At 36.0% G+C, this 72089-nt stretch overlaps 1 protein-coding gene across 1 annotated transcript; it reads left to right on the top strand.

The window, feature by feature from the left end:
- The first annotated feature begins 42781 nt into the window (after positions 1–42781).
- Positions 42782–47137, top strand: PIRT (phosphoinositide interacting regulator of transient receptor potential channels). Its single transcript, XM_074220645.1, has one exon. It carries the CDS (start codon positions 42798–42800, stop codon positions 43209–43211), a length of 414 nt encoding a protein of 137 aa, XP_074076746.1. The 5' UTR covers positions 42782–42797; the 3' UTR covers positions 43212–47137.
- Positions 47138–72089: the final 24952 nt, after the last annotated feature.

Below are 72089 nucleotides of genomic sequence, written 5' to 3'. Positions count from 1 at the left end.
CTAGGTCAATATGCAACCCACAACTCCCCAAGGAGTTTACTATGTATGCATGCATGTATGTTTTAGTGGCTCTCATTTCTATTTTGAGTTTGACAACTCTGGTCTAAAATGATCTGGAAGCTCACTTTCAGTCTTAATATTCTATGACTCTTTCCCTTATATGGGGATAACTTCACATAAATAATAACCCCCTTTTCTAAGGTGCTTTAAAATTTATAACGGATTTTTTACAACCATGAGTGTATTTTTCAGACATTTTTCAGTTATTTCCAGCTCTTTATGACTCCCTTTGTGGGGTTTTTTTTGGTCAAAAGTATTGCCATTTCATTCTCTATTTTTAATGGATGAGAAACTGAGGCAAACAAGGTTAATTGCTGAGTAAATGTAAGAGATCAATTTTTAACTCCAACCTTCCTGACTCTAGATAGGGCACTATGTCACCTAGCTGGTGAATTGGTTAGGGCATATTTTATTACTTCCCTTTATAAATGAGAAGAGTTCACTGGGATTTTCCCAAAGTCTATTATTCAATCCACAAGTATATTTCCATATCATTTATAAATCATTTCTATGTATCTACAGACATTGTGCCAAATTTTATCAAGGAAATTCTAGTTAAAATATTTACCTCTCACAATCTTAGATTCATCTTTATTATTTCTCACTCACTCATGATCATTGTCCTAGTTTGCTATAAGTGCTGAATAAGTGGGCCAAGAGGAACATAAATTCAGAAATGAAGATTTCATCTGCCACCTAGTTAAACTTCTCCTTCCTATCCCCTACCCCCTACAATATTACAGATAAGAAAACTAAGATTTAGAGGCATACCTTTTCCTGGATAAGACAGGATGGAACAGAGGCAGAATTTGATACAAAATCCAGTGACCAAACTACATCCCCAGGGCAAGAATTTATTTACCTTGGCCAAGGCCAAAGTTTGATGTGTTGCAACCAATAAAATACATGCATTTATCAATCTCCTATGCCAGATCCAAGACCTCAAGATGAGGCAAATATTATCTATTCTGAACACTTCTTCCTCAGAGAGCCCCTCCTATCACAAAAGTGCAAATCCATCACTGCCCTTTTTTCAGCTGGTTCCACCATTGTGGTACAGATAGAGCAGTGACTTCCTCAACATGTCTTTAAATTAAATTTTAAGAATCAAGAAGTTTTCTGCAAGGAAGTAGAGGCAAAACTGCCAAGTCCTCAGTAGATTCAAATTAAAACTAGAAATAAGATTAAATACATCTCAAAGAGGAGAACTTGGAGGAATAACCTGAGTTTATAAAGAACTACCAGCATAATGACATACATATTTATTCTATATCTAAATTCAAACACTTTATAATGCTACCATTTTTTAGAAAGTAAATGTCACTACACTCTAATTTCAAAAATTGTCTGATAAGGTGAAGACATAAAGAAATTTGTTGAAGAAACTATGTTTGTTCTTTTGTTTGGATACATTGTGTTGACCGGTTCAGTAAAATATGCAAGTGATTTTTTTTTTGAAACTGTCTCTGGGCTTGAAGATCATAAATTCTGATAATCAGTACTAGGCTTTAAGACAGGCCTTTTCTCTATTTTGCCTATCATGAGGCATAACAATTTTGCACATTGTAAGTGTGCAATACAAATTTATTGAAATGAAATTAAAATTGAATTGCGAGTGGAGACAATGTACCCAAGTGAGGAAGTCAGACCCAACAAAATACATTCCCTTTCATACTAATACTGCAAGCCTTTCTCAGTCTGTCCCTTATTTCACAATAAAGTTAAGGAAGGCATCACAAACTGTACCTAGATTCTGCTAATGCAAGTATGAGGAGTTAGGTAAAAGGGTAGCTAATAGTGGTGTGGCAGTGCCATCTATAGTCCAATTTTTAATTTCTCCACAGGAAGAAAAAAGTATTAGTCAATTGTTTAAATTCTAAACTACATCATTCCATGACAGTGAGGAAATAACGAGTCTTCTTAAAATAATTCTAATCTATGAGAAAATGAAAATGTTAAGCTTCTCATCTTTCCCCCCAAATTTTCTCTCTTGAAAATTTTCTCCCATTTCAGTTAATGGCATCAACAATCTCTCAGTAACTTAGAACAAAAAAAAAGGAAACATCTTTGACTTTGAAGTTGTCAACATCCTTGGGTAACTGTCTTTAAACCATAACAACAATATTAGCTAGCAGTTATGTAGAGTTGTAAAGTTTGCAAAGTATTTTACATATGTTATCTCATTTGATCATTATAACTAACCAGTAGAATAAGTACTATTATTATTAGTCCAATTTTACAGATGAGGAAAGATTTTAAATGACTTGCCCAGAGTAACATTGGTAGTGAATATCTGAGATAGGATTCAAAATTGCTCCTCCTGCCTCTAAGTCCAATATCTTTTCCACTTGTTGCCCATGTTCATCTGATCACTACCACTCCAGTGGCCAGTGCTCTCACTAACAGATGAATGGAGGAGAGGAGAGAAAAAATTCTCCAAGCTATTTCCAAGGGAAAATCCAAGGGACTTGACTAGTACTCCTCCACCAGTCTGATATGTAGTTCTGAATTGACTGGTGATGTTATATGTAGACCCAGAACTTCACCTGATTTTTTTCAACTATTCCCAAGATATTTCCAGTGTGATGTCATCTGACTTTATGCAATGATCAAAACACCATATTTCTATCAAATTAATCAAGGACATTTTATATCTACCTTATGCTTTTGATTGAATGACTGACTATAACCTGCTGTCTGGACCTTTTGCAGTTGCAGTTACAAATTTGGAGGCTTCGAGTTATATGGATTTTATACCTTTACCCTCCACCTCCCCCCCACCCAGTAAATATTTGTGGTCTCATCAAATCAACTGAAGTTGTAAAAGTCCATAATCCTACATCTTGGATACTTCTCTAGCAACTCAACTCTGGACAAGGTGATCTTACTCAAATTACTTAAACTTTTGGAGGTCTGTTTCCTAACATATGAAAAATGAGGAGATTGGACTAAATGTTGCTATTCGATCTCTTATACTGGTACCTTATACTAAGGAGTCATAAGAAAATTCTATATAGTATAGTTAACAACTATTTACAAATATCTCATGAATTAGTAAATGTCTTGGTGCTTCCTAAGTCTTCTCTAACTCAAAGGCAATAAAAAGAAGTAGAGGGAAAAGAAAATCAAGCCTGGTCCCATGGCAGGAAAGCTTGGTCCCCAATGAACTCCCAGAGAATGTGAGTTTCTCCTCATGGGAACTTGGGACCTGAAGTTGACTGAACAACTTCTCTCTTTAAGTGAGGAAACAAGTTGCCTTGGGTTAAAAAAGGACTATGATTTTCTTCATCATAACAGGCCATCCAACTGAAGGCCTTAATGAAATGTTTCCAGATGTCCCTTTCCAGATAGAACACACCAAGAGGTCTCCAGAGATCCCTTTCACACAGTCAAAAAGATCCCACTGGAGGTCCAGACATAAATTTTCTCTGGCTCTCCTCAGTATAAGCACATGAAATTTTCCCAAAGGATTCCTACAATGACATATAGGAATTCAAATAGAGTTTCTTACTGACTTCTCACTAGGATAAAAGAGGTTAATTAAAAAGGAAAATATTCAGAAACATTTCCCCCCAAAACTATGGGGTTCCTCATAGAAATTGAGAAATTTGAATCAATTCTTCAGGCCTTTTAAGTTAGTAGGTAGAGTTTGTCTGAGAGACCTACAATCTAAAATACTCTCAGAAAAGCTGTATGAACTCATACAGACAAGGTGTATAGGTCTGCTTAACAGTGTAAAAGAGTATATATATTTGTTATCAGAGTATGCTCAAGGTAAATTGCTAGGCAGCAGTATTTAGAAATTTAATTTAGGAATTCAAAATCCATTCTGTTCATGACCTCAATATTGTGAAACATTCAGTAATACAATGGAATGAGCAAAAGTTAAATAAGAGACATTGGTTTGATTTGTTAGGAAAACACAATTGAAAACAGAGAACTATAATCTAAAAAAGAAGACCCAAAATTATTATTTTTCTCTAGGGAATCTCTGCACTAAACTTTCTAAGAGCAAGAGTCCTGGATAGAGAATCTCTCTGGTGTCATCTTAGAAATGTGAAAGAATAGGGGCATCTAGGTGGTACAGTGGATAGAGCACCAGCCCTGGAGTCAGGAGGACCTGAGTTCAAATCTGCCCTCAGACATTTAATAATTGCCTGGCTCTGTGAGCTTGGACAAGCCACTTAACCCCATTGCCTTAAAATTTAAAAAAAAAATTAAAAAAAAAATAAGAAATGTGAAAGAAGCCCACAATATCCCTACAATATAACTCTTCTCTAGCTTCTTCTTCCAACTGCATTCATAAGCTTGAGGTCTCAGAAAATTGCTACTTATTTATCTACATTCTCAGATAATTTTAATTAGTTCTCATGTAAATGTGTTGGGTTAAATAGGGCTAGATTCTCACATAAGGTGGTTGCCTGTTAACAAATAAAGATATATTATACTTAACCAACAAAGTGGTGGTTAAGCCCCAGGTCTCAGCTCAGGATTTTTCACTGGCAACTCTTAGTACATCCCTGGGCAATAGCGTCTACATCAGGAACCAAGAACAGAGTAATCTTAGATTCAAGGCTCACAAAGAATGCAGTTGAAATCATTGTTGTACTTTAGGGGAATATCTTCAAGACTCCATAAAAGACCTTCCTGGAGCTGTAAGTTAAAATTGCCTCATGTGCACTCTGAAACTGCCTTCTCCCTGGTGGGAAGGGTATGCCATAGACTTTCCTTGCTTAATTAATTAATTAATTAATTAATATTGCCTTTCTAAAAGCTCAGTCTTTCTTTTTTTATTGTGAAATATCTTTTTATTTTACTTTATTTTTCATTTTAGAAAGGTTTTATTTATTTTAAGTTAAACAATTTTCCCTCAATCTTGCTTCCCTCCCCCTACCCCCCACAGAAGGCAGTTTTTTAGTCTTTACATCATTCCCATAGTATGCATTGATCTAAGTTGAATGTGATGAGAAAGAAATCATATCCTTAAGGAAGAAACATATAGTGTAGGATATAGCAGAATTTCATAATAAGATAACATTTTTTAAAATTAAATGTAATGGTCTTTGGTCTTTGTTCAAACTCCACAATTCTTTCTTAGGATACAGATAGCATTTTCCATTGCAGATATCCTAAGACTGTGCCTGACTATTGCCCTGTTGGTATGAGTAAGTCCATTAAGGTTGATCCTCACTCCCATGTTGCTGTTAGGGTGTACAGTGTTCTTCTGGTTCTGTTCATCTTTCTCGGCATCAATTCATGCAAATCCTTCCAGTCTCCCCTGAATTCCCATCCCTCCTGGTTTCTAATAGAACAATAGTGTTCCATCACATACATATACCACAGTTTGTTAAGTCATTCACCCACTGATGGGCATTCCCTCAGTTTCCATTTCTTGGTCACCACAAAGAGAGCTGCTATGAACATTTTTGTACTGGGATGGATGTACAGGTGGTGCTTTTACCCTTTTTCATAATCTCTTCAGGGTATAGACCCAGTAGTGGTATTGCTGGATCAAAGGATATGCACATTTTTGTTGCCTTTTGGGCATAATTCCAAATTGCTGTCCAGAAAGGTGAGATGAATTCACAAAAAGTTGAGTCTTTCTAACTAAGTAATAATCCAATAATAATCATGGCAAGAAGCACACTATTGGGGCCTTTTCACAGCCCCAAACCTCAAAAGATTACCCTTAGAGATTTGAGGGAATATACTAGCCATGTCCTAAGAACCTAACTCCTCATTGTTAGTAAAACTTGAGATATTACCTCAAGAACCCATATGTGCTAAATTTTATTTGCATTTAGTTAAGGCTGAACAAAAACATGAATGTGGACTTGGAGAATTTTATCAATTTATTTGATTTTCCCTTTTTAAAAATCTCACACATCTTCTGAAAGATGAGAAATCAAAGAAAGCACTAATGGGCTAAAGAATCTGAGACACTGGGAAAATTCAGATGAGAAGAAGGAGGGAGTGAATTAATATTTTATCCCTTCATTAATAAATCAATATTATAGGTGTTAGAATAATATAAAAGACTGCTTTTCAGGGAGAGGAATGTAAAACACTGTGACCCTTGAGAGGAGAAGTGATTAAGAGGGAAAGGGGTTTTGAAAACAATTTGTGGGAAACAGACAATTCAGGAGATCAAATTCTGTAAGATGGGATAATGTATCTCTATGTTAACTCCTCCTAGTAGATAAGGAAATAACTACTTCAATTTGTATTCTTGGGAATAGATTTAAGAGTATCCTAGAAGAGGCAATAATTAAGAAAGGAGAAAAGACCACAACTCTTCCTGTAAATGGGTATTAAAAATTCATATGACTTAGAGGTTGAGGTGTAGGCACCACACTTATATTGAATTGGGAAAAGGAACAATGAAATACACATAGAAAAAGAAAAATAATAAAAGTAAATCCATGGAGTTTGACAAGGAAATGAAAGGGAATGAACATTGTGAGCAGAATTATTAGTTTACATGAGAAAAATGCATGTATTAAAGACAAAAGGTTCTAATCTGTGGAACTTAAACTTCCTATACTATAATATAACCCATTTGGGTTATGTTAACATTCACATTTTCTACTCAATAGCTTTCATGTTCGTTTCATTGTAAATAATGAAAATGCTTTCAACAAATCTTTAAAAAATGTCTCAATTTATAATGCTGCTATGGTGCTATATATGACTCCTAACTTTAGAGCTGCTCCTTGGTAGTTTTACTTTTTCTCCCTTGGTTCTTACTATGCTAACAGCTGCTGCATACTTACTATGGTAACAGCTGCTAAATACAGTTTTTCACTTTTTTGTCAAATGCAATGGGAGAGTGCATTCATTCATATAGTTATATCTGATACCAGCTTTTTGTCCATTTAGAGTAGCTAAGATAATTGTATTTAGCTAATTCCATATTCCTTAAACATTAGACCTCTTGTTCATACCTCCAAGATGCTATTTCCAGATGAGGCAGCTAAGTGGTGCAGTGGATAGAGCACAAGCTCTGGAATCAGGAGGGCCTGAGTTCAAATCCAGTTTCAGACAGTATGAACTTAGACAAAGTCTCTTAACCCTGATTGTTTTATATTCAGAGTCATCTCGAGTCATCATGATTCATATCTAGAGGAGAAAGTGAGGCTGGTAACTTAGCACAGCAAAACCTCACTCGAATCCAATTCACTTGTTCTTCATGGCATCACCTCTCTTATGCATGGTCTTCTTCAAGAATGAAAGACAAACATCATCATCATCATCATCTTGGTGGAAGAGTAGTCCTCTGAGCTCTCAAAAATAACAGTCTAAGGACTTGTAAAAGACCAAGGTTAAACCACTTTTATTTCATCCAATCATTGCCTCAAGATCCTTGACCTATAACTACAAAAATCAAGGAAAACTCTTAGAAATATTATCATCTATATGAGAAGAGGGTTGTTTTGTATAAGTGAAAGGATCTTTTCTTTGAGTATTATTTCTTTTTTTTGTAAGCTTATGTCTCAGATGTTGGCATTTAACTACCAGTGAGCTCAAAAATGGGCACATATCCAAAAATTCTTTTCAGGTCTAATGGACCATGAGCACCTAATTCAAGTGGTTTTGCGCGTGTATCTTTTGATGAAACCAAGAGTAACCTAACTACATCTCAACATTTCTTCCTAACAAATTTGCCTTCAGAAACATAAGTTTTTATATGTGAATTCATTTTTCTGATTTGGTCACTAGGTTACCACAAAATCATCCATTTAAATTTATAATCAGGAAAATGAACAGCAGAATCTGATCATTTAATTCATTGGTATTCTCTCAAACATTCTAATTTATGTAAAGGTGACTGCAAGAAGAAAAAATCAAAAGTCTTCCTCTTATAATGAGCCTAGAGAGAATATGTGTGATGGAATTTTGAATTAGAGAGAGGAGAGAGATATTGTTAGAATCAATATCCTTTGACATGAATAGGGGAAGGGAGAAAGAACTTAGAATAAAGGATGACTCCTAGATTACAAACCTGAGCAACTTGAGGCTTCTCTCAACAGAAGAAAGGAAAAAAGGAAAGTAGAATGTTTTGAGGGAGGAAGGAAATAGATGATTTGGTTTTGAATATGTTGACTTTTAGATATGTATGGAGTACCTTATTTCCATTTGAGAAAAAAATATTAAGGCAGCTAGGTAATGCACTGGATGGAACACTGGCCTTGGAGTCATGAAGATAGGTTTTCAAATCCAGTCTCAGACACTTGACACTTACTTAACTGTGTAACCTTGGGCAAGTCAATTAACTATGTTTGCCTCTCATCCAGGCCTATCTCCAATTGTCCTGATTCATCTCTGGCCACTGGACGGCTCTGGAGGAGAAAGTGAGATCCCCTCCCTCAAATCCAACTCGTGCTTATCATGGCATCACCTCCCTGAAGTCATGGTCTTCTTTTAGGATGAAGGACAAACATCATCAGCATTATCATCATCATCATGGAGTATCTAGAAGGAAATGTCCAATAGGCAGTTGATGATTCTAGAATTCAGAAGAGAGATTAAGGTTATATTTAGGAGTTATTTGTACAGAAATTATAATTGAATCAATAGAAGCTGATGAGATAACAAAGAGAATGGAGGGAGGGAGGGAGGGAGGGAGGGAGAGAGAGAGAGAGAGAGAGAGAGAGAGAGAGAGAGAGAGAACTAAGGACAAAGGCTTGGAAGACATATAGGACCAGGACACAGATGAGTATTTAAAGGAAATGAAGGAGATTGAGGGAGATATTTAGTCAGGAGAGAACAATGTCATGAAAACTGAAGGAGGATTAGAATATGAATGAGGAAGAAAAAATTTTAGATCTAAATAAATAAAAAAGTAAACAAACCAAAGCATTAGAGAGAAACAATTCTTGGTCTTGCCTTTTTAGCCTGCCTGGGCTTCCCTTATAATTAATCCCATAGGGAAGAACAGCTCTATTTGAAGACTACTTTCCATATGCTTGCCATATGGCTTTTCACATTAAATGTGTAGCATAATCATTGACAACAAGGCAATTATTCAGTCATAGATTGATGATACAAAATACTGGAGAACTAAGAGCTATAAAAGAGAGTTACTGGAAAAAATTTCTGCAAAATGAGCAGAAGAAATAGAAACTGCTATACAGATAGAAGAATTTGAATTTGTAGTATATGTATCTAAAGTAGATATATACATATATACAAACATATACACTTCAATCAGTATGTATATGTGAAATATGGACATAAAAATCTAAGAACAAAACACATATAAAAGTGTTTGAACACAGCATCCTCTCTGTAATACTCCAATGCTGTCATTTATGCCTATCCCATGAGATTCTTATTCAGGTCTTCTTAAAATTATAGAGTCTACTCAATGCATTTAAGATCTTCTCTTGACATTGTATAGGTACCAGTGAAGCATACAAGTTGCCCACCAGATATTGTTTTCTGGGTAGCTAAATTATCCTTTCTTTCTTTATCTTTTTGTTCTTAAAATTTTCTGATAATATCTTTTAACCTATTTCTTGTTGATTTCAAATTTGAAATTTAATGCCACTTGTTGTCATACTAACCTGGCAGCTAGGTGTTACAATGGACATAGACCCAGTCTGGAGTCAGGAAAACCTGAGTTCAAATCTGACTTCAGACACTTTATTAGTTGTATAACCCTGAACAGATCACTTAATCCTGTTTACTTCAGTTTCCTCATTTCTAAAATGAACTGGAGAAGGAAATGACAAATGACTCTAGTTTATTTGCCAATAAAACACCAAATGCGTTCATGAAGAGATGGACATAACAACAAAAGTTTGCCTCTCCATTCTCAACTTCAATTCTTCAAAAACTGTAGTATACCATATTTCACTAATGCAAGGAATGTTCAATTTCATAAAATGGTAAAACTAACTAAATAAATCAGTAGAAGAGGGTTTTTTAGTATTAAAAAAGTAAAAAAAATGTGACTATAAAAAACATAGTTTCAAGGCCACCCAACATATTACTACCCTGTTAGAAACTTCATAGCTAAAGCATGATGAATTAGATATGCATATTTTATGACTAAAGATGATAAAACTAAGAAAATGAAGTAATGTAAACAGTTGGATATTGAGATATGGTTTTACCAGGCTGTCAATTTGATATGATAAAATTTGGGTTGTTGTGACATTTTAAGTGAAAGATGATTCACTAGAGTCCGGAGGCTCTCATTTCAGCCATTAAACATGCATCAGAGCAGCTGGAGAGGAAGAGACACTTAAGGAAAAGAGATGAAGACCCAGCAGTGAGTTGGAAAGCTTCTCAGTCAGAGCTAAGACAGTTAGAAGCACTCAGCTAAGAGAAAACTTAACTGACTTAATCCTAAGTGTTGTTCAGTTATTTCAGTCATGTCCAACTCTTTCTTACCCCATTTGGAGCTTTCTTGGCAAAGATACTGGAAGCTTACCATTTTCTTTTCCAGCTCAGTTTATAGATGAGGAAACTGAGGCAGTCAGGATTAAATGACTTGCCCTGGGTCACACAGATGAATCTTCCTGATTTCAAATCTGGCTATCTATGTACTGTGTCACCTAACTTCCCCTATTACTAAGTAATCAGTGGGAATTTATTTCATTGGCTCCTGAGATTGATAAGACACAGGAGAAGCTCTGTTTACACATTTTATTCAAACCTAAGCTTTGATATAGTCAGTTAGGTAGAACAGTGGATATTGTGCTAGCCCTGGAGTCAAGAAGACTCTTCTTCATCAGTTCAAATCTAATATTTCCTAATTTTGATCCTGGGCAAGTCACATAACCCTGTTTGCTTCAGTTCCCTCATCTGCAAAATGAGATGGAGAAGGAAATGCAAACCATGACCAAATGGGGTCATGAAGTATCAGACATGATTGAACAAGACCAAACAAAACTTTGGTGTTGTTGAAACAGCATTGAAATTATTTCCCAGAATGTCTATTCAGAATATAAACTTTTTATCAATAAGATTATAAGCATAAAAACCATGACTTATTTCCTTTAGCCATCATAATATAGCCCTGAAAATATTTCAGAGGTGTTTATTATTCTCTGGCTAAAGAAAGAAAAGAGGCTTTGATATCCTGATCAGGGGAGCAGTGTTTCTGGGAGTTCCATTCTAATTCAAGAGTATAGCATCAATTCAAATATCAAATATCAAAGAAGATTCAAAAAATGAATGACTGCCTAAGCTGGTCTATATATACCACTGATAGGTCAATGAACTTGTCAGTTGTCTGGCTTAAAGACATTCATAAAAGCTATCATTATCTAAACACACTTTTAAAGATAATGGTTAATTGAAAGAACTTGGAGCTATTCTATTTGAGTAGAAAGAAGAAAATTTCCTCACATGAAGAGTGGGTGAAGATCAACTGTCAAGTAGCAAGGAGTGAATCCCTCTGAGTGGAACAATAAAATTGAAGCCTACAGTCCCAATTTTTGAGTTACTCTAAGTACATGTTTTTTTGTCTTCATGTGTTTCCATGAAAGGTTTCCTATAAATGTGTGCCCATATTCACCATAGCTTCTGAGTGCACTGGTGGGAAAGTGTGATCTAGGTGCACTGGTGGGAAAGTGTACTCTAGGCTTATATGCAAATCATTACATATTTTAATATTTATGTATCTTTAATATTATTTATTTAGCTTTTCTATTAGTTATGTTTCTCATAGTTATGTTTAAGATCTAAAGTGGCATTACTGTGAGTGACTATTTATGTAAATAGAAAATACATTGGATGGAGACTATCTGAATATTGAGAATGGGAAGTATATATCCCTCAAAAAGGTTGCCTCATTGGACTTTGAAAAGTTTGAATGTAACTATAGTGCCATTTTATCTCTGAGAAGTTAGGCCTTCTAGACTGAGAATATGTTGGGTAAGCAAGCCAAACCCAGGGGAAAAAAAAGAGATATGACACACCTAGATAAGAGGGGTGAGGTCCAAAGTATGACATTATCAGGATGTTTGTACACCAATTTGACAGAAAATTCCAGTATAACACACTATCCAAGACACATTTGAGGGAAAACCAAATGAAATAGCACACATTTATGACCTGAGATATGGTATTCCATTTTCCACCCTGAACAACCACCACTCCAATTTGTGACTCATAGAAGCCTTTCTTTTCATCAAGGCACAACTGAAGTTCCCAACTTGGTAGTGCCTAAATTACCTTATATGCACTACCTTATATTTCTTTGTGTGTATTATTTTTATTCCATATGGTCTTTTTAGCATTTGAGTAAGAGATATGCAAAATTAGTAACTCTCAGGGAACACACTTCAATGACTGTTAGAGATTTTGCAGCACCTGTTAGAGTGGGGAAGTCAAGCATTTCAAAACCCTATCCTGAAACCTCTCCTTTTCTCTCTCTGTACTATCTTCCTTGGTGACCTTCTATGAGTTTAGTTATCGTCTCTATGCAAATGATTTCTAGATTTATATTTACAGCTCCACTCTTTCAGACCTCAAATCCTGTATCTCCAACCACTTATAGAACATTTCAAACTGGATGTCATATTACACAGCTTCTTTTAAATCTCTCCTCTTCTGAATTTTTCATATTTTATTGAGGGCTATACCACCCTCCCATCTCCCAGGTTCACAAATGTACTCAGTATTCCTTGACTATTAAGAGTCCTCACATAGCCAATCTGTTGTCAAATTTTGTTTTTAACCTTCAAAATGTCTTTTACACAAATCCCTTTCTTTCCCCTCACATATCTACCTTCTTGGTTCAGGTCCTCATCACTTCTTAACTAGACTATTTCAATAACCAAATCCCAAGTCTCTCTGCTTCACTCAAATCCATCTTTCACTCAGCAAAGTGATTTTGACGTGTTTAGTAAACTCCAATGGCTCCCTGTTATATTGAGGATCAAATCTCAAGTACTTTGGCATTTAATTTTTTTTTATATCTTTGCCCCTTCTCCTATCTCTACATTCTTCTCACAGTTTACTCCTCTCCACAAATTCCACAGTCAGTGATTGAAGTTTTTTAACTCGTTCTCCCATATATCACCCCGCTATCTTTGTGTCTTTGCATTATTTGGATATGAATCATTCCTAGAAGGTTTTCCTTCCTTCCTAGCTTTCTACAAGGTTCAAATAAAAATTCATTCATTTATTCCTTCAAGACTCAACTTAAAATCTCTTCCTGCAGGAGTCCCTCCTGGTATCCCTAATCATGTGAGCTTTCTCCCTTAGCTAAGGTTACTTTTCTTTTCTATGTATTTTATTTTTCCTACATATATATATATATATATATATATATATATATATATATATATATATATATATATATATATACATCTTCCAATAGAATGGGAGTTCCTTGAAAACAGGGTTTTGTGTTTTTTAGTGTGTTTTTGTATTTTCCTTTCTTTATATCCTCAGATTTGACACAGAGTAAACATTTAATCAATGTTTTTTTGAGTTAATTGATTGATCTCTAACTTTTGTAAGCTAGGGTTTAAGAACCATCCAATCTTTGGAACAGGTATGACAGCCCAGCATTTTAGGCCCTTATTTACTTAACTTATTTTAACTATGAACTCCAAACTATAGAAGCAGAAATGTGTTACATACTATGTCTTGAACCATTCAAATATTTCTTACAATTTCCTCCACTCTCTAACTTGGGAATCTCAACAATTCCCATGATTTTAATTACCATTTCCATGTAGATGACTCTCAGATCTGCTCTCTATATCTGGTCTCTAGACTGAGCTCTAGTCCTTCATCACCAGCTACCTATTGGATAATCTGAAAAGGATGTTCCATAGGCATCTTAAATTCAATATTTCTAAAACAATATTTTCCTTGAAACCTACCCCTCTTCCAAGTTTCCTTATTTCTTTTATATCCCTAATCTTCTAACATTTAGGCTCACAACTTAAGACTCATCCCTGACATCTTACTCTATAATCTAAATATTCAATCATTTGCCAAATCTTGTTCACATTGTTACTCATATCTTCCCTCTCTCTCTTCACACAGTTCAGACCCTTATCATCTCCCACCTTCTACCTCTAATGCAATAGTCTTCCAATTATCTCTCTCCATTTTAAACTGTTTTCCACACAACTACCAAAGTAGATTTTTTAAGATTTTATTTATTTTGAGTTTTACAGTTTTCCCCCTAATCTTACTTCCCTCCTCATACCCCACCCCAACAGAAGGCAATTTTCCAGTCTTTACATTATTTCTATGGTAAACATTGATCCAAATTGAATGTGATGAGAGAGAAATCATATCCTTAAGGAAGAAACATAAAGTATAAGAGATACCAAGATCAGACAATAAGAAATCAGTTTTTTTTCCCCTAAATTAGTCATTGGTCTTTGTTCAAACTCCACAGTTCTTTCTCTGGATACAGATGGTATTCTCCATTGCAGACATCCCCAAATTATCCCTGATTGTTGTACTGATGAAATGAACGAGTCCATCAAGGTTGATCATCACCTCCATGTTATGGTTAGGGTATACAATATTTTTCCGATTCTGCTCATCTCACTCAGCATCAGTTCATGCAAATCCTTCTAGACTTCCCTGAATTCCCATCCCTCCTGGTTTCTAATAGAGCAATAGTGTTTCATGGCATGTATATACCACAGTTTGTTAAGCCATTCCTCAATTGAAGGACATTTACTTGATTTCCAATTCTTTGCCACCACAAACAGGGCTGCTGTGAATATTTTTGTACAACTGTTGTTTCATTCCTTTTTCATAATCTCTTCAGGGTATAGACCCAGTAGTGGTAATTGCTGGATCAAAGGGTATACACATTTTTTTGCCCTTTGGGTGTAATTCCAAATTGCTCTCCAGAAAGGTTGGATGAGTTCACAGCTCCATCAACAATGTAATATTGTCCCAGATTTCCCACAACCCTTCCAACAATGATTGTTATCCTTTCTAATCACCTTGGCCAGTCTAAAAGGTGTGAAGTGGTACCTCACAGAAGCTTTAATTTGCATTTCTCTAATAAGTGATGATTTAGAGCAATTTTTCATATGACTAAGGATTGCTTTGATCTCCTCATCTGTAAATTGCCTTTGCATATCCTTTGACCATTTGCCAATGGGGGAATGACTTTTTAAAAAAATTGACTCAGTTCTCTGCATATTTCATAAATGAGTCCTTTGTCAGAAATATTAGTTATAAAGATCATTTCTCAGTTTACTACATTTCTTTTGATCTTTGTTACAGTAGTTTTGTCTATGCAAAAGCTTTTTAATTTAATGTAATCAAAATCATTTAGTTTGTTTTTAGTGATGTTCTCCATCTCTTCCTTAGTCATAAACTGCTTCCCTTTCCATAGATATGACAGGTGAACTAGTCCTTGATCTTCTAGTTTGCTTATAATATTGTTTTTTAAGTCTAAATCCTGTATCCATTATGATCTTATCTTGGTATAAGGTGTGAGGTGTTGATCTAATCCAAGTTTCTTCCATACTAACTTCCAATTTTCCCAACAGTTTTTATCCCAATAGCTGGACTCTTTGGGTTTATCAAACAGCAGATTACTATACTCGTTTCCTGCTATTGCACCTAGTTTATTCCACTGGTCCACCACTCTATTTCTTAGCCAATACCAGACAGTTTTGATGACTGATGCTTTACAATATAATTTTAAATCAGGTAGGGCTAAGCCACCTTCTTTTGTACTTTGTTTCATTGAATTCCTGGAATTCTTGACTTTTTATTTCACCATATGAATTTACTTACAACTTTTTCTAACTCATTAAAGTAGTATTTTGGAATTTTGATTGGTAGGGCACTAAACAGTTTAGTTTTGGTAAAATTGTCATTTTTTATTATATTAGCTCTACCTATCCATGAGCAGCTGATGTTTGCCCCATAATTTAAATCTTATTTAATTTGTGTGAGAAGTGTTTTGTAATTGTTTTCAAAAAGTTTCTGAGTCTGCCTTGGCAAATAGACTCCCAGATATTTTATATTGTCTGAGGTTACACAGTAGTTTTCTTAAAGTTCAAATCTGACCCACTCAATAAACTTCAGAAGCTCCATATTACTTCTGAGAGTACTTAGATGGCCCATTGAATCGAACACTAGTCCCAGAGTCAGGAGGATCTAAGTTCAAATATGGCTTCAGACATTTACTTAGTTGTTTGTCTCTGGGCAAATCACTTAACCCTGCTTGCCTCAGTTTTTCATCTGTAAAATGAACTAGAGAAGGAAATGGCAAACCACTCCATTATCTTTCCAAGAAAGCTCAAAATTGGTCACCAAGCCCCAAGTCAAAATTGACTAAAGGATATGTAAAGACAATTTATAGATGAGGAAAACAAAGTGATCCATAGCCATATGAAAAATTGCTCTAAATCACTACTTATTAGAGAAATGTTAATTAAAGCATTTCTGAGATACTACCTTATACCTCTCAGACTGGCCAAGATGATCAGAAAGGACAATGATCAATGTTGAAAAGAATGTGGGAAATCTAGGACACTATTATATTGTTGGTGTAGCTGTGAACTCATCCAACCTTTCTGGAGAGCAATTTGGAATTACACCCAAAGGGCAAAAAAAATGTGCATACCCTTTGATCCAGCAATACCACTACTAGGTCTATAACCTGAAGACATTATGGAAAAAGGGATGAAATATCACTTGTACAAAAATATTCATAGCAGCCTTGTTTGTGGTGGCAAAGAATTGGAAACTGAGTGAATGTCCATCAATTGGGGAATGGCTTAATAAACTGTGGTATATGTATGTGATGGAACACTATTGTTCTATTAGAAACCAGGAGGGATGGGAATTCAGGGAAGCCTGGAAAGATTTGCAAGAACTGATGCTGAGCAAGATGAGCAGAACTAGAAAAACATTGTATACCCTAACAGCAATATGGGGGTGATGATCAACCTTAATGGACTTGCTCATTCCATCAGTGCAACAATCAGACACAATTTGGGGATATCTGTGATGGAGAATACCATCTGTATCCAGAGAAAGAATTGTGGAGTTGAACAAAGACCAAAGAATATTATTTTAATTAAAAAAGCTATTATCTTATTATATAATTTTGCTATCTCTTATACTTTATTTTTTCCTTAAGGATATGATTTCTCTCTCATCACATTCTACTTAAATCAATGTATACCACAGAAACAATGTAAAGACTAACAGACTGCCTTCTGTGGTCGGGTGGAAGGAGGGGGAAAAATTGTAAAATTCAAAATAAATAAATATTTTTTTAAAAATGACTAAAGATCACTCAACAGCAATGATTGTCTCTGAGATCAAATAAAAAAACTCCAAAGTTTAACCTATTTTAATATTATTGTCTAATTTATCAGTTTTTTTCTACTTTTCATTTCTTGCATCCCTTCTCCGTGGAGAGGAGTAAAATGTGAGAAGAATGAAGATATTGGAGAAGGGGCAAGTATATAAAAAATTAAATGCCAAAGTACTTGAGATTTGATCCTCAATATACTAGGGAGCCATTGGAATTTGTTAAGCAAGTAAAAATCACTCTGATTGCTAAGTGAAAGATGGATTATGTTGCCAAGTGTAAACCAAATCTTGCCTTGCCTCATGCACAGTATCTATTTGGTGTAGACAAATAAGTCTTAATGTTTAAATATAGTGTTCCATCTTTCATCTCAGATCTTTTGTATACCCTATGCTTGGAAATATTACCTTCTTCATTTTGATCTTGCTACGAGGCTCAAGCTATATGTAAAGACTTTCTTGATCCTGCTCCCTAAGATGCTAGTGTCTTCTTTCCCTTTATTGATTTTTGCCCATGCCTCTAGATGTACAAGTGTCTCCTCTTGGTAGGTTGAAACTTTTTTTAAGACAGGGACCATTTTATTTTTGCCTTCCCATCCCTTGCATTTATCATAGTATTAGGCTCATTCAATAATAGAGTATCCCTCAGTAATCCTGCCTACCAGTTACAATTCATATGGCTCTTTAAAGTTTAAGTACTTTATACATGTCATCTCATTCCATCCTAGCAATTCTGGAAGGCAGGTTAAAGGACTTGCCCAAGATGAACAAGTTAGTCAATAATCATTTATTTTAAACATGTACAATTTGCCAGGCATTGTGATTCATTCTGGAAATATAACTGCAAGTAGAAAGAAAGTTTTTCACATCGATTACACAGCTGGTGAATATCTGAGTCAAAATTTGATTTCAGAACTTGCTGACTCCAAATTCCATACTTTGTCACTGAACCACACAGGGCCCTAACTTCCTCATCATAATCTGCTTTACTAGATGCCAGATCTTGAATCAATGAGACAATAAATGACCCCCAAGCCAATACAACATTGTATGATTAGTTCCTAAAATGAACTCTCTGCTCCAGGCTTCTTCCTGCTCTCTGTTATTTTGCTCACACTATTCCTCTATTAGAAAGGCCTTCTCTCCTCTTCTTCTTCCCTTTCTTGCTACCCTGACTGTTCTCAGCCTTTATCCTAACCAAAATTTCCTGTCTGCTTCTGCCTCTCATCTCCTCTCTTATTGGAACTATAGATCTCCTCCTCACTTTTTTATTCCTTCTCTCGTTCTATCTGGTAATCCCTATATCAATGAAATCACACATTCAGAACCCCAATATTTCCAAAATAGTGTTTAGCACTATAGTAGAGACTTAATAGATATTTGATGACAAGAAAGACATTATGGAATACTGGGTGTGGAGTCAGTTGACCATGGACAAGTTATTTAACCATTCTAGTCTTCAATTTTTTCATCTGTAAAATGAGGCAATAGCACTTACCATAGTAATGCATTATTGATAATAAAATGCATTGCAAACCTCAACATCTTATATGAATGAAAATGAATATCCATAATCGATATCATTTTATTGATCCCACTTTTAGACATCTTGAAAAATTAGCATCACTATTTGAAGTGACCACTAGATGGCAGCCAAGTCCCAGGAGAGACCAACACCTCTTCGGGTTAGTTTCTATATGTTCTACCAGTGGCCCTTACCAGTCTCTACATGTGCTCTCTCTAGTCCTGTTTGCTCTGGTCCTTGATTCTACTTATTGGGTTCCAGTAGCTATAACACCTTCCCTACCAGTCTTTGAGACATACAGTGTTTCAGTCCAATCCAGATAGACCTGGAGTGAAGGAAGGGCAGAATATCAGGGGATCGACTCAAATAGGACACCAAAAGAATTAGGGACAGGGCAGAAGTCCAGCTCCTCCACATCCCTCTGTTTCCGTCTCCTCTGCATAACCCCCTGCAAACTTCAGTCTGAGCAATGAGATAAACAAACCTCTATGGGGAGAGGGTGGGGTCCTGATGTCATCTGGAGGAAATCTCTCAAATTAAAATACCTCAGTGAGCCCCAAGGGAGGTTTAGGTCTAGGAAAAGGCATATATAGGATTTCTGGGGTAAACAAGTCACTTTTCTTCTGAAAGGTACCCTTGAAGGGAGTTTGGACAAGCAAGCACTGTGGAGCAGCTACAGAGAAAACTAGAGGGAACCCTTCCTCCAGAGGCTTCTATTTCTACTTCACTCTGATTTGAGTAATTACTTTGCATGGTTTCCCAGTACTTAGGGGAGTGAACCAAACTCCCCTGCAGCCCTAAACCAAGAGCCATTACTCTCTTCTTCATGATCCTCCCTTACTATTCTAGATGTACCCAGGAGCAGAAAAAAAAAAGCTTCTCACATTTTTTTCTGAGTTTACTCTCGTCTGAAGTCTGGTAAAAAAAAAACAATTCTGGATAACAGAGTGCTGGGGAAATTTTTCTCTGAAAAGAATCAAAAGAACTCTCAAGGGTTTCATGTTGGGAAGTTTCTATAACTAAATATTACTGAATATTTGTTAAAATATAGGTCAGTTAGGGGGCTGGGGCAGAGAGATTATTCAAAGTGCCAGAGTGAGGATTGAGGGACTCATTCCAAATCCCAGCAACAGGGTAAATATAGTGACTGCCCCATCCTGCTTCAATCAGAAGAAAGCATTCCAAAATCCTAAACTGACTCCAAACTCTAAAAGCTTTTCAAAATCTATTATTTTGGTAAGAGAACTGATCTTCCAAAATAATTGTTAATAATTAAGCAGGCTCCTATCTCATTTCTTTGTCTTCACTCACCCTTCCTTTTACCTTCCTTTCCCCCTTTCTTGTTCTCCTTCCTTCCCCCCCTTACTTTCCTTTCCCTATTCTTCTCTCTACTTCCTACCTCTTCTTCTCTATCATCAGAGACAAACTAAAAGACATATCCTTATGCTGCTAGAGTCCTTTCTTATTCAACATTCTTTGCTGGGGTTTCCACATTTAAATTCTAAGTTGTTTTTTCCCATTGTATAAAAGATGAAATGTAGTCATTAAATGAACAACCATTCAACAAATATTTATCAATTGTTTGATGTTTATCAGGCATTGTGATAATTACTGGGGCACAAAGAAAGACAACACTAAACCCTCTCTTCCAACTTCTCACCTCACACACTTTCTTCTCAACATCATAGACTCAGATCTCATACAGAAGAAAGGGAGAAATTCTGCTCTTTTTTTCAGTAAATTATTAACTCCTCCTTCCAAAGGGATATCCCAGTCATTTAAAACATGGGCATTTAGGGTACTCATAAAAAGGAATTCCACCAGAGGCAGGTATGGGCATCAAACCAAACACCTCCTCAACTCACCTTTAGGCTATTCTCCATCACCTTTTCCCTATATCATATACAGCCTTTCACTATAACTTCTCTTCTTTTTCTTTACACATCATTCTCACTTTCTCTCTTTTCAATACCTGTTGCTGTACAACAGGTTCTTAATCTGATGTCCAGGTACCCCTAAATAATCAAGTATAGATTTCTTGATGTCTCTAAACTTACATGGGTTAAAAAAACTATATTTTCCACTAACCTCTTAATGAAATTTAGAATTTCCTTTAATTATAACTTAAAAAATTATTTGAAAGGGTTCACATGTACACTATATAGTATAATATTCCAAAGGAATCCATCACACTCACACACACACACACACACACACACACACACACACACACACACACACACATCCCATAATCTATGTAGATAGATTTCAGAAGTAGCAGAAATCCAGATGAATACTCTGTCATTTCAGCAATCATAGTTCCTAGCAATATTTCTCAGTAAGGTAGATAAATCTCTCCCCAATCTGTACTCTAGGTAATAAATGGAAATAAGAAAAAGATAATTTGTAAATATTTCTTTTTTCTCTTTTCCCGTTTCCTGATTCTTAGGGTTCCTTTTCTAGCAAGCTTAAGGCAGAAGTAGCCAATTTCTTAGAACCCCTCAGATTACCTGAAACCCTAAATGTGATTCTCTTCTCTTTGCTTTACCTTAATTCCTTGCTTTTCTGGTCTGCTCCTTACCCTTCTCATCCTTGAAACTCTAATACTAGTTGCCCTCCTATAGTTGTCAAAATTCCCCTCTGAATTTAGCAATCTGTTCTGCCCATCCCATTCAGCACTTTCACATCATAGATCTTCCCTCGGTACTGATGTCTCCAGGCCAATAACAAATTCCTATTAGTCCCCTAAATTTATGCTCTTCAGAGTTGGGTTTGAGAAACCAGACCTGCTGAGATATGAGACTAATAATGCTGGCCCACCAAATCTTAGATACAAATTCTATAGAGAAACCTCATCTATATTTCAGAAGCTCTATCAGCCAGTTTGAGAAATTGGTCTGAGATGCATTAAGAAGGCTTATCCCACCACCCTGGAGAAAAGCTAGCGAAGGGTTAATCCATTAGACAATATCCTGGTGAGCTCATCTTTGTTGGAGCCTGCTCAGTAAGTGGTCAGGAGTATCTACATACTGACTTCTTGTGAGGCTTCCCGGATCGTGGATATTATCAGAAGAAACCTGAGAGAAGAGAAAGTAAGTTTTCTGTTTTTCATGTCTCCTGGGTTTTTGAGTGTAGTTAAACAAAAAAACAACAGGAGTGGCTCTTAATTCCTCTCTCATCCTTTCTGTCCCCCTGGAGATATAAGGTGATTCTAACTTTCCTCTAGTTGAAAATGCTCTGTTCCCTGAAGCTGGAGGCACATTTGCCTCAAGGCTGGTCCCCAGAGGCAGGAGACACATGTCCAGAGAGTATAGGGAGCTGCACAAATTGAAGGACCTGCACCATTAGGAGTGGCTGCTCCCAGTCTGCCAGCTGCCAACAAGAGAGAGTTTCCCAGTGGAATCCCTGGCAGAGAGTGAGATCAACCAGTCAGCTCCCTGCTTTTGCCATGCACCAGGGAGAAGGGCAGATGCATGTGAAGAGGAATGTTCCATCATCTGCAGTGGAGCCCCCCTGCAATCCAACAGTCAGTGTGGTCTCAGAGACTTCTTTCTAATTCCTGGAGGAGGTAGGATTTTAAGGTTAGAGGGGAATGGTAATGGGAAAGGGAATGGATGGAGCAGACCACAGGTGGGGAAAAAATGAACCCATTTGGTGAAAAGTAGATAACTGGACTGCAGATGCTAGGTTTCAGTGAATATCCTATATTAGCTTTAATCCATTTCTCAGTTGATTCCTCCAATTCCTTTCTGTTTAGGAAGCCTCTCCAAGAGGTGTGGCAGATACTCTGTTAAGGCAACAGCAAAGCAAGGAATAGAAATCTGCCTCTCACATTTTGGATGAGGTAAGAAACTATCAATAACTAAAAAGGACACAGACCAAAGCCAGGTCCAGTAACATCCTGGATGCAAGTATCTCATGTATGGGAAAATGGAATATTATCATATTCTGTTTAGCAAGGCATTATTCTGGACAACAAAGCTTTTTTCGATCATACTTTGGGGCAGCAGTCTGGGCCACAAAGGTAATGGTTTTAGGAAAGAGAGCAAAAACAGATTTCTTCAGGTTGGGCACTGACTTCCAGAAACATCTTCCTATACAATGCTCAGTGACATTAAAACAGGAAATAGAATGCTATGGGGACATAGAAACTCACTGAGATAGGGCTTATACTCTATATTTTATTTGTTTAAGTCCTGCTTTTTTTTAATTAAAAGAGAGTGGTCTTCCATTGAGCTCCCTGTCTTTGTTTGGGACATGATAAGGGTTCAGTGTGAGGCGGGAAGAAATAGATATTTCCTTGGGAAAAAAGGTTAGTTAACTAAATCTGGTGCAGAAAAAGGAGTAGGAAAATGTAATGGGAATTAGGGGTGGGAATAATGAATAACCTCTTCGAAATGTAAAATAAAAGTGGCACAGAACTCTCACTGAAGCTTAACATATTTTAATATTACTGTCCAATTCATGATTTTTTTCTACTTTTCATTTCTTGCATCCCCTCTCTGTCCCTTCTTTTCTATTTTTCCCCCTAGCCTGGCCTCTTCTCCTGGGAGCAATATCTTTCCTATCTCCTCTGCCTGGAATAATTATCTGCTTTCAATTCTTGTAACTCCCAGAATAACCCTATCAGAAATCAGAGGCCTGGTTATATAGGGTTGGGGTGGTATTTGAGATAAAGGAGAGAAAAGGGGCCCAGGCAATTCCATACCTAAGCACTATGGGTGTATCTTGCTTTAAAGTGATCACACTTCAAAAAGACTTCTGTGGGATGGACATGGGATAGCAGAGATGGGTGGAATATCTGATAAAGACATATGAGAGTGGTGACTGGAATAATAAGAATGGGGGGAAAAGACTATTTTTACCCAGGTCCGTCCCTCAACTATTAGAAGAACTTTGCCAAGTAGCTGAGATGCTCTTATCATATATATATATATATATATATATATATATATATATATATATATACATGTATATATATATGTATATACATATATATACATGTATATATATATATATATAAAATCACACTTCTTTTTAAAATAATTCTGATCCTGCCCATATGATCAAATCACTTAATCTCCCTAGGCCAAGTTTCTTCAGCTGTGAAATAAAATTGAAGTAGATCATCTTTAAGGTTCTTTCCAGTTCTGAATCTCTGGTCCTACTCAAACTGTTTTAGAACATAGCATAATTCATCAGAACACGTTTTCTCTTCTGGTCAGGTCAAGCCTAAGACAAAACTACAAGATCTGGCAACTATTTGCAACTAAAAGGGAAAAGCAAGGAAGAGAATTAATGAACATCACTTTCTCTGCTGCTTCTTGCCCTTTTAATCTTTAGACCAGGAATCTGCTCTGGATCAGAGTATGTTTTTCTTTGAGGAAAAGGTAATGTAGAAAGCTAGGGGTAATAGCTCTTCAATGCTCCATGATCTCCTTCTCTTGTACTAAAGATACTTAAGTTTGAAACTTGAAAGAAAATATTCAGTATAAATATTGGTATCGTCCATCTAAAATCAACATTGTACCTTCTCATAAACTCTGGCATCTCTAAACCTTTAAAATGTAGAGATTTAAACTTGTTGAAACCCTCCCTCCCCTTGTTTGAAGGCTTAACTCAGAAGCTATTGTTTTCAGTCATTTTTCAATCATATTTGACTCTGTGACCTCATCTGAGTTTTTCTTGGCAAAGATACCTTAGTAGTTTGCCATTCCTTCGTCAACTCATTTTACAGATAAGGAAACTGAGACAAATGGGGTAAGTGACTTGCTCAGGTTTACACAACTAGGAACTGTCTGAGTCCAGATTTGAACTCAGAAAGATGAGTCTTCTTCCTGACAAGTACAGCACTCTAATGACACGACTTAGCTATTCCCCAATGTAAATCCTACCTCCTTTGATAAAATTAACTCTAATCCTCTACCCTGACCTCCACTAATCTTCATTTCTCTCTGTTAGATCTCAACTTTTCTTATATTTATTTGCATGCATTCCTTCTTTTATCCTTATCCTTTCAACAATATTGATTAGAGCAAATTGAAATTATTGTTATTCTTATTAAAATTTTTTGTGCTATGTGAATTTTTATGGAGTGTGCCTTATTCCCCACCAACTTCCTAAGCCTATCCTTCAGTCTTTTGAGACTTTTCATCTAAGATTTCCTTACTTCTACTCTATATGTATTTTATAGGATCCTGTTTGTCAATAGGATATTTCCCCTACAAGAATATAAGACTATTGAGGTCAGAGACTTTTTGTCTTTCTTTGTATCTTGTAGTCGCATAATAATCACTGGATAAATGTTTGTTAGTTGGCTTGACTCATTGATAGATTTCAATAAATTTTCAAGTTACTTTTTTTCCTCTCACCCATTTATTTATTCAGAAATATTTTTCTGTATGCCTCCACTATGCTGAAGCACCAAAGGATACAAATATAATTATCTTAGAATCCTTATCCCCAAGAATTTTAAAATCTAACAATCATGTTGATATATAGATACATACAGATATATTTGGACTCACATATTCAAGTATAATTAGTTTTGCTATAAAGACCACAAATTTGTTCTGATGAGATTAATATATTAAGATACATTTTGAGAATAACTCAAATTTGAACTTGCTTCTCAAAAATTTCTTCCTTCAGAAATAGCAAGAGAACTCAAAAAACTTCCAGTTCCAAAACTAGTAATCCCCTGGGCAAAAGCCTAGCAGCAGCTGGAAGCCATAGATGCAGCATCTCTATTTATTATAGTGTTCATCTATTAACCATTTGAAATGTATAAAACTGTGCTACTGTTTTTTATTAGCTTCCTGTCTTTTTTAATGTGAAGATTTGGGTGTTGTAGCCTGTTTCTCTCATAAGTTCTGTGGGTTTTGTTGCATAAATTTTCCAGTGCAGTTTTTTGAGAACTCATATGTCAAATTACAGCAAAACTATACCCAGTCTCCTTATTAAAACAGTTCACTCTAAGTGTATATTTTTAATTCAGGAATTGTTGAAATATTAACTATCTCAAGATTATACCTAACTTTATCTAATTAGATAGTTACTAGTTTAAAAGAATCATAATTTCAGAAAAGACTGTTGTTAGATAGCAGAGGTCAAATACAGATATTTGGATATAATTCTGTCTTCCTAGTCCATCTTGTATTAGTGTATTTTTAAAATTTCTACTGGTGCCCTTTGTTTTTATATGTCATCTTCAAAAATAAATATTAACATGTATATGTAAATATATATATATTTGTGTGGATGTGGATAAATGAATTATATAAAACTATAACTATGGATGTATGTAATGTGTATTTCTTACTATACTAGACACTGAGGATACAAAGACATGCAAAAACCAATCTCAAGCTCATACATCAAGGACTGTTTCTACCCTGTGCTAATTCCAATGCCTGGCTCATAGTAGGCATTTAATAAATGATAGTGGATAGACCTCTAGGCTTGCAATAAGAAAGATTCATATACTGAATTCAAATATGGTCTCAGATACACTCTAGTTTTTTGACCATGGGCAAGTCACTTAACTTTGTTTGCCTTAATTATCTGTAAAATGGGCTGGAGAAGGAAATGGAAAACCATTCCAGTACCCTTGCATAAAAACCTCAAATAGCATCAGCAAGAGTCAGATGCTACTGAAAATGGCTGAACAAGTTGATTGATTGAAAACTAAGTCAAACTGACAAATAGAAACTGATCTTGCACTGGAAGAAGAAATTCTTTTGGAAGTCTGCAGTGGGAAAAGATTGATCATTACAATCACACCTACATTTGATTTTATTTTAGTGTTCTTTTCATTTCACTATTTTAGTCATTGTGGTCCTGGATCTACTTTTCACTTTGTATCAATTCATTTGACTTTCCATATTTTTCTGAATTCTTTTTATTTGTTGAAACCTGTACAATAATATTCTATTATAGGGGCATATAGGTTGCTCAATGGCTATCGTTCTGGGCAGGCTAGAATTCAGGAAGCTCAGATATAACCTCAGACACTCACTATCTGTATGACCCTAGGAAAGACATTTAACTTCTGTTTGCTTCAATTACCTCAATTATAAAATAGGAATGATAATAATTGCATCTATGTTACAGGGTAAACATTTACAATAAATAATACACATTATTTTCAGAGCAACCCAGCTTTTCTTTGTTTCCTTTCAGGTTTTCTTTTATTCTCTGCTGTGCACTTATTACTTTATATTTTCCCCCTTTCTTCCCCCTCCCCACAAAAGGCCACAATTAAATGCAGATATGTATATGTGTGTATATTACAAAGATTGCTTGATGTTTGTCCTTTGTTCTTAAGAGAACCACAGCATCAGAGAGGCAATGTCCTGACTTGCAAGTGAATTGGATTTAGTTGAGGGAGGGCTGTGCAATGTGACCAGTCTTACTCGCTCCTGGAGACATCTGAGTCTAGAGACAAAATATATATCAGGATGACTGGAGATGGAAATGTATAGATTAACATATATATTACATATATATATATATTACATATTATATATATATATATTACATATTATATATATATATATATATTATATATATATATATATATATATTACAAGACCATGCTATGCATATTTCCATTTCTTTCTCTGAAGATGGATAGCATCTTCCTTCATAGGACTGTCTTTCCTTATTTTCTAAATCAACCAGTTCATCATTTCCCATATGTCATATTACAACACAATCACATCCTATCTGAGAGACTACTCATGAAAGTTTTTTCCCCTAATTTTCTGCATTCCTTCTATTCTTAGTTACACTGGTTTTATTTATACAAGAAAATTTTAAATAATCAAATTTATCCATTTTACATTTCAACAGTGCTCTCACCTTATGATATACTTAAAGTTTGAATGTCCTTCTTTACATCTTTTTCTTATAGTTTCTTTGAAATTCCTGACCTTTTTGTTCTTCCAAATGAATTTTGTTATTTTTTCTAACTCAGATAATTTTTTAGTAATTTAACTGGGATGGCTCTGAATAAATAGATCAGTTAGGCACCACTTTTTAAATAGTATTTCTCTCATTGATCATTTGTAACTATTTTTTATTATAGTTTAATCAATCAACAAGTATTTATTAAACTCACCTACCTAATTTCAAATACTGTTCCAAATACTAAAACTCAAAGACAAAGAAATGAAATCATTCTTGCAAGCTCCTCAAAAATTTCATTCTATTTAAGACAACATATATACAAGTAAGTATACACAAAATATATATTTGTTTATATGAAAATATTACAAAATATGAAAATAAGGAATAGATTGTATAGTTAGTATTATAAACTCCTTTATAAGGACACTCCCTGTACCAAGGCTGACCAATTCTGTCTTAGAAATTTCTAATCTCAAAGAAATGCAGAGCACTGAGCAATTAACTACTTGCTCAGGGTTACACAAACTGCCAGAAGTCTTGCTTCAAGGCCAACTCTCTACTGACTATACCATGCTGCCTCTCTCCCCCAAAAAACATAAATTCAAGATAATGGAAAAGGGGATAGAAGAGAGGGGGGCACAAGCAACTAAAGAGATTAGGAAAGGTTTCATTCTACTGTTTCCAATTTCTTTAAAAAACTATTGATATTCTTTAACTACTTACCAATTCTACCCTTCCTTCAACCATTTTAAAATGTAATTGTCAAAAGAAAGGGGGTTAATTTATTTCTATAAACATAGTAAATATTGGTTTTCTGGTGAACTCTCATCTTAAGAGTCAGTAATGTAGAAAATCTAGGCTTTAGACCCAGATCTACCACTAACCAGTTGCATTCAACTAACAAGTAGTTCTTAAATAGAAGTTATGTGCTGTGGATGCAAGGACAAAGACCATCCCTACCCTTCAAGGAACTTTAGTAGTCACTAAATTCCCTTTCCTTAACTGACCATAGAACCAAACAAAAACCAACCAAGCAAGATAGTACTTCCTACCTTATTTAAGATATCAGCATATTAATTGCTATGTTTTATTTTTAATGTCACCTTCATTTCTATATTGTCTCTTGTAAAAGTGAATTTTAAAAGAAAAGAAAAGGAGAACAGATCAGAAAAACTAACCAAGTTATCAATCAAGTTTGACAATATAATCATTGTTCCATGTGCACATTTCCCAACTTCTTCAAAGAGACATTTTCTCATCTCCTCTTTAGCATGGTTTTATATAGTTTTATTATTGTTCAGTCATTTTCAGTTGTGTTTAGTGCTTTGTGGTGTTCTTAGCAAAGATGCTAGTGTGGTCTGCCATTTCTTTCTCCAATTAATTTTTAAAATGAGGAAACTGAGGCAAACATGGTTAAGTGATTTGCCCAGGGTCACCCAGTTACTAAGTGTTTGAGATCGAATTTGTACTCAGGTCTTCTGACTCTAGGCCCTATATTTTATTTACTATACAACCTAGTTGCCCCTATAGTATTCAGCTTTAGATTTTTATTGCTATTCTTTCCATTAATTTTATTATGATGATTAGAATTTATTATTCTATTTATCTTATTTTGTATCAGTTCCTGCAAATTTTCCTTTGCTTCTCTAATATTCTTTATATTCATCATTTTTCTTGGTGCAGTGGCATTCCATTACCTTCATGTGATCCAATTTGTTGAGCTATTTTCCAATTGATGGGCATCTGTTTTGTCTCCAGTTCTTTGCCATGGTAACCTAATTTTATAGAGCTATTGGATACCACTTTATGAACACTTCTGCAAAGTTATAGAAAAATACAATAGAAATGAGGACTAGCTAGATGTAGGGATGGGGTAAAGGTATGAGATTTTAAAAAAGCAATTATGTATCTGCCTTTCACAATCTGAGGAGACAAAAGCTAGTTAGATAGCTTCAATTCTAGATACTTTCCTCTACCCAGCCATCTATCACTACCTACTGTCAATCTTCTCTGAGATTTTTCTCTCAAGATATATTTTTTCTTGTCTAATTTAATCATATATTTCAATAACATTTTAATAATTAGAAAGCACTTTCCTCATGAAGGAAGTTGTGCAATATTATCTCCATTTCAGAGATGTAGAAACTTGGGCTTGTAATGATGAAACCATTTGTTTCATTCAGTAAGTGTTGGCCCACTAGGATTTGAATATAAGATTTGAGGTCCCAAAACCTACATCTTTTCTTTTGCAAAAATTCTTTTGAAAAGAGGATTGAGGAGTAGAGTGATCATTGGCTTTCAATGCTGATGATGACCTGGGGATACATTCTAACTGCCACTTTCCAACAATATAGTCTCAGGTACCTCTCTAGGTCTCAATTACCTTGCCAAAAACATGGAAAACAATCTTTACATTAGGACTTCCAGATCATGTGACCAAAAAATTTTCTCCAATGCTTTAAAACTCTCAAAAGATTCCTTCAAAAGAAGAATTATAAGCTAGAGGTAAAACAATTATCGTTATCTGTTTCTGTAAGCTAAGACACCAAGAGCAGTCAGTAAATATTTAAGTCCCTACAATATATTCACCTTGTGCTAAGGTACTGAAGATATAAATAAGAAAAAAGAAAGACAATTCAAACCTTCAAGGATCTTATCAGTTAATGTGGCTGACAATACACAAAGGGAAGCTGAAAAGGGGTAGGTGGATAGTATGGTTAATGAAAAAAATTGGAAACCTCTGAGCCCTCTATAAATAAAGATTTTATTGCTCCAGGATGTTGAGATTTCAAGTAATGATCTTATCCTGGCAGAGGCATCTTGTTCCCGGAATCAAAATCAGGTAAAGGAGCTGATGAAAAATGGGAGTTGGGGGAAAGGGAAAGTAATAGCTTGATATATTCATAGTAGAGAGGGCTAATCCCTAAAATATACACTTAGAAGCTCCTCCTTCTCCACTATTCCTCACACCATGACACTGGTTTGTGGTCTGGGATCTGTCTTCTCCAACAAATTGTTCATCTATCATCCCTACTCCCTCACCTATCATCAGTCTCTCCCCATCTACATGCTGCTTTCTCATTGTCTGCAAACATGTCCAAGACTCCCGCCTCTTAAAAATCCTTCACTGGCTATGGTCCTATAGTTCTCCTTTTTGTCCTTCAAAAGGACATCTATAATATATGTCTCTACTTCCTTTATTCTTACCCTCCTCATTTTTTTAATTTTTTAGAAATGTTTTATTTATTTTGAGTTTTACAATTTTCCCCCCATTCTTGTTCTCTCCCCACAACCCCCACAGAAGGCATTCTGCTAGCTTTTACATTGTTTCCATGGTATACATTGTTCTCAGTTGAATGTGATGAGAGAGAAATCATATCCTTAAGGAAGAAAAATAAACTATGAAATAACAAAATCGCATAATAAGGTAATGTATTTTTTTTCTAATTTGAAGGTAATAGTCTTTGGTCTTTGTTCAAACTCCACAATTCTTTCTCTGGATACAGATGGTATTCTCCATTGCAGACAGCCCAAAATTGTCCCTGTTTATTGCAGTGATGGAATGAGCAAGTCCATCAAGTTTGATCATCACCCCTATGCTGTTAGGGTGTACAATGTTTTTCTGGTTCTGCTCATCTCACTCAGCATCAGTTCATGCAAATCCTTCCAGGCTTCCCTGAACTCCTGTCCCTCCTGGTTTCTAATAGAACAATAGTGTTCCATGATATATAGATAGATATAGATATAGATGATATAGATAGATATAGATAGATATAAATAGATATAGATAGATATAGAGAGAGATAGAGAGAGAGATATAGAGAGAGATAGATATATAGTTATAGATATAGATATAGATGATATAGAGATAGAGATAGAGATAGAGATAGAGAGGTAGAGATAGAGATAGATAGAGATAGATATAGACAGATATAGATAGATATAGATGATAGAGATAGAGATAGAGAGAGATATATAGATAGATTAGATATAGATATGGATATAGATTTAGATATAGATGTAGATGTAGATATAGATATATATAGAGAGAGATAGAGAGAGAGATAGAGAGAGATAGATATATAGTTATAGATATAGATATAGATTATATAGAGATAGAGAGAGAGAGATAGATATAGATGATAGAGATAGAGATAGAGAAAGAGAGAGAGATAGAGATAGATTAGATATAGATATGGATATAGATGTAGATATAGATAGAGATGGAGATACAGATAGATATAGATATAGATATAGATATAGATATATATATAGATATAGATATAGATATAGATATAGATATAGATATAGATATAGATATAGATATAGATATAGATATAGATATAGATATAGATATAGATATGTATGTATATGTATATCTCAGTTTGTTAAGCCATTCCTCAATTGAAGGACAATTTACTTAATTTCCAATTCTTTGCTACCATAGTCTTACCCTCTTCTTAACTTAACAGTTTGACTTTTGACCTCATCTTTCAATTGCAAAGTTTCTCCCCAGAAAAGGTTATCTCATAGTCTTTTCTCAATCCCCCTGCTTCTTGACCTTTCAGCAATCTTTGACACCTTCTTCTCCTTGACTTTCTTATCTCTAGGTTTTCATGAAATTACATTTTCCTTCTGATTTTTGTTTCTGTTTTCCAATTGTATCTGACTTTTGTGATCCTATTTTGGGGAATGTTTTTGGCAAAAAAAGAATGGAGTGGTTTTTCATTTCCTTATCCAACTCATTTTTTAGCTGAAGAAATTGAGGTAAACAGGGTTAAGTAATTGCCCAGGGTCCTATAGTTAATCATCTAAATGTCTGAAGCTGAGTTTGAACTCAGGTTTTCCTGACTCCAAACCTGTGATGTTCTAGCCACTGTGCCACCTAGCTTTCCTCCATTTTGACTGCTCTTCATTAATAGTGGGTATTCCACAAGGCTCTATCCTGGACCCTCTTCTCAAATTATTTCACTTGGTGATTCCATAAGCTCCCATAGATACTACTATCATCTCAATGCTCATGTAACATAGTAGAATTTTAGAAAGATGACTAATTATTTTAAAAGATAAACACAAATATACAAACTCATTCCCCAAACACATGAGAGGCATAACTCTGCTCCCTCTGTAACATCTGTCTCTGGGGAGAAAAGAGGATTAGGTTCATATTTAACTCAGTTCTTGTAGAGTGGTTCCAAATCCAAAGTCATTCTTGTGCATAAGTATCAGGTATCCTGACTTCTTAGGATTTCCATGGTAGGGAGAGAGGATATACTACCTTGATTGAAATTTTGGCTTTGACGCTTCATACTCATCATAATTCTAACATGGGAACCACCTCCAGCCCCTGAACAGGGCAAATAATATATGGTAGAAACAAATATTTCCAGGTCCGTTTCTGGTAGCTGAAAAAAAAGAGTAGTAGAAACATGAGTTTCCCCCACACACACAGACAAAATTCATGGCATCCCTGCTAGGCACAGTAGACAAAAAGTGAAGGAAAAAGAGAGACAGTTTCATCTCCCCAATTTTAAAGTCAGTCAGTCAATCAAAGGAGACTATACCACCCACTTGTCTAGGACATCCCATGTCAGGCAAACTGAGTGTGTTCAAAACACTGACGATTCTTGATTCTTCTTATCCAATCTTAACCTCTCTGCTGATCTCCAGGCTCAATTTGCAACTGTCAACTAGGCATCTCAAACTGAATGTCCCATAGATATCTAAAACTTAACCTATCCAAAATTTAACTCATTTTTTTAACCTTTACTCTTATTGCATCTTCACAATTACCCAGGTTTACAACCCAGGTCTAATTCTAGATTATACTAGATTCCTCATTCTTTTTTTTACCCTCCATATTCAATCTGTTGCTAAGGTCTGTTGGATTTTATCTCTTCCATTCTCTTCCTTTTATCCTCTGACATTACTACCACCCTGATACAGGCCCTCATTATCTCATTGACTATTGCAGTAAAATGCTTCATAGTTTCTCTGCCACAATCTCCTCCTGTCAAACTGATCTCCCTAAATCACAGATCTGACCATGTCACCTCCTTTCTCTTTCTCTATCTTTTTCAAGTATATTCATTTTTTAAAAATTTTTCAGTTCACTCTAGATCTTCTCCTACCCATTAATAAAGCAAGCAAGATGATACCCATTATACATGTGAAATTTTGCAATTCTGTTGCAAAAAAGCAAGAAAATTAAGGAAAGTGAAAACCAATCTACACTCAGAGTTCATCTGTTTGCTTTCTGCAGGTGGATAAGCATTTTTTCATCATGAGTCCTTTGGAATTATTTTGGATTATGGAATTGATTAGAGTAACTAATTAATAGCTGATCATCATTAAAATGTTGCATTAATATGTACAATATATACCTCCCTCTGGTTCTGTTCATATATGTCATCCCAAGTTTTTCTAAAACCACTTTTTTTATAAATGCTATTATATATCATTTTTTCCAATTACATGCAAAGATAGTTTTTAGCATTCATTTTTTATAAGATTTTGAGTTACACATTTTTCTACGTCCCTCTCTTTCCTCCACCCTCCCCATAATAGTGTTATAGGTTATACATGTACAATTATATTTAACATATTTCCATATTAGCCATGTTTTGAAAGAAGAATCAAAACTAAAAGGGGAAAAAAGTGTGAGAAAGAAATTAAACATAAACTAAGTTGTAAAAAGTGAAAATAATATGCTTTGGTCTGCATTCAGACTCCATAGTTTTTTCCTCAGGATATAGATGGCATTTCCATCACAATTCTTTTTAGAATTGTCCTTGGTCACTGAACTGCTGGAGAGGAGTTAAGTCTATCATATTGAACAACACACAATTATTTCTGTTAATGTGTACAATATGAAACCATCTTTCTTGTCATTTCTTGATGCTGAGTAGTATTCCATTATAATTAAATTCCTCAACTTATTCAGGTATTCCCCAATTGATGGACATAATTTCAATTTCCAATTCTTTACCATCACAAAAAGAGCTTCTACAATTTGGGATATAGAACTAGCCGTGGTATTTCTAGTCAAAGTGTATTATGCACAGTTTTATAAGCCTTTAGGTATGGTTACAAACTTTTCTCTAGAATGATTGGACCAATTCACAACTCTAACAACACTGAACTAATGTACCAATTTCTTCACATCCCTACAGTATTTGTCATTTTCCCTTTTTGTCATGTTAGCAAATCTAATAGGTATGAAGTAGTAACTCAGATTTGGTTTAATTTTAATTTCCTCTAATCAATAGTGATTTGGTGAATTTTTCATATTACTTTTGATAGTTTACTTTCTTCTGAAAACTTCTTGTTCATATTCTTTTACCATTGATCACCTGAGAAATAACGCTTAATTTTATAAATTTGACTTAGTTACCTTTATCAGAGAAAATTGCTATAAAAATTTATGCCAATTTCCTGCTTTCTTTCTTTTATTTGTCTTGTTTATGCAAAACGTTTACAATTTAATGTAATTAAAATTATCCATTTTACCCCCTATGATCCTTTCTGTTTCTTGTTTGGTCATAAACTCTTCCCTTATTCATAAATCTGATAGATAAACTTTTCCAGGCTCCCATAATTTGTTTATGATATCATTCTTTATGTCTAAATCATATACCTATTTGGACTTTATATATGATGTTAGATGTTGGTTTATGCTTAGTTTTTTTTTTATGCTTGGTTTCTACCAGACTGCTTTCCAGTTTTTCCCAGCAGTTTTTGTCAGTTAATGAGTTCTTGTCCCAAAAGCCTGGATCTTTAATGTTAGATTACTATGGTCATTTACTACTGTATAATCTACCTAATCTAGTTCACTAATTCACAATTCTACTTTTTAGCTAATACCAGTTTGTTTAGATGATCATCCCTTCGTAATATAGTTTGAAATCTGTTAATCCTAGGCTTCCTTGCTTTACATTTTTTTCAATGATTCCCATGATTTTTTTGAACTTTTGTTCTTCCAGATGAATTTTTTCTAACTTTATCTTTGGTCATTTGATTGGTTTGTGGAAGAATACACCAAGCAAAGGGAACTAGCCTCTAGCTGGGACTAATCCTGTCCCCTCCAGAAACATCTTGGAGCAAAGACTGGAGTGAAAAGTGAAATTTTCTAATGCAGTACAAGGTTGAGATAGCATTAAGATCCTATCCCAAAGGATCCTAATATCAAAAGAGAGATAGGAGAATATGAATGTAAGGAAAATACAATATTAAATTTACCAAAGAACTCAAGAAAGAAAATTCATTTAAAACCTAGAGGAAACATTGTGAGTTGATCAACCTTGTTGGATGCAGCAACTTTCAACAGTCCAGAGACATAGGATAACCAGGGGAGATCTCTTATGGACAATGCTAACCCCATCCAGAGGAAGAAAAACAAAACAAAACAAACATACCCCAAAAAACACCTACAGAATCTGAATGAACACTATATTCACTTTTTAAAAATTTCTCTTATGTTTTTCTTTCCTATGTCATGGATTTCTTTCTTTTCCATAAATCCTAATTCCTCATACCAAAAATGACTAATTTGTAAAGATGTTAAACATAAATGTGCATGTACAATATTCACCTGACTGTTCATTACTGAGGAGAGGGGGTTGGGAAGGGAAGGTGGAAGGAAATCATGCACCTTAAAAATATACATACACATGTTGAAAAATATGCATATGAATATTGAAATACTTTCATAACATGTAATTAGAAAAATAAAATAAAAATCATTGAAAAAACCTACAGGACAAGCAGACAAATCAAAGGCTAGATATTGAAATGTAGAAGAGATAGCTCATCAAATTATCCAAACTACTCTAAATAAGTAATCAAGACAAAGGAGAAGCAAAACCTGTTTGTAAAGAGGACACTGTGAGTTCCTAAGAGAGTATAGGACTTCATCACAGTGTTCCTAAATGCTTCAAACAACAAAGTGGCTAGTGAGGAACAAAAAAGGAATTTAATAACAACATGTTGGAGGCACAGTGGAGAGAGAGAGAGAGTACAATCTGGAAGATCTGAGTTCAAATCCTTCCTCGGATACTTATGAATTGAATCATTTAATCTCAATTACCCACAATTTCACCATCTGTAAAATGGAGATAATAATAAAACTTACTACAAAGGGTTGTTGTGAGGATTAGATAAAATAAAATATGAAAAGTTCTATGTATATATCAACTTTAAATATAAAGACCCAGTTAAAAAGTTAAAAAGTGGGTCTTAAACCAAAGGCTCCATTTGTTAAAAATGACCCTAATTGAGCCAAAGCAATAAGAAACTGCTGGTCACATTAAGAGTCAAAATTTAGAGGAAATTACAACTAACTACAGCAGCTGGAGCAACCATCTCCTGTGTTTGGAGAGGAGATGTATTTTCACCATCTATGGTCTCCATATTGTCACCAGGCTATAAAGGTAGACTTTCATGTTATCTTGTATCTCCTCTGTATTGCATGAGCACTATCCAATAAATTCAGGCCTATGCCGTTTCCTCACAAAAAGAAAAGGATATTGGAAAGCATAAGTTGATCTGTGCTTTGTTTAGAAGACTAATAGAATGCTGATGCCTAATGGTTTGAGAAGAGGATTTGCCAAGAGATGTGTTTGCTCCTGGGAATATAAAATGCCTGCTGTCTCAGACTCTGCAGATTCTTCAGACATCTACTGGTGGTAGTCAGTCTAAGTTTTAGGAATGATCAGGTTAAGCCATACTAATTTCTATAAAAGCAGCAAAAGAACCAGAATCTGGTATCTGAGGCAACTGGAATCAGCCCCTATAATAGCATGCATTTTTACCCTCTCCATATTTTTTCTTTATTCACTGCTGATGTCATTCTTCCCATGAGAAAAGCAATTCACTCCTTGTGCCTCAGTTGGTTTAGATGGCCCCTAAAGCCCCTTCCAGTTCTAGGTCTATGACTTATGTTATTCTTCTAGCTTTAACAATTTGGCCTCCATTTTACATTCACAGGTTTCTCATTTCTCACTCCCCTTCCTTTCCTGCTTTCTTTTAGTTCTTCTCCTACCTGTTATTATTAGTAATAATATTAACAAAATAATCACATCAGTATAGCACTATAAGGCTTTTAAAGTGCTTTACAAAAAATAAAATAAAAATAAAGTGCTTTACAAATAACTCATTTCATCTAATCAACTCTGGGTGTAGGTGCTATTTTTATAGATGAGAAAACTGAGATTAAGTGACTTGCCCAGAGTCACACAACTAGTAAATAAGGCCACACTTGAACTCAAATCTTTCTGACTCCAAATCCAATAATCTATTCCACTCCCTAATTAGGTGAACTCAAAATTCTGGCATTGAACCTCTTTGTCTTCCATAGAGTGACTTCATCAGCCTCTCTGAGTTTAATTATCATCTATAATCAAATTATTCCTGGGTGTATGTATCTAGCCCTAGTCTCTGTTCTAAAGCCCAGGCTTGCCTGTTGAACATTCTGAAATAGCATTGGCAGATCAAACTTAGCATGTTCATAAATAGACTTCTTTCCAAATTCATTCATCTTCTACACTTGCCACTTTTTAAACTTATTTACTTACCTTCAACCCAAGCTCATATTATTTTCATCTCCTCACTCTGATTCTTCTTCCCTATTCAATCCTTTGCCAAATCTTGTTAATTTAACCTCCATAGAATCTCTTGAATTTCTCTACTTACTAATTACCATTCTAGATCATCACTTCTTTCCTAGACTACTATAATAGCTTTCTAATTGATCTTACTTCCTCTGGTTGCTCACCTCTTTAATATATCTGCCTAGGCACATGCCAAAAATTTTTTTAGGGTGCAGCTCTGACCATATCACTAGATTAGTCAATAAACTTCAGTTTCTCCATTGACTCTTGAATCAAATATAATCTTCTTTATTTGTTATTTAAAGCCCATCACAATTTAGTTCCAATGACCTTTCCAACTTTTTTTTATACATAGCTCCCCTTCATGTACTTTTTGGTCTAGTCAAACTGACTTTTTTCATGTTCCTCAGTCTCAATTCCATTTCCTGTTTCTATGACTTTGTATTGGCTATCCCCATACCTAAAATTCATTTTCTTCTCACCTCATCTCTTAAGAGATGTTGCTTCCTGAAAATTCAAGGTCATCTTCTAAATGATGTCCTTCAGTGACTTTCTTCCAATTACCTTTCTTTTCTTTGTATATACTTATATACATACAAGTTATCCCTCCAAAAAGAAAGTAGGTTCTTGGAGGACAAGGACATTTCATTTTTAATTTTTTATCTTCATAAATTGTCTGGTGCTTAATGATTTTTAGTCCTTCATTCTCTAAGAAGACAATATCATCAGGGAGGTGATACCATGACAGGCAAATGAATTGGATTTGAGTGAGGGGGTACTGTGCTAAGTCAACAACCTCACTTTTTCCTCCAGAGCCATCTGGATCCGATGGCCAAATATGAATCAGGATGAGTGGAGATGACCCAGGATGCAAAGCAATCAGGGTATTTATTGCTTCAGGATTGTAAACCACTCTACTAGAAAGGTCAAAATGACCCTATAATTATGATAGTCAAAATCTCCTTAACTCATATGCAATTGACCCAGTGGAAATATGAATTATTCTACCTAGACTGTCATATGTTTCTGTTCTAACCAGGATGAAAATGTTTGTTAAGCAAATTAACAGTGCAAACAGTCAGGGAAGATTGTGTTTATAACCTCCTTACAACACAAAGTAACCCTTTCAGTGCCTTTAGCCTCCTCTAGCCTTTAGTTTTCTTGATTAAAATAATGGGATTGGGCTACTTGATCTCTAAAGTCTTGTTCTGACTTAGAATTCAATGACCCACATTAGGTTAATGGACTTCATTCAGTTTTTTGTATGCAAATATCTGCTAAGCAATGGAATTATATGATTGAAGAACTAGACTGGAAATGAGGAGACCTGAGTTCTAGACTCTTTATGGGACCTTGTGAAAGTCATTTAAACTCTATGGACCTTGGTTTCCTCACATGCAAAATAAGAAAATTGGATAAGATTATCATGGTAAAAGTGTTATCTAGTGTAAAGAATGTTGGACTTCAAATAAGAAAAGCTTGAAATTTACTAACTGTGTGGTTTTGGGCAAATCATTTTATCCCCCCTAAGCTTTAATTAATCGTTTGTAAAATGCTAATTACTGCTCTTGTAGTATATTTATTGCAATAGTGTTATGAGGATCATGTGAACATAGTGCTCAGCAAACCTGAAACCCACTATATAAAGGTGAACAATATTATTATCTTATTCCTAAAATCATAAACTTATATTATTCAAAAATTTTGGGCCATAATAATATTGCATTGTAGAATCAAAAATCTCATAGTGGGAAGGGGCCTCAGACCCCATGTAGTCTAACTTGTACCTGATGAAAGTATATACAACCTTTTATAAAATTTAGCAGTCAACTGAAGACCTACAGTAAAGAACTAACAGCTTTCTCAGTCAGCCCATTTCACTTTTGGATACCTCTAACTGTTTTTCTTACATAAAGTTTTAATCTAGCACTGAAGTTTCTACCCACTGGTCCTCATTCTGTCCTCATTTTAATCATTACTCCATGAGACAATCCTTAAAATATTTGAAGACAACTATCATTATCTCCTCACCTGAAGATAGCTTCTCTAGGCTAAACATTCCCAATATCTTTACCCTGTCAGTGCTCCTAGAATGGATTTTCCAGTCTTATCACTATCCTTTTTTTGGATGGTTGCCTTTTTTTCCTGGAGGGACTCCCAATTCTTTTTTTTTAATATTTTAAATTTAAGGCAATGGGGTCAAGAATGACTTGCCTAAGGTCACACAGCTAGGCAATTGTTAAGTGTCTGAGGTTGGATTTGAACACAGATCCTCCTGACTCCAGGGCCAGTGCTCTATCCACCTTGTCACCTAGATGCCCCAGGACTCCCATTTCTTTTTGCCATTCTTAAAATGTACCCAGAAATGAATATAGTATAGAAGATAGTCTGGATAAGTCAGAGTACAGCAAGAGTATTAATTCCATCATTCTCCACACTGCACTTGTTTAATGTAATTTAGGAGAGATAGTTTGCTCCATTCTGACTGCTGAGTCACATTTTTTGGTTTAAATTTTGCTTTCAAATCCATTAAAACTGCAGATGTTCACATAAACTATTCAAGCCCTCTTTCATAATAAAATTCTCCAATGAGTTAAGACTATTCACACAACCTTTAATAATCTTTGTGAAAAATATTTTCCAATCAATTTATCAACAAACTGTGAGGTACCTACCAAGGGTTCTGAGGATACAAATACAATGATTTAAAGTAATTATTATCCTCAAGGAATTTATATATTATCAAAGGAAGCCCTTATATACAAAATAAATAAAAATAGAACAAATACAAAGTAGTTAAATTGGCATAGTGGTTAGAGTGCTGGGCCTGGAGTCCAGAAGACATCTTTTTGTGTTCAATCTGGTCTCAGACACTTCCTAGCTATGTGACTCTGGGAAAGTCACTTAATTCTATTTGCCTCAGTTTTCTCATCTGTAAAATGAACTGGAAGAGGAAATGCCAAACTACCCTAATATTTTTGCCAAGAAAACTCAAAAGGCATCATGAAGAGTCAGACACAATTGAAACAAGTGAACAACTACAAAAATTAAATACAAGATAATTAGCAAGAAATGGCATTAACACATGGGAGGATAAGGAAGGATTTCAAGTGGAAGGTGTTACTTGATCTTTGTCTTGAAGAAAAAGAGACATTCTTTGAGGTAGATTAAGGATTCTGATTGATTCAATGAACTAAGACAATTCCAAAGGACCCATGATAAAAAAAATTCTGTCCTCTCTTCCAAAGAGAGAACCAATGGAGTTCAAATGCAGACTAAAGCACATATATTTCCTGAAAATTTCTTGCTTTTTTTTAGGTTTTGGGATTTTTTTTTTGCTTTGTTTTGCTACATGGCTAATATGGAAATATTTTACATGTTCAATTGTTAACACATTTCTTGGCTTTTCAATGTGTGGGGGGGGCAGGAAGGAGAGAATTCAGAAACCCTTTTTTTTACTCATTCACTACATATGGGAAGAAGGCAGAGTGAATTCTAAACTCAAAGTTTTAAAAATGAATGTTAAACTTGTTTTTTACATGTATGCAGGGAAAAGAAATGAGTATAAACATTTAAAAAAAAAAGAAATGTAAAGTACCCCCAAAGTTCTGTCATTAATAATAAAATACAATTAAAAATAAAATGAATATTATACATAAAATTTATTACAAAAAAATAAGTCATAGCTCTAGTTCAGATACTTTCAATTGCCTAATTGCCCCCCATTTCAGTTCTCTGTCTGTCACATAGTTACCATGTAATTATCCCAAAACATAGATCTGACTATGTCATTCACCCATATTCCATAAACTCCCATTTACTCCTTAACTTGAAGATCAAATACAAACTCCTGGTAATTAAAGTTCTTCACAACCTGGTCTCATCCTACCTTTCCAGCTGCATCATATATTACTTTCCTCCATGCATGTCATGATCATTATTTCCATTCTTCAAACACAATACTCCATCTTCTAACTTCATGCTTTTGTACAGATTATGTCCAATGCCTATAATGCTCTGCCTCCTTAGCTCTGCCTCTTTTCACTGTCATAAATTGATATCTCTGACTTCCTTCAAGACTTAAGAATAAATGCCACCATACACCTGAGGCTTTCCCATTTCACCCACTTACCTACTAGTGCCCTTTTCCTCACTGAGGACATCTTGCCACTGTTAGAATCTAAGCTTGAAGAAATAGCCTGTTTTGCTTTTGTCTTTATTTCCCAGGAACAAAGCCAGGTCCTACAACATAATAGTTGATTAAAAAATTATTTTTGATTGATTGATTACTCTAATAGGATACTGGAGCTCAATTTTATGTAAATTAGTTTTTCAGAGGAACCTAGTTTTGTTGCCATTCACTTAACATTTTTGTTTTTAATCCTCATAGGTACTAGGTAAACAGTCTTGAAAAGTCTGTGGCAATGGAACCCCTTCCCAATGCTCTAAATACAGATGAGAAGTCTCCAGAGTCTAAGGATTTACTGCCCAGCCAGACAGCCAGCTCTCTCTGCATTAGCTCCCGGAGTGAATCAGTTTGGACAGCTGGAAGCAGAAATAATTGGGAAATCTTCCGCAAGCCCATCATCATCATGTCTACGGGTGGGGCTATCTTCCTCTTTGGTGTGGTCATCACTTGCTTGTCATACACTCTGAATTTACCTAAAAACTCAAGTGTCCTTACTGGTTATCAGATGAGTGGGCCAGGTTTTCTTTCCCTGGGACTCATGCTTCTAGTATGTGGACTGGTGTGGGTGCCCATAATTAAAAAAAAACTAAAGCAACGACAAAAGTCAGTTTTCTTCCAAAGCCTCAAGTCCTTTTTCCTGAATCGCTGATGGCAGCCTCATCTTTACCTTGGGTGGGGGAATGGAGACTAATGACCAGCATCCCATACCTCCATCTGAAAGGTGAGATGGGGAAAGAAACAGATCCAACCAAAGCCTTTTTTCACTTTTATGGGGAAGAAAATATCTTCATTCCTTCACAGGACTCCCAGTTTGGAACTACACAGATCTAGAAGTTGATCTTTTCTGGGTTATGCCCCAACTAAGTATCATCTATTTAGTCTTTCTATTATCATTGATGCTTGAAACACCTCCTATAAGCAAGTACCTTATCACCTTCATCTCAACAATCATCTCTTTCATGAGACATGTGCTAGGGCAAGTTGAACATCAAGGAGAATCTTTTTTTTTAACAAAAACTGATTGCCAGAGTAGGGTAGCTAGAACCCCTATGTGGACCTTTGAACTTGGATTTCCAGATGGAGTAGGGGACTGGACAGCACATCTTTCAGACTTGGGATCTGACATATCCCCACCCCCATCAACTCCCTTGAAGAATTGAGACATTGAGCTACTTCCAGTAGACCATCCTGGTCTTCTTACCAATGATATCTTCAAACATTCCAGAGATTAAAAGGGGAAGGGGAGAATGAATGCAGAAATAAATAGGTAAATTCATGAGTTAAATAGATCACAGCATAAGAACACAGTTTAGATAAAGTGAAATACAGATCTCACAGTATTTGTGCTGGGGTAACCAGTACTTTCTTGATGACCTAATTTTTTTTCTCTTCCCTATGCATTCAATATGTAATTGTTCTGTGACCTACCAACACATGTATAATACCCTAACACACCAACTCATTATACAAAGAGAACTACCATGCCTGAGTTGAGCATTTGTGATATCAATTTTCTTTACAGCTCTGTCAAAAGTAAATAACCAAAAGATGAAGTGCCATATGAGAAGAGTCTGCTGATTTGTAGGAATTAGTAATCCACCTTCTAAAGTTTAATTAATAGCTGCACACATTGGAGAAGAGAATTCCCATTCAGAAGAAACCTGGAAGCTTTTTGTGGCAGTTCTGGCACAGGAGTTAATAGAACGAGGCACTCCATTATGTTACATGTACTTTCCTCTACTTCATGTCCTTCCTCTAAAATGTCCTAGGAACCTTTCTCCACAGGGCCTTTAATATATATCTATTTGCCATGATTAGTTCTTCAAGTGCCTTATGCCTTCCTCCTGGGAACTCAAGATGAGGACTCCAAGAATGATGATAAAGGACCCGGAGGCTTTTTTCTCCAAACTCTTTATAAGGGTTTGGGGATAGTATCTTGGTCTAGGTACATATTCCACCCTCATCAACATAGAGCCATGGGAAAGGGTCACCCCCGAGTGCTTGGACTTTTCTCTTGACTTTTTAACCACTACAGAGGCTTGATAGGCAGAAAACAAGGTTAACTTGTAGGAGTATGGTCTCTACTCTACTGGCAGTGGTTCCCTCTGGAGATTTTTTTTATCCTGAAAGAAAACTGGTAATTAACTGGAACCAGAGGTAGCCATAGAGTTACAGAATATTAGAGCTAAGTGATCTCCATAATTTTAAAAGCTGAGGATGGGGAAAAGAAAGTAAATTACCCAAGGTCACAAAACAAAGTAATAATTCTAAAGTCATCAATCTTGGAGGGCAACTAGATCTGCTAGGTTTTTAATCAGTATTTGAGCTCTATCAAGATATGATCTCATTTATCTTTGAAATTTTCTATCCCAGTCCTAAGCAATTTCTCTTTAACTATTTTAAGCAGATCAGAATGATACAGAAGGAACATGCAAGTAAATCAGAGGGTCTAAATTCAAAAATCTGCCTCTATCTCCTTGCTACCCATATGCTCTTGTACTAATTACTTAACTTATCTGCAAAATGAGAGCATTGGATTGCTTAAGCCCCTACCAGTTCATATGATCTCTACCCTTTCTTTAGTCTATTTGCAGTATCAAATGCAAAGGCACAGTTTACATTTGCAAATGCAAATGCTAGCTCCACTCTGGGCCCCTCCAAAATATATAGGGTAGGAAGGAATTCCATGCTGTAGGGACAGAATCGCTCTCTTCTCTGTCACTGGCAATCCACTGCTGATACTCTGTGATCTGGTAACCCTGTGTGATCTTCACAGGGTATGGTGCAACTTCTATAAGTGAATAGTAGAGTAGATAATTTTCTCTGAACAATTTCATTTACATGTGTCCCAAAGCCTCCAATAAGTTATTCAATCTTCAATTCTTTTCGCTTCTAAATTGTATTCTCATTTCATTTGTGAAGTCAAATGCAGAATAGCATGTGACTGCAAGTGGTGGACACCAGCCTGCAGTGACTACTGACCAAGGATCTCAACATATTGAATGATGAACAATACATTTCTGAAAGATAAGAAGGAACTCAAATATAGTGTTACATTTAAAAAAGAAAAAAATCCACTTGGAATTCATCTCCTTTGTAACCCTGAAGACTGGGAAGGATTAGCATCAGTGTTCTACTCTGTTAAATCAGCTTTTATAATATACTATTGTTATGCATTGGAAAATCTGATTTTATCTGTGGCCTATCCAAATATGTATAATAATGAGTCATGTTATAACAAGGTTTGCTTTATTTTCATTTCATTGTATTTTAATAACCCTATTGCCTCATGCCAAATTTTCTTCCCAAAAATGCCATCTCCTTTTCCTCACCTTTATCCTCCTTGTCAATTCAAATCTTCTCTACCATCTTTACCATGAATACCTTTCAACCCAAGAACATACTTGTGGAAAGAAAGTCTAACTGAATGGTGCATAGGTTCTTAGGTGCCTCTTTGGGGAATTCATCTAGTCCAACCTCTACACGATAAAAAGAATCCCTTCCACAGAATTCCCAGTTCTATCAGCAAGTCTCTGAATAAAGGGCTGTAATGATGGGGAATTCTCAAGCTTTCAAGACAATGGAGGCCATTACAGATAATTCCAATTATTAGAAAATTCTTTTTCTGAGCTAAACTTTACCACTTTATTACTTCTACCCACTGATTCAAGTTTTGCCCTTAAAAACTACACTAGAATAAATTTGATTCCTTTATGGATCTGACTCCTAGCTATCTCCTACTTCCCTGTTGTCACCTTCAGGACATCAAGACAAAGTCAGGCTTTGACCAATATTAGAAGAATGAAAAATGAGAACTAAGAAAATATGATGTAATAAAAAGACCACTGGACTATAAAGGGACCTAGATTTTGTTTTCAAGTCTACTAAACAAACTGTAATCCTTGTTAGATCTCTTAATTCTGAACCCTAGTTGCCTCATCTCTAAAATGGTGCTCATGATTGTTAGAATAGGGCCCTTTACCTTCAGGCCTAACAGACTGAAATTCTAAATTTAGAATCATTCCTTTAACAATAAACTCATTGTCCATGAGTAAAATGAAAATCCCTTGAGAAATGAATAGATGAAGCTATGATTCATCATTTATATTTTAGTCTGGATTGGTTTGCTTGTTTCTTTCCAAAAGAGAACTCTTAGAGTTAGTTTTGAGAAGATGGTTGAAAGGAAGGAGCTCAGTTCAAGGAAGAACAGTACAGAGAAGGAGAACAGACTAGATGAAAAGGAGAACAAAAAAGTCCCCAAGGGGCAAAAGTGCCCTGGGTAGGGAAGAAAGGGTGAAAGGGAATTCACTTTTGCTCTGATTGAGGTCCCTTAGACTTAGACATTCAGAGCTATAAAAACAACCCTGCCACCACTATCTTGGAAGAAGAGGCTAACAGTCCCCCTTTTTAAATGGGAAGTCAATCAATTAATTAAACAATAAATATTTATCAAATACTTGTAATATAATCAACCTTGTACCCTATGATAAAGCTAATGAAATATACTGGATAACTCCTTAACTTGCTCTGGGGTTTTCTTATTACAGATCTGAGTAAGAATTAGGAATGGTATTACGGTTGCTGTTGAGTTTATGGTTAGATGGTATCCATATCATCAAGGAATTAGTGCCTATGAGGTACTGAATGATGAAAATATAAAGAAAAACAAAATCTCAGTCCCTGCCTTCAAATTTCTCACATTCTAATGACCTAGAATATCCATATCAGGCTTTGTTTTTAATTGGGTTGAGGTTTGGTGTATAGGATCATGAGATGTTTAAAATGGAAGGACAGGACAAAGTTAAACAAAGTGAATTTCTATTCACTGAACAATGAATTTCTGAAAAATAATAAGCAACTCAAATATAGTTCAATGAACAGTGAATTTCATTTTTCAGTAAATACCTGTTGAATTATTACTGTTCACACAATAAAAAATTTTGACAAGATTATTGCCCACATGGAACTCACAATCTAGTAAAAAGATAAGATGTAAAACCAGATGGTTACATTACATCATGTATAAATGAAAAAATTTATTAGAAAAATTACTTATTAATGCTTATTACTTTGTGTTAAACACTGGTCCTGGAGAGAGAAAAAAATTGAATTCTCCCAAGAATTTTACATACTATTGGGAAGAGCTGGCATGAACTGAAATAAGCAAAATACAAAATGAAGGTACAGTACTAGCAACTGGAGACATCAATATTGACCTCCTGAAGGAGGTGGCACCTGAGTTGAACCTGGAATCTAGGTATTCTTTCAGGTAGAGGTAAGAAGAAAGTGCATTCCATAGAAAATGGGATATGAATTATCATACAAATGATATGAAGTTTTCTTTAGTCAATCCAGATGTAATCTGGATTTCCAGGAAAAGAACACACCAGTTTTTGAATGACATACTATCAATAATAAAGAAAAGAACCCCTACCTTCATTGATGTGTGTGTGTGTGGTGGGGGGTATGTCCCTAGGCACCGGAATACTCTAAGCAAGCAAAATAGATTGGATGCCAGATAAGCTCTGGGTAAAAAGAATAGATGGTCTAGGAGATTTAAAAACTCTGACAGAAAGTCTAGTGTTTAGTGTCTGCCTGGGGCTTAAGAATAATCTGTTCTATCAGACACAAATAGTACAAACCAGGAACAAGTTTCTGCCACTGGTTACACCTGAGACAGATGACAACAGGGAGAAAAATGGAGATAATTATAATCCAAATTCCGAATATCATGTCTCACGTGTTTGAGTGACATCACTCAATTGTAAGATATCTTTTTCTCTTGTCTTTTTTTTAGGTTTTTGCAAGGCAAATTGGGTCAAGTGGCTTGCCCAAGGCCACACAGCTAGGTAATTATTAAGTGTCTGAGACCAGATTTGAACTCAGGTACCCCTGAATCCAGGGCTGGTGCTCTATCCACTGCACCACCTAGCTGCTCCTTCTCTTGTCTTTCAAATAAAGTTAATAAGTATAATAGAATCTGCATTTTTTTCTCCTAACGAGCAATGGGAAGATATATTCTAGCAAAAAAAAAGATGTGGGAACAGAGAAACAACCATGTGGAGTCCATGGTATGGGGAAAGTCTCCAAAGGTTTCTCAAGAGCATCTCTATGTTACCTGAACTCGCCATGCCCAGAGAAGCTCAAGTTACACATAGAACCCCTGAAATGATAACTCTGACTTGAAATCCCCTTCTACTTTGCCTAGGTTCAGGGTGACTGTTTTAAATAATAAACTATAGGAAATCATGGCCTGAACTTCAGTATCATATTCTATTATTCAATAGCAATCCAATGGCAAAATTATGTATTTGAAATTTAAAACTGGATAAATAAACAAAAAAGGAATCTAATAGTAGAGACATTTTCTTCCCACATATACAAATGGGTATCACATTCTATACATCCTCATGTGGGTTTAGGATTGAAAGCTCCTGGGATAAATTTACCATTCCATTACCAACTGTAAATTAGCTTCTCATCCCATTCCCATTCAAAGAATGACCATTGTAGAGATCCACTAACCTCCTGGAACAGGGAAGAATATGATGAATTATTCCAACTTGACTCTGGAGTCATACGAATTTTTCTGAGAACCCCTCTCATCTATTGTAATATGCAAATTCTCTCTCTCTCTCTCTCTCTCTCTCTCTCTCTCTCTCTCTCCCCTTCCCTTCCCTCCTTCAAATGAAAGCATACTTCTGAGGTTACTATTCATTTACGTCTGTGCTCTGTTTCCTATTTTTTTGTATTATAATTAATACATAATAAATATTTGTTATAAATTAATACATAATAAATAATCCTTAGTCAATACTCCCTGGATTAATACATAATAAATTATCAATGCTTTTCATTCATTCATTCATTTAACCTAGAGAAAATCTGAGTAGAGGGAGGGTGGTAAAAATGGGAAGAAAACACTGACAAAAAAAGAAATTCCCTACATCATCACTGAGATGGCCACCCCGCCCCCCCCCACTGTGTGAAGGGGAATAGGGTGGAGAATGAAGAAGAAAGTAGGAAGATTCTATATGTCTTTGACCTTAAATGAGGTGTGGGGAGGGGAAGGGGGAGAAGGAAAGGGAGGGAGGAGTTGAGAAAATTATATTTTTATTTTCGCTAAACTCTAACTGAAATTTAATCACTTAAAAACATCATTCTGAGAAAAACTGCACTTTAGGCTTAACTGGATGCCAAAATGTTCATGTCCAACACACACAGAAATACCAAAAGTTTAAAAACCCATGATCTAGGTAGAAGGAAAAGAAAACACTCCTATAATAAATATGAGCTTCTTTCTGTGAGTAATTCAAGGATAATGTCCTGTTATACATTAATTTACCTATAAATTTCTTCATCTGGTTATTTAATCATTTTTATGACAATAATCACAGAACATTGCAAAAGAAAATACTATGAAAATAATTGCTGCTTACGCACCATTTTCTGTTTCAGAGGATGAGAAAGTAGAGAAATGCTTTGAGGAAATACACAAGACCCTCCAAATTAAATCAGCTTATACATTGATTTAAATTATATATTTAAATATTTAAAATAATTACATAAATAATAATTAAAATAAATGAGGTAAAAAATAATTAAAATTTATTTTACTTCATGGGCCGCTTAGGGCCAAAGAATTCATTACCAAGTTGTCAAAATACTAGCAAAACTTTCTCTGTACATAACTAGTTGATTCTTATCCTTTGTTATTGAAGACCAAAATGGCATCACTATGTTTGACACAAATTACACTGTGTCCAACTTTAGCTGATTAGACCAATAAAGAGCTCAAAATGCTTTACCACAGGTTGGGTACAAATAGTTCATGTGAACACCTGTAGTGGACATACTAAACTTACACATATCATGTTGCCTTTGAGCTGCTTCAATTCTGCCATCCTCATAGAGTGCAGTGCGCTCACTGATGAGGATAAGCCATGCTGGGTGGTCCTGTGTCAGTGTCTCACATACTGTACAATCAATTCTGAAGTTTTTTCAATGAGACCTTCAGGGTATCTCAGTATTGCTTCTTCTGATGCCCCTTGTGAATGCTTTCCCTGTGTGAGTTCCCCCTTAAAATAGTATTTTTGGCAAGCATAAATCTGGCATTCTGACAACATGTCCAACCCATTGTAGTTGCATTCTCTGCAGTAATGTCAGAATGTTAGGCAGTTTAGCTCGAAAAATGATCTCAATGTCTGTTATCTTCTCCTGTCAGCTGATCTTCAGAATCTTCCTAAGACAAGTTAAATGGAAGTGATTCAGTTTTCTGACATGGTGCTAGTAGACTATTCAGGTTTCACAGCCATATAGCAATGAGGTCAGAAAAATGATTCTGCAGACCTTCAGTTTGGTAGTAAATCTAATAGCTCTTGTCTCCCACATTTTCTTTTGAAGCCTCCTAAAAACTGAGCTAGCTCTGGCAATACATGTGTCAACCTCATTATCAATGTTTATTCTTGGAAAAGACACTGACAAGGTAAGTGAACTAACTTGTCCCACAGCACTCAAAACTTCATTTGCTGCAACCAATGGTTCTACATATGGATGGTGTGGTGCTGGCTGATGGAGCACCTGTGATTTCTTGTTAGACCAAAATTAGACTAGTGGCAGAGAATCGATCCCTACTTTGTTGCATCTCAGCTTGAGAAGCTGCCTTGAGAGCAAAGTCATCTTCACACAGAAAATCATGCACCAACACTCCCTCCACTTTGGTCTTGGCTTGTAGCCTTTCCTAGATGAAGAATTTACCATCAGTGTGGTAGCAGACCTTGAGGTCATGTTTTGCCTCATTGAAGGAGTTTGATAACATGGCTGAAAATATCATGCTAAAAAGTATGGTAGTAAGGATACATTCCTCTTTCACTCCATTAGTGACTGGGAAATCTTGAGAGCATCATCCATTATCCAGAACCCAGGCTCTCATGCCATCATGAAATTGATGTACAATACTGATAAACTTCTCCAGGCAAACAAATTTTAACATAATTTTCCATAAATCCTCACAACTGATGATATCAAAGGCCTTGGTCAGATCAACAAATGTTGTATACAGATCTCTATTCTGTTCCTGGCATTTTCCCTGGAGTTGTTGTGCAGCAATCACTATATCTACTGTTTCTCATCCTTTCTGTAGTCACACTGAATCTCCGTAAGGTGACCATCTTCCAAGTGAAGGATCAGCCTATTAAGAAGGGCTCTAGCAAGAATCTTACCAGCAGTGGCTAAAATAGAAATACCCCTGAGATTGTCATAGGGCAAGCTATTCCAGAATTCTCTGACCATTAATCTCAGGCAATGAATGCCCATAAAATGGGCAGACATAGGGTATACTTGGCATAAGCATCAAATTGTTGTGGTGTCTACAAGATACAGACCAAACTGAAGAGAGATTCCCTAATGATAGTGGGGCTCTTCTGATGCTCTTATTTGTAAAGACACTGGGTTTATTACATCAAGGTCTCTGACATTGCAGTATATTAGATTAAATATATAAAAACTCAAATGATTTTGATTTAATTATCCATACAGAAAATACTAAGTGGGTGAAGATTGTCTATAATTCTGACAATCCAGTCCAGTTACATAAGAAACTCATAGAACTTGTCTGTTAGATCCACTAGACAGACATTTGACATGCCTTATTTGTCTATTTGTCAAATCAATTTGTCTATTAGTCAAATAGACATTTATCTATTTAAAGAATAGGCAGTAAGTTGGACCCAGGAGAAAAAGATTGCTTTTGGGAAACTGCAAAGTTCTTTTAATGACCCCAGTTTCTCCTTTGGAATGCTAATATTCTATTAGTCTAATATGGCTGTAAATCACAGAACACAGAACAAGCTGAGCTCTGAGTTTCTTAGTCACACATTGACACCACATACTTCTAATTTGCTTCCTATTTTTTTTATTTCCATTTCAGGAAGCAATTCATTCCTCCTTCTATTCCCTACCTTTTAAAGAGAAATTCTTGGTCTGATCTGTAAATCCTAACTCTCAACAAAATCATTACTTTAATATTTTATTATGGAAAATCTTTACCATTGAGACAAGTGAGGAAAGTTTATCTCTTTTTTCCAAGTGGTCATTTGGAGCTTGGACCTTTCCTATATTGATTGGAACCCCTTTTCCATGAGCAGTTGGTAAATTCATATTTTTTTTAATTTTGGATTTTTGCCAGGCAATGGGGTTAAGTGACTTGCTCAAGGTCACACAGCTAAGTACTAAGTGTCTGAGACTGCATTTGAACTCAAGTCCTCCTGACTCCAGGGTTGGTCCTCTATCCACTGCACCGCCTAACTAACCCCTAAAGTGATATTCTTTTATTTTTTTTAGGTTTTTGCAAGGCAAATGGAGTTAAGTGGCTTGCCCAAGGCCACACAGATAGGTAATTATTAAGTGTCTGAGACTGGATTTAAACCCAGGTACTCCTGACTTCAGGGCAGGTGTTTTATCCACTACGTCACCTAGCTGCCCCCTAAATTGATATTCTTAAAGAAAAGGTCAATCATTCCCCTACTTAGGAAATTTCCATAGTTCCTGGTAACTCGAATATAAAGTACGCACTCCTCTGTTTGACATTGTAAGGGCCATCACAACCTGCTTCTCATCTACTTTTTTTCAAGTTTGATTATATATTAGTCTTCTTCAGGTACTAGACTATCCTGATGAACTGGCCTTTGTGCCATTCCTCATACAGAATATTCTTTCTCCCTTGTCTCTACCATTGTACATTCTGTTCCCCATGCTTGGAATGTGCACCCTCCTCACAGTTATTTCCTAGAAGCCCTAGTTAACTTGAAGGCTCAGTTCATAGATTTGCAGGCTTGAGGGACTAGAGTTGAAAGGGCCCTCAAAGACCATCAAATATTATTTTGTGTTTATTTTGAATATTCCTATGCAAATTCATGTATTTTTTCTAAAGATTGAAAACTCCTGGGGGCAGCTAGGTGGTACAGTGGATATCAAACCAAGCCCTGGAGTCAGGAGGACCTGAGTTCAAATCCAGCCTCAGACACTTAATACTTAGCTGTGTGACCTTTGACAAGTCCCTTAACCCTATTGCCTTGCAAAAATTTTAAAAAGAAAAGAAAAAGAAAGAAGAATGAAAACTCCTTAAAGGCAGAGACCACTTTGTTTTTGTCTTTAAATTCCTAGACCATAATAAAATTCTACAATAACACCTTATTGTGATGTAGAGGTAACCCTAGTTTTTGGAAGGCTTGGCCAGTGGGATGGCAGTTCTGACAGACTATAATATTTTGAAGTATGGCCCCTACAACAAAGCAACAAACAACAGTAAAGATCAACTATTTTTTAGAACAACCAAACTAATTACAGAGAATGTGCTACATGTGCTACATCACCATTAATCTGGCCATAGGATGAAGAACTTTTTTTTGGTCTAAAAATTTGTGAGCAAAGAAAATTTTTAAATGTACTCAGTTTTTTATTTTATACTTAAATAAATTGCTATATTCCAGAGATCAAATAAAGAAGGTAAAAGGAACTGTAAGAATAAAAGTATTTATAGTATTTCTTTTACAAGTGACTAATAATTGAAAAATATAGTAGTGCTCATAAATTGTGAAATGGTTGAAATTAAGGTGTTAACCAAGTTTTTACTAAGCTATCTCTAACCTGGTCATGTCAAAGCAAGTCAGAGACAGAGTACCAGTAAATCAGATAGTGGTTTATTAAAAAATTTCCTTTTTTGTAAGGAACTGATTTGCAAGTAATGGGATTACTCTATTCCTTGAAGCTCCACTTTGCTATTTTGGAGCCAAATATTTTATACCTGATCACAAGTGAGCAGGTGAATCATAGAACAATAAGATTTGGGGCTTGAGTGATATTCCCAAAATAAGCCCAACATGCAAGACAATATAACAATTCCATCACTTATGAACATACAAATAGGAGACCCGTGGGAACAGTTGGGTTCATTATATAATTTGGGGGTTATGGTACAGTATAAGGTATATGATACACTTCACTTAACACAAGCAAGCACAATTCAGAGCAGGATCTGTCATGACTGATGGATGACTTCTGTTTACTCTTTTCCCAGACCCAGAGCCTGTCTGTAAAAAGATCTCTAGAATCCAAGTTATTATTATTAACTTTATCATACATATCTTAATAATCAATATAAAAAGTATAACTTTTGATAATGGCATATGAATGTTATGTGATAATATTGCTCTGTAAGAAATAGTAAAAGATGGTTTCAGACAAACTTGGAAAAACAAGAAAGACAGAGTAAAGCTAATACAACTTGGAGAACAACTTATATAACAACAAAAATTGTAGAAAAGATTTAAGAACTCAGGTCAATTCAGGGCAGTTAGGTTGCACAGTGGATAGAGCACTGGTTTTGAACTCAAATACTTGATACTTGTGTATGATCTTGAGCAAGTCACTTGGCCACAGTGCCCTACAAAAACAAAAAATCAGGAAAAGAACTCAAATCAATTCAATACCTAACCATGATTCCAAAGGACTATTATTGAAACAGGCCACCCATATCTTTACAAAAAGGTATACGAGTCATACATTTTTGCACACAGTCAATGTGTGTGTGTGGCAGGGGGGTTGCTAGATAATAGTAGCTGACAAAACAAAATCTTTATTTTGTTTTCACTTTTTTTAAGGCACGAGGGGAAAGAATTGAAGGAAAGCTAACAATGGGGCTACAAAAATGAAAAGAAAATAAAAAACAGTAATTGGAAGGCATTTAAAAATGCATAGAGAAGGGGAGGGAAAGCCAGAATGGTGAAATAGAGGAAGAATTACTGCCCAGTTCTCTCAACATTCCTCTTCAAAATATTTTGATATAATACCTGAAATTGCTTTCTAGAGAAGCACAGTCAAGAGATGAGATGAGCCATTTTTCCAGAACAAGACAACTTGCAAGATCAGAAGGAGAGATCTTAGCAGGACTGGTCCATCTCAGAACACCTTGCAGGCAACTATAATAGCAGCTGCAATAGTTTCAGGAGCGCTCAGCCCAGGTAGTTGGTCAAGAAAAGATTTCAGAGGACACTCATGCTACTCCATTGTATAGTGCAACTCCATTGCCTATATACAGTTCTGAGTTATAGTTCCAAGGTGGAGAGGAGCTTTGTGATCTTAAGGGACAGTAGACCAGGAAAGCTGTCACCACACCTCTCCCGGGATCAAACCATCTTGGAAGAACCAAAACCTTACAGATCCCCAGAACTAGTTATGAAAATATCTGTGTGAAAAAGTCTGAAGCTTGGGGCAGTGCCCTCCCCCAACAGGTGAACAAAGCTCAAGTTTAACATGAAGTTCAAAGTCATGAATTGGGATGGGAAAATTAACAAATAATAATTTTTTTAAAAAAATTGACCATAAATCTGTCAGCTTAATGATTGAGTGTGTGAGTGAGCAAAGAGAAAGACAAGAGTGAGGATTTGGATGCCATGAACACCATGTCTACATTCATTTTGGTTCAAATGGAGTTACATGCCACCTAATTATGAGATTTATATAACAAATTTCCAAAGCAGAGATAAGAAAATGGAGTGCTCTTGATAAAGTTTGGGTTAAATATAGTGAAGAATTCATGAGACTATGACCCCAGAATTATAAAGGACATAAAATTAGATTTATTTCCTCAAAACAATACAGAGTTCCTTATTGGACCTCTCCCTTTACAAGGAGGAAATAGGGAGTGAGTCTTCAGAGTAGTAACTCATTATGGCCAAGAGCCTTAATTGAGAAATAGCACAAAAACAAAGATAATTAACTCATTGGTTTAACTCTTTGTTAACATAAAATTTTTCCTTCATCATTTCTCCGCTCAAATAGTTTACCCAAATGCATTTGAGGTTCTGGATGAAGATTTCATCTTCTGATGCTTCCTACTGTCCATACCTAGTGGGTCTTCATTGAGGGGGAATTGAGTATAGGCAAACTCCTCATTCCAAGGCTGGTGCTCTCTTCAGTTGCTAATTGGGGATCACTACTTATAATCTGGAGGAGACAAATCCTACAAAGAGATTAAACAGATGGGACCAAAAATGATCAAGGGAAAATTATTTCAGGTGCCTAAAAAGGAAAAAAAAATACTAATCACCAAGGTTCAGGGATTTTTACTGCTTTCTTTCAAAACATCTAGTATCAACACATCAAAAAAACAGAAGCTCCTCTTATCCGACTCCCCATTTAAGGAAACTGAAGCTTAAAGAGGATCAATTAGTTGTTAACTGATGCAGTGAAAAGAGTATAATCAAGAAAGCATTGCAGACAATAAATAGCAGTATTGTAATGATGATCAATTATGACTTAGCTACTTTAATCAATATAATGATCCAATACAATTCCAAAGGGCTCACAACAACAACAAACACAACAAAACTATCCACATCCAAAGAGAGAACTGAGGAGCTCTGCAGAATAGTTTTTCCATTTTATTTTCCTTTTTTTTAACAATATAGTTAATATGGTAATATATTTTTGCAGGAAAAAATAGAAAGAAAATTAGATTAGCAGAAAATACAGACAAGCAGAGTAGCTTTAGAAACAATATGTTTAGTTTGTTCTGTGCTTTAAAATAAAAACAATCTGCTCAGGTTCTTGGTTTCATGTATAATCCTTTCTATATACTTTGTATATATAGAAAATGCTTGCTTTAGAAAATTCCAAAAGACTCATGATGGGAAATCCTATCCACATCCTGAGATGTTTTTGTTGGTTTTTTTCCCCTTTCTTATGGATTTTTCCTTTTGCTTTGATTCTTCTTTCACAATATAATTAATGTGGAAATTTGGAATAACTTGGGAAAATGCTTGCATATATATCCTATATCAAATTGCTTTCTGTCTTGAGGAGGGACAAGGGGAAGAAACTGCTTAGTTCATTAAGAGTACAGTACTTAGATCCTAACAACATAGTTCCAGTTGTGCTTATAAAAGGTATAAATAACAGTGAAGAGAATGAAAATGGGAAAATCAGACAAATTGAATGATGATAGATAGATAGATACATACATACATACATACATAGATAAACAGATATTGAAAAAGGTGACCCAATGAACATTAATAAGTACTGATCTATATATTCTTCCTTTCCCTTGTATATCTTCTATGAGAATCATCTATACATGAACTGAGATGAAATCTTACCTTCTACAAGAAATCTTTCCTGACCCTGACACTTAATGTTAGTGAGGTGCCTCAATGTTTTTTTTTAAAAAATATCCAGTGTATTCTGAATATAGGTTGTTTTTACAAAATAGTTTGCATATTGTCTCCTCCATTAAACTGTGAGATCCTTGAAAGATGGGAGAGCATTTTTCCTTCCTATTTATCCCTAAGGCTTAGTATAGTGCCTGGTAGCTAGTAGATGCTTAATAAATATTTGACTGACTAACAGAATCATCCATGAAAGAATTGAGGGCATCATCTATGAATATATTAGTAGAGAACAAGAAGACTTTTGCAAGAAATATTCTGTAAAATACCAAATATTTATCATTTTACAATATACTGAAAAATATGGATATTAATGATCCATTGTGCTTAATATTTATTGATTATTTAAAAACAACTCTGAGGTACCATCTCACATCTATTAAAGTGACTAATATGACAAAAAGGAAAATGTAGGATGATGAAGGGAATGTGGGAAAACTGGAACACTGATCCAATCCTTCTGGAAAGAAATTATGCCCAAAGAGCTCTAAAAAGTGTTATTGATTCAGCAATAACACTTCTAGGTCTATAACCTAAAGTCATCCCCCCCCCCAAAAAAAAAGGAAATGACATAGTTGTACAAAAATATTTACAGCAGCTCTTTTTGTGGTGGGTAAGAATTGGAAATCAAAAGGATACTTATCAATTGGGGAAGGCTAAACAAGCTGTGGCATATTTTGCTATAATAAATTAGAAGCAGAATGATTTCCAAAAAAATGGAAATATATGAACTGCTGCATACTGAAGTGAGAACCAGGAGAATGTTGTACACAGTAACAGCAATATTGTCCAACAAAGAACTGTAAATTACTTAGCTATTCAGGCAATACCAAAGGACTAGTGATGAAGCATATACTATTCACCCTCAGAGAAAGAACTGATGTTGATTGAATACAGACTGAAGCAAGCTACTTTTTCCTTTCTTTTTTTTCCTTTTGAGTCTTTTTGTACAAAATTATTAATATGGAGGTGTTTTACATAATTGTTCATGTAAAACTTATATCTGATAGCTTATTATCTCAGTGAGGGGGACTGAGGGAGAGAAGGGATAGGAAGAAATAGAATTTGGAACTCAAAACTTTAAATAAAAATATTTTTTAAATGGAAAAGGAAGTTGCATAGGCATATATGTTAGCTGATTTTGCTGAACAATTTTGGTTCCTTTTTAAAATCTTTGTTGCAAAGGAGGGCTTGCTGAGCGGGGTGGGGGAAAGGGAGGAAAGGGTAGATTTAGAAATTATTGGGGGTGTTATGATCACCTCAGCTGCCACATAACCAACCTTTTTTGGAAAACTGGCATGAGGCAGCTAGGTAGTACAGTAAATAGAGCAATGGCCATGGAGTCGGGAGAACTTGAGTTCAAATTTGGCCTAGCTGTATGACCATGGACAAGTCACAACTCCACTGCCTTAAGAAAAAAAAAATTTAATAAAAGCAAACTGGTATGCTGGTATACCAATTAGAGAATTAGTATTTTCCAGATAGCTTCTTTTGCTGCCCCAATTAAGATACAAACCTATTTTTCCAGACTGGGAACACTTCATTGGCCTCCATTTCAATAATTCAAAATATAAAAAATGCTCATTCATTCATTCATTTAACTTGTTTTGTGTTTCTTATCCCTCTTTTGTTCTTCCTTCCACCATATTCTCTGTTTTGTTCTCTGCTTGAACGAGACCATAACAAGGGGAAATTTATTTAAATGACAAATAGGGATGTGAGGAAGGAATGGGTCATAGCCTGTGCTTCTCAGTGGCAACAATTAACCATATTGGAGAGCCATCTTCACCTTTGTTGTATGCTGTCCTCTGACTATCCTAGCTCATGAAAAAAGGACCTAGAGCTGGAACCTTCATAGTGATGGCAGCAGAATCCCTGAAACAAACTATGATTTTTCAGAACTTACAAACTGATTTCTCAGTTACTAAAATAGTGAAATTTGCCATATCATACTTTATATTCAGTAAATGGAATTACTAAAATATCCCACTAAAAAAAATATCCCAGACAAAGAATATCCATTCAGAAAATGAAGTACTAAAATCTTAAGCTAGTATTTCTAGTAGCTTTCATTATGTCCAATCACTGCCCTGTGATTTCAGGCAGAAAGTGAAAAGTGTAATAGTATCAGCATTAATACTCCTAATTGAGAAACACTTAGAATATGTCAAACAAAAGCAAAGAAAGTTTAAAAGTGTTTATTCTGTATACTGCAACATAGCATCTCAGCAAGTGAAACAGATTTGTTTCTGTATCTATAATCATTGCTAACTGACCAATAAGTTAACCATTGAAATGAATTATCTTCTGCCGTGGTAATAAGTTATAATCAGTATTCATCCCTGTTGGATTTTCTTTGTCATGATCCTCTATGATTTTGTCACTTATACTCTTTGAAATATATTCTATATATTCTATATTTCTTCTGTAAAATAATTTACATTAAGAAAAAAGAAATTATTGTGATATGAAAATAAAAGACATAAGTTAAAAACTTTAAAAACCAAAAAAAAGAAAAAGTGTTTGACTTGCTAGAAGAAAATGTCACTTTATAGTCTTTTCTTTCATAAATCAAGAACATGCAAGATTTCTTGGATAATATAACAGAAATAGTACTGTTCAATGACCTTTTGATCATCAAGGGAGGAATCAAAACACGTATGTTAGCCAAATATAATCACCACAGTGATAGAGAAAATCCTGCAGAGTCTAAGTCAAAGAATGAGTCTCTGTTGATGGTGAGGTCCCCGAGATGTTCCTACTTGTGTATTACAAATTCATTTCAACAAGTCCCCAGAATATTGCAGAGCCTCTTTGAAAAGATTTAAAATGGGACAGTTAGGTGGTGCAATGAATGGATGGAGCACAGTTCTTGTCATCAAGAGGACCTGAGTTCAAATCCAGCCTCGGATATTTAATAATGACCTACCTATATGACCTTTAATAAGTCACTTAAACCCACTGTCCTGCAAAAAAAAACAAAAAGAAAAAAGATTCATAATCAAAGGAGTGTGTTCTTTCCATCCACATAGAAAAAGTGTCTGGACTTCCAAGATGGCTATCTTCGCCGAGCGTTCCATTCAATTCCCGGCTTCGGAGCGGGGCGGCGGAGAGGCGCGAGGGGCCGGGGCCGCCGCGGAGGGCGCAGGGGGCCGCGCCGGGCCCGGGGCGCGCCGGGGGTCTCCGGGCCTCCCGCCGGCGGGGCCGCCTTGCACCCTGGAGAAGCTGATGAAGGCGTTCGCGTCTCTCAAGTCCTTCCAGAAGCAGCAGCCCGGGCCGCCCGGGGCGGAGGAGCCGGCGCACCGACCCTTAATAAATTAGAGTTCAAAGAGCTTAAATGACCTGCCTCTGCTCCTACAGATAGTGATGAGGGGTCTCCAACAGGAAAACCTCTGCCATGAGTCCAGAGACTTCAGGATCGTCTATTTGGAGGGTGGGAAGCTGAATTCTGTGTTACCCACAATGTCCAATGCAACCATACTTTCCCCTTTATCTGTTCCCCCCTGACACTACTCCACTCTGTCCTTCCTCCTCCTACTACTACTACTCTAAAAATTATCAACCTCTTTCCATGGACTCTGGCTCTCTTTGATCCTCATTCGCCTGTTTCAATGGCTGTTCAGGTGCCTTTGGGAAAATTACCTTCCTTTCTCCCTACACCTTATCTATTCAGTTCCCCATACAATCTGAAAACAAGCACTCTGGTGACTTTGTGCCCCTTGGCTCTGTTAGCAGACATGGATGGGAAGACCTTTATTATTTTATTTTTCACCCCAAATCTACCACTATTCTTCTGAATTCCTCTACCTCTGTTGAAGACACCAGTTGGCCAAGTGGACAGCTCCTTAACTCTTGTTTTTCACAAAGGTGACTCCTAGCAGAACAGTCATGAAATAGAAAAAGAGGCACCGATGGCATGCTGCAGTCACAGGAGGTTTCCAAGTTTTTAACTTAGAAAAGAATAACAAGATCTATCCCTTTTGGCAGCTTTGCGAAAGATGGAGCAGAATGAAGAGAGAAGTTTGAAATAGGAAAACCAAACTGAAAGCATATTTTCTTGCCCTCCTTTCTCACTCCCATAACAAATTTGAAAAACTTGGAAACCTCACCACTTTGCCATTGGTGACTGTTTTCATGACTGGTCTGCTAGGAACCACCTTTGTGAGAAACATTCTTTGAATATTCCAAGCTGAAATCAGTTTGAACAAACTCTGGGAACCAGACTCCCCTTGTTTTCCTATTCTTGTTACACTCTCCTATGTCTTGGCGATGCAGGGAAAGGAGAGGTGTGGGAGACTGGGAAAACTTGCTACTCCTACTTCTGGGAAGAGTAGTAGAGCTTAGGCTACAGTATTAAGAAAGTGGTTATAGGGGCGGCTAGGTCAAATCAGGTCTCAGATACTTAATAATTACCTAGCTGTGTGGCCTTGGCTAAGCCACTTAACCCCATTGCCTTGCAAAATCCCAATAAAAAAAGAAGGTGGTTATAGGCTTCTCTCACATATTTTATGAGCCAGATTGGGGAAATTATGGCCTATATTATGACCAGCAGAGTATATTTTAGTAATGTATTTTTACCTTTCAACATATATTTCATAACCCATTTATTTTTGGATATAGTGTGACCAAACAGCCTTATAATGGCATTCTTTAGAAAGAGGGCAACATTGGTGGCTCTAGTGGATGGACCACCTGCCTTGAAGTCAGGAGAACTTGAGTTCAAATTCTTTTATCTTTTTTTAAAATTTTATTTATTTAAGGCAGTGATCACACAGCTAAGAAATCATTAAATGTCTTTGGTTGGATTTGAACTTGGGTCTTCCTGACTCCAGGGCCAGCGTTCTATCCACTGTGCCACCTAGTTGCCCCTTGAGTTCAAATTGAGCCTAAGACTTACTAGCTCTGTGACCCTGAATCACTTAATTCTGATTACCTTCTTCCAATTCCCTCCTTCCCCAAGAAGCACTTCCAAGACTATTGTATTAAGCAGAAACCTATTATATGTATATTGAACTATGGAATTGACTGTTCATCTTGTGGCCATTAATTCTCTTTTTTGATTATATACTTTTGTTTTTGATGTTCAGAAGGCACCTTATCTATAGTTCTGGGTGTTTTCTGGAGAATTCCAGTGAAGACAGACAGTTTTTGTTCTGGTAGGATACGTTGATTTTTCCTCTTATTAAGACTTATACACATATTAAAATTTTTCTCAGTGCTGAGAAGAATATTTGGAAAACCTTGGGGGAGAGGACAATTTTAGGAAATTTGGTCTTCCTTTGCAGTTTGAATAATTTGGCTTCCCAACCCATCTTTAAAATTTTTTCTTTTGTCTTTAAAGGAAGTAAAAATAGCCAATATAGTTTTTATCTAGTGCAAAATAAGAACAGTACGTTGATTAGTTGTCCAGATAAAATGTTCGATTTTAAAGCCTAACCTAAAAAGGACATCTCTTTTCCCTTGCCAGTTTCACACAGCCTGGATTTTTTTTAACCTTTAGATATAGTACAAGAGGAAGAAATTGCTTTTAAGGCTAGTTTCCTAAAGTGAATAGATTTAAATTATTTTAGAACAGGTAAAAATATTTTTGTAGAATGTCAATTCATGTCTTAAAGATTCCACAAGTGGTCCTATTAATTCTGAGAAGTGAAATAAAATTAGCAAGTATTTAAGTGGATTTATTCAATTTTTTTTGTTGTTTGAAAACACAAGACATTCATCAGTTGAACCAGACACAGAAGTTTCCATCTGTGTTAAAAAACTTAGAATCCTCAAATTCTTTTCTAGTAGAGACCATTGAATTTATGTATTTCAATTCCCTTATTTTACAAATGAGGAATCTGAGACCCTGAGAAGGGACCTAACCATGGTCATACAACTACTTAGAGGTGGAGCTGGGAAATAAATTTGGGGCTCTTGCCTTATGGTCCTTTGTCTTTTCACTAGACAGCAACTGCCTCACCTGTAGCACAGCATTCATTGTGAGTCACACACTGATAACTCTCAATTTCTTTGGTGTTTATGTTCCACATGAAAGCCTGTCTTTGGAAATAAAATTCATTGTAGAAAAGAAAAAAAAGTGTCTGAAGAATTTCTGTTCTCAGATTTCAATATACATTTGGTTGGACACCCTATAGAAGTATTTTGGAATAGGTAGTATAGGCATACACTGCAAGGGACCTAAAATTGAATAACAGGAGGAAAGCAGGTAAAATGGCTTTCAGGAAATTTCACAGCTTTTTTTTTAATTAACTCTAATCTTTCTATGAGAATAAAGGACAATCTTTTGCAAAAATAACATTTTGCCAATGTTTCTCTATGGCAGTGAGATACATGAGGAATTCCACATACTACAAAGAACTAATTATGAACATTACCTAGAAAGCAATGGAGTCAGATAGTGAATGTAAGAAAACTACCATATAACAATGAGGAATTCTAAAAAACAAGAGTAAAGAGCAAGAATCTGTATGATAAGAAGAGAAAATGGAACTGCTCATATGGCAAGTTTAAGGAAAGCTAAACCAAAGAGCTCTATTGATTCTCTTATGAAGTTAGAAGAAATAAAAGAAGGCTTCAACATGTTGGTGTGCCCTATGTCATGAACTTTTGGGAGAATGTGAACAAGAATCACACATGATGGGGAAAGAAAGGTCAGGTTTGAATCTACATTGTTGAAAAGGTTCCCAAATGGGTGTGATTATAGATGCAACGGAGTATTTTAATATCCTCAAAACCTGGCTCATTTTTTTTTGACAGAATTTGTTATTTTACCAGAGGAAAGGACTATGACAAGGAACCTCCTCCACAATTACAGATAACATCTTCTCTGTACCTTAGTTTAGGGCACTGAAAGGTAAAATTCACTTGACTTAAAATGCATATCACAAGTTTGGATAAGAGATGGGATTTGACATTACTGACTCCTAGGCCAACTTTTGATCCATGTGCCATGTTGCATCTCATCTGGCATAAAGAGTGCTTAATAAATTCTTGCTTATTAATCAGTAAAGATTCACTCTTAATTCCCCCCAAAGACCCCAAAAGCTCATTCCAAGAAAATATCTAATTGAGTTATAGAGGTTGGAGTGGAAAGAGGGAGGACGGAATAAGAGTCTTCATTTTTCTTTTTATATTACAGTAAAAGTAATATACTGTTCTTTGCCTCTAGAAGGAAACACGCATTTATTGAGCTAGGTAACAGGCACTTTTTGTGCTTTACAATCATCTCATTCAATCTTCACAACAACCCTGGCAGATAGATGCTGTTATTACCTAAACCCATTTTATAGAGGGGGGAAACCGAGGCAGAGAGCAGTTAAGGGACTTATTCAGGGACACAGAGGTACTTAGTGTCTGGGGAAGGATTTGAACTTAGATTTACCTGACTCTAGACTCAATATTCTATTCATTGTACCATCTAGCTGTCTTTATGGTCACAAATTCTTGCATTGTCACTTTCTGGCAGCCACTCTGTTGTGCTAGCATTAGCATTTGCAAAAGCTATTGATGCCCTTTCATTCCCTATCCCAAATAATGTTGAAGGTTAAGTGCTATTAGTTTTAGAAAAAAAAGAGAAAAAATATTGTATATTGCTGGGAATTAAAGGGTAACTTCATATTCTTCTAAATTGCCATTAATATCTGTGGAAACTGCAGCTCAGTCGTCTTCCTGTGTATCCATAGAGTTGTCCAAGATCTTCTTAGCCCCATCCAAACTCAAATTTAGAGATATTCAACTGTAAGTCACCTACCCCAGAACTGAAACACACATCCTAAAGCTACTCAGTTAAGATATGAACTTTCAGACCTGGCCCAGATGCCAAACAAGAATAAGCTCTCAGGAAATGGTTTCAAAGTATTTATTGCCTCAGAAAACTGGCTCAAACTTCCAACAATCTCAATTAACAATTTCTTAATGCTTGGAGAAAAAACATACAGGGCAAACCACACCCATGCCACTGTGATTCTACAAACCCCAATCAGTGCATTTCCCTTATCTTATACATAAAAAATAAACATCTACCTCTGGCTCCCCTAATTCCAGTGATTAAGTTACCATCTGCAAGGAAAATCTTTGACCCTCTATTACCATTCACCATGCTATCATCAATAACTTCTTACTCAGTTCCTAATTTCCTTTGCTTTCCCTTTCCACATGCCCTCTGTAACCTTGATCTTTCATCCAAGATCTCTTTAACTCTTTCCATCTCTTTTTCATTTACAGAAATCTGACTCTTCTGAAGATAGCATCATTCTCAGCAGAGCTTGCCATTCCTCAAAAATGTCCTAGAAGATACTGTATTAGGAGGAAGAGCCACTCTTTGTGCTCCATTGTTACTTCTAGATCCTTCTGCTGCTCTACAACCTTTTCTCTATTGATGTTTACCACTAGCATTTGTTATTGATCTGTGTTCCTGTATTCCAATTGCTTTGGATTAATTTTGTTCCTTTCTCAAGAAACTTAGTCTCTAGCTTAAACTTTCTTTTCTTTACCAATTCCCAGTGTCAAACTTGGGGATTTCAATTTGTGCATTAATGTCCTCTTGAATTTCTCATCCTCTAGGTACATCAAACTTCTCTGTTCCATTGAGCTTCAACTCTAATCCACCTCAGCTATTTGGAAATCTCTCTAGCTAGTTACCATAAAAGCCAAACTCAACTACTTCTGTGAACTCAAGGTTTGAAACTCCCCCTCTGATTATAATCTTCATATCTTATTTCTTTTTCACTCATCCTAAATTTAATCTTCATTCTCACTGTAACTTTCATTTCTTCATTTCTGAATTGTATTCTCTATTTTCTTCCCTCTCTTCACAGTCTTGATCCTATAATTAGTTATTTCAATTTTGCCTATCACCCTTTAATCCTTTCTCTCTTTGCCCTTAAACTATTTGTACCCTGTCATTCCTTAAGGCTCTGTCATCCACATCACCTACTTTCTCTGTTTCTACTTCCTTATTACTGAATGCCCCTAGAGACAGTCATGTCACCATGAGAACTGAACCCATCACAAATTCATGCTTACTGATATCAACTAAGTCCTCAAGCTTACCCCGCCCCGAATCATTTGACCTAAATGTTCTCTTGTTTTTTAGCCTTCAATGCCACCCTCATCCTTATCTCTAAGGAAATTTCTACTGCTTGATCATGAAAAATCTATAGTTTTCTGTCTTGAACTCTCTCTTCCCCTACTCCCTATTCACAAAATTCACCTATAATTTCCCTTATCTGTTCCTCCTTTGCACCATTCTCTGAGTACTACTGCTCTAAAGCTGCACTACTCAGGGACATACAACTGAGTTCATTATTGGGGGGAAACCTCATCTTCCTGCAAGATCCCATTAACCTTAATACTCTATCTGATCACTAAACTCTGCTTCCCTGATTAAATGGTGAATTCATGAATTTCAAAACCTCCATTTAAGAGGGAAGCTCATTTCAGAATATTCCTTCATTTGTCACCTGGCTATACCTCTCTGAAATATTTCTTACTCCCTCCTTCTTCTCTTCTCTCTTGTCTTGTCTTCTCTTTATCTAATTTCTCCCTTGGTAATCTCATCAATTCCCACAGTTTCATTTGTTATCTCAATGCATATGACTCCAAAATATATCTATCTAGAAAAATTTCTCTTGAACATTTTTCATTTCTAATGACATTTTAAATTATCTGTTGAAAATATATATCCTGATCCCATAGGCATCTAAAATTTTTTTTGGTTTTTGCAAGGCAATGGGATTAAGTGATTTGCCCAAGGTCACACAGGTAGATAACTATTAAGTGTCTGAGGTCAGATTTGAATTCAGGTCCTCCCAACTCCAGGGCCAGTGCTATTCACTATGCCAACTAACTGCTTTGGATTCTAAAACATAATAGTACTTCTTATCATCCCTTTAAACTTGCCCTTCCTTCAAACTTCCTTATTTCTGTAGAAGTTATCGAAGTTTCAGCAAATCTGTAAACATTTATAATGTTCCAGGCACAATGATAAGCACTGGTAACACCAAAAATGGGAAAAAGATACTTTATGCACAAAGAACTCACAGTCTAATGGAAGAAGACAATACATAAAAATAAGGTGGAGGGGGTACAAAGGCAAGGGAAGGAGAGAATCCAATATGATAAAGTCCCTCAATTAGTGGGAAATGACGAGATGACAACATTGATTGTTGTTCAGTTATTTTTCAGTTGTATCTGACTCTTTGTAACCTTTGATGCTTTCTTGACAAAGATACTGGAGCGATTTGCCATTTCTTTCTCCAGTTCTTTTTTTTTTATTTTAACTAATTTTATTCATGCTTCTTTGGGATGAGGTATAGATCATTCAGTAAAAACACACAATGAAAACAAAATATGTTTTACCATACACAATTTTTAACCTACAATAATGATGTGCCTTAATTATGTCCATGCACACAATTCATTTTTTAAAAAAAGACATCTAGGAGCATTTCATAGTAAAGTAATTCCTAATTGTTGTTTGTAGATAGATCCAAAATGCAAATTCCTCTACACAGTAAGTACTTTCCTCAGACACTTAAGTAAATTTAGTAAGTAGACAACTTCAGAACAAGTTGACATAATATTGAGCTAGGTAAGCAACAAATCACAGTGTCAGATGGAAAAACTTGATTTGCAGAAAAATTTCAAAAAACCTAAATCAGTTTTTTATAATTAAATATAGAAAACATATTGATTTATTAAACTAAGAGGTGGCATTTTAACACAACTATAGAGACCACAGAGTAGAAAAGTGAATAATTCTTTAGATAGGAAAACTGTGGCAAACAGAGGTAAGTAACTTGCCCAGAGTTAGACAGTCTAAGGTCACATTTGAACTCAGGTTTTCCTGATTCTAGACCAGCTGCTCTATCCACTGTGCCACTTAGCTTCCTGATTGCTCTGGACCACCTCCTAAAATGGAGCATCTGAGAGGATTTCTGTGACAGTCACCCCTCCCTTCAATCCCAGGGTCAGAAAGAATGAGGATATGTGAATTTCAGAGTTGACATGATCTGTTTTATAATTTATAATTTATAATCCTTCATAATCAATCAATTGCCAAGTTCTATCATTTCTTTTCTCCACTCCCAAAGCTACTACCATAATTCAGGGTCTCATTATCTCTTATCTGAGCTAATGCAATAGCCTTCTTATTGGTCTCCTTGCCTTCAGGCTCTCTACTCCAATCTGCCCTCCATAGATTTATCAAAATAATTTTCCTGGGGCATACATAGTTTCATATCACCCCTTTGATCAAAAAATCTTCAATAGTTCCCTGTTGACTCTAAGACAAAATTCAAACCTATCAGTGTAGCATTCAAGGTGTTCCACAATCTGATTCCAGACTACTGTGACAACCTTCTCCACATGCTGGGAAGTTCTACTCACATTAACATGCTCCAGGAAAACTGTATTACCAATGGTTTCCTGAAGTCAACATGTCATCCCTTGCCTTTGTGGATTCATACAACCTGTTTTCTAGATTCTTTCCTTGTTTTTGTCTTCCTTATCTTCCTTCAAGACTCATTTCCTTTATGAACCCTTCTCTAATCCTCCTTTTTCAGTGAATTTTCCTCTCCTCAAGTTACCTCCTCTTTATTTATCTATGTGTGATTCTTGACTATAAGGACTGTTTTGTTTTTTGATTCCACAAAACACAGTTTGAAAAAAAACTTGGAGGAACAATACAAAAAGAGTGGACAAACCCCAACAGAATTTTAGCATCAGCCCTGAAGTCCTTTAAAGAATGGGTGAGTGGATAGAGCACCAGCCCTGCAGTCAGGAGGACCTGAGTTCAAATCCAGTCTCAGATGCTTAATAATTGCCTAGCTGTGTGGCCTTGGGCAACTCATGTAACCCCATTGTCTTGCAAAAACCTAAAAAAAGTGTGTTAACTGTTTTTGTGAGGATCAATGAATATTGAATAGCTTTTAGAAGTCCTTAGGAGATTTCAGGGGGACCATGAGCTTGCAGAGGAAAAAAATTATCTATTTATAATTTAATTAGCAATCTCTATCTGAAATTTACTATATCCTCTAATATGAATATAGGCAACAAATATTATTCTAAGAAGAGGTCCATGGGCTTCATCAGATGTCAGAGACCCATTACAGACTCAGGTGGGTGATTTTCCAGAACGAGTGTTCTTTGAGAAAACAGCTGGGATGGCCCAAGGCACTGGTAGAATGGCTTCTCTTTCTGGTCTTCTTCTATTTATCTCCTTCCAGTCCAACATTGTAAATTATAAGTTCTAGGAAATTTGAGATGGCAGGAAGTGCAAAAGCACCTTAACAGGTTCAATCCAGATCTCAAAGATTTATAAACATGCTGGTCATACAGTATTTGACTGAGAAGCAGCACTCCCCCAGTCAGTTGGCATCTCACTCAGTTGCCTCAGGCTGGTCTGTCTCCCTTTCTGCTTTTCTTATAGGATCCAGAGCATAGCAAAGATGGAATACCTGGGACATCATCAGAGGACTCAAGGTTACCATAACTTTGACAGCTCCTACAACAATAAGTTAATTAGGCTAAGATGACAAAGCAGAGGCAATAAAGCACAGGAAAATGCAAAACAAAGGTGTAATTACTACAACTCTCACAAGATTTGGGGACAGAGAGGCAAAAGACATTCAAGACTCTAAACCATAAGGCTAAGGAACAGTGTGGTTGTAGCTTCTGCTACAGATCCTGAAAATTCACCACAAAGACACACACACACACACACACACACACACACACACATACATACAAATAGACATACATTTATACAAGCTATTCCCCATGTTCTCTCCTTATTTCTGTCTTTCAGAAACCTTATCTTCTTTCAAGATTCAACATTCAGTATTCACTCATATACACATATGTGTATAGGTAGATGCATACATGCATATACATACATGTGTGGTGGTATAAGAGGCTTTTAAGACTTCCTAAAATAACACATTTTCAAGTAAATACTAGAAACTTACAGAGGATTCTAAATTTCTAATTGGGTTTATTAACTTGAGAAGGATTGATTACAATGGATTGAATACTCTATTTGGTGTAAGAAAAGACTTGAATTTAAGTCCTATTGTGTGATCATATATGTCACTTAACCTCTCTAGGACTCAATTTCCTCATCTGTAGGATAAAAGGTTTTAATGTCATAACATCAAAGGTTCCACCTAGCTCTAAATCTAGAATAATGATTCATGTCTTTAGAATGCGTAAGGAAAATGAAAATAGCAGTAGAGAGTGAGTTAAAGATAAAACAAAAGAAATGATCTTTACCATCTTCATCCTATGCATTTCTCCATTAATGTAAATATAATCCAACTTGCTTCTAAATTTTAGTTATTAGTTTCTGATCATGTAATTAATTAAAGGTAATGAAGCCTTTTTGAAATACTGTCATAGGTTTCCAAGTTTTCTATTCATGACTCTATTCAGATCCAGGGAATCTGAATGCTGCTCAGAAGCCATCAACAAGAAAGTCAATTTGACCATGACAATTAATAACTATTTTTGTGGAGGGGAAAAATACAATTTATAAATCTTTTTTTTAAAAAAAAATAAGCTTTTGGAGCCAAGATGGCAACAAGAAGGGATCGAGTCTTAGGAGCTGATAAAACTCATCAGCTAAGGACTCTAACTAAATTTTCGAGAGACAGAACCCACAAAGGGACCCAGTGAGGCAGTTATCCTACTCAAGGTAACCTGGAAAAGAGCAGAAAGGTTCTGCTCCCCAAGGTCGGAGGGGCGGCCCACTGGAGGGGTGGCCGGCCAGAGCCAAAGAACTTCAGCCTCCTGGAGTTAGCCCCAGGGTGCTGGGAGTCACAGCTCACAGCAGTGGGGGAGTCTCCTGAGCTGCACCCCGAAGAGCACCAGGCACAAAGTGGGGGAACAGCGGGGACCTCTGCCAGAGCAGCACTTGTAGCCCAGCCCTCAGGGCACACAGGCAGCAGCTTGGTCTTTCTGCAGCCCAGAGCTGGAAACAGAAGCAGGTCGAGCTGGTAAGCAGGAGCCTCCAGGGCATGAGCCCATTGAGCTGAGGGAGGGGAGTGAAGAGAGACTGCAGAGCTCTGTCCTCTGCCCCTGGAACAGGACTCTGGGTCTCTGACCACATTCAGATCCTGATCGCAGTCTAGGCCCCCCCATAGGACAGCAAGCCCCCCCCCACCTCAGCCCTGTGGCAGAGGGAGGTGCTTATGGTCATTCACAGACCAGGAGGGAGGACAGAGCCTCACACACTGAGACCCTTGTGGGAGTGTCCCAAAAGCTCAGGAAGCACCCGCAAACCAAGCCCAGGCTGGGAA

This window comes from Macrotis lagotis, chromosome 2 (assembly GCF_037893015.1).
Source record: "Macrotis lagotis isolate mMagLag1 chromosome 2, bilby.v1.9.chrom.fasta, whole genome shotgun sequence".
Lineage (NCBI taxonomy): Eukaryota > Metazoa > Chordata > Mammalia > Peramelemorphia > Peramelidae > Macrotis > Macrotis lagotis.
This window is presented reverse-complemented; position numbering and strand designations above follow the sequence as displayed.

Excerpts from the sequence above, each read along its gene's own strand:
- PIRT (XM_074220645.1), top strand. The coding sequence starts at position 42,798 with ATGGAACCCCTTCCCAATGCTCTAAATACAGATGAGAAGTCTCCAGAG.